At 39.6% G+C, this 72,089-nt stretch overlaps 1 protein-coding gene, 1 long non-coding RNA gene and 1 pseudogene across 4 annotated transcripts in view; 1 reads left to right on the top strand and 2 right to left on the bottom strand.

The window, feature by feature from the left end:
• The window catches only part of LOC307065331 (dipeptidase 2-like), a 24,219-nt pseudogene extending 20,508 nt beyond the window's left edge, over window positions 1–3,711 (bottom strand). The window contains exons 1-4 of the transcript in view: window positions 3,680–3,711; window positions 2,352–2,522; window positions 2,093–2,147; window positions 3–497 (exon numbers count right to left, since the gene is read on the bottom strand). The product of the transcript in view is annotated as a dipeptidase 2-like (transcript). The remainder of the gene's footprint in view (window positions 1–2; window positions 498–2,092; window positions 2,148–2,351; window positions 2,523–3,679) is intronic.
• Window positions 3,712–25,408: 21,697 nt separating this feature from the next.
• On the bottom strand, window positions 25,409–29,612 carry LOC307065457. Its single transcript, XR_013811337.1, has 3 exons — window positions 29,563–29,612; window positions 28,447–28,634; window positions 25,409–26,115 (listed from the first exon to the last, which is right to left on the bottom strand). It is a non-coding gene; the product is annotated as an uncharacterized lncRNA (long non-coding RNA).
• Window positions 29,613–30,592: 980 nt separating this feature from the next.
• Window positions 30,593–60,080, top strand: RIPK2 (receptor interacting serine/threonine kinase 2; the record flags this gene model as incomplete). Of its 2 annotated transcripts, none has more annotated exons than XM_079722304.1 (11): window positions 30,593–30,765; window positions 34,762–34,915; window positions 37,308–37,463; window positions 45,541–45,698; window positions 46,760–46,809; window positions 47,860–48,021; window positions 52,375–52,460; window positions 55,413–55,496; window positions 56,820–56,913; window positions 58,728–58,883; window positions 59,684–60,080. In XM_079722304.1, the coding sequence occupies 11 exons, from the start codon at window positions 30,593–30,595 to the stop codon at window positions 60,019–60,021; spliced, it is 1,611 nt and encodes a 536-aa protein (XP_079578430.1). In that variant the 3' UTR covers window positions 60,022–60,080. The 2 variants fall into 2 exon arrangements, with proteins under 2 accessions (XP_079578430.1, XP_079578431.1); XM_079722305.1 differs by having other exon boundaries at window positions 55,422–55,496.
• Window positions 60,081–72,089: the final 12,009 nt, after the last annotated feature.

Raw genomic sequence — 72,089 nt, forward strand, 5'->3', positions numbered from 1 at the left:
ACCCGTCCACAAGTGGGAAGTCCTGCATTAGGGCCCTCGTGTGCTCCCATGAACTTGGGGTGCTGGAGGTGCCCGGCGTGGTCTGCACGGGTTACGGTTCACAGCAACAGACCCAGCAGGAGCAGCAGACACAGCAGAGGCCGCTGGCTGAGTGCGCGGGGACCTTCGAGGCCCCCTGGCCGCAAGCTGCGCAGGGCCAGGCAGGCGGGCAGAGGCGGGTCTGAGAGGGGAGGGCGATGGGGTTCTGTCCGTCGACACAGGCCACACAGCGGCGCGGCCTCGTGAGGGGTACGGGTTGACGGAGGGGATACAGAGTCACAGGACCCTGCGACCCGTGTGCGGAGAGCCGCGATCCACGAAGCCAGGCAGCCACAGGGCGGCACTGCCTCCCGCCCCCTGCTCGGAGGCAGCTCCCGCGGGCTAAGCTGGCCTCTGCGGAGAGCCCACTCGCCTCCCGTCGCGGGTTCCCTCCGCCCCTGCCCCTCTTCCCGCTCCCACTGCTCCGAGGGGGCGCCCTAGCTTGCTCTCCCCCGCCCCTAACCTTCCTGTCCAAGCTGGGGTGCTTCTCTCAGAGGGCCACCTTCAGCCCGAGGCCTCCCGGGAGCGCAACTCCTCCCCATCTGCCTGCAGCCGGCCCCGCCCACCCCGAGGGCTGCGTGCCAGTGTCTCTGTGGCCACAAGTGCTCTGGGCTCCCGGTTTCCCGGGACTGGGCCATGGGAGGTGGCGTGGGGGAAGAGATAGTTTCTGGAAATGGGGGGTTAACCTTGTGAGCTCTGGATTCAGGAAGGGGCCCTGTGCCCCCGACCTGCTCTCTCCACCTACTTGACTCCCCAGCCTGCATGACCATTCTCTGGGGACTTCAACCAGCGCCTGGGAACTAGCAGGAACCTCCCCCACTTCTGGCAGCCAGACTCAGGAAAGAGCGCCCTCAGGAGTCGCTACACCTCCCCAGGGCCTGAATAGAGGGACCCTTGGGATGTGAACTGAACAACCTTCTGGGGAGAGTCAGCGACACTTTTACTCAACAGAGCAGGAACCCAGTCAGCAGGCTACTTGAGTGGAAGGAAATGAAGTCATTTCCATGGCAGCAGAGCCCCCACCGCAGCAACCTTCCTCCCAGAGCTGCTGGCTGACCTTCTGGCCAGGATCCCTCCTACCTCAGCATGGAAGGCCTAGCCTCGTGGAGAAGAATAAGTTCTGAGGAAAGACCTGGCACCTGGGTTCTGCTGCTACACTTGCCTTATCTCGTGGCACTTGTGGCTCTAGCTTTCCCAGAAACCTCAAGGGCTAAGTGCCTGTGCTTGCTCAGAGGCCGCACGCCATTCCCCATTTCCAGCCTCAGGCCCTCCCGCTAGCTCCCTCCTCTAGGGACCACCTCCCCGCAACACACACACACACATGCACACACACACACACTTGGGATGGGCCTTCTCACAGAAGCTCAACCACTGAGATGCTTTAGGGACTGTGCCCAAACTCCTTCATCCCCAGCCTCTCAAGTTTTTGCTCTAATCCCTGGCACCCCCTGGAGCTGTTCCATCTTTGGAAACTTTCCCGGGTGGCAGGAGTGCCTAGCACAGGGTACTGACCTAAGTCTGAACACTGGCGACCCTAGAAGTCTGTTACACAAAAACATTTTATTGAGCAGTAAGGGACCCCACTGGGGACAGAAAGGGCTGGCAATAAAGGAGCATGTGAACCTCGGGGCAGGGTGCGAGCTGCTTGACTCTCTATCCTGTTCTTGCTTCAGGGAGCAGGTCTACCTGGGTCTCTCTATCCTGCCTCCTGAGACCGCAGGCAGGAGGCTCTTTGGGAAAACACAGATTGCTGCTTTCCATTTCAAAAAGCCCAGCTTCCCCCTGGTTTGTGGTGGTGGCCGCTGACAATGGCTCAGGACAGGAGCCCATGTGTAGATTGCTAAGGCTTCTCTGCACGCTGTCTCTGCTGCTGCATCCTCCTTGGCTCATAGAGTGTAGACATTTCTTTCTTCAGCTCACAAAGGGGCCCCTGAGGATTGAGCAGAGGAACGTCAGGTTTTCTTCCAGACCAGCTTCAGCCCTGGGATGTTCAGGGCAGACTCTCATTACAAACCTCAGTTTCTGAGGCTCCTGGCTTACGGCCATTTAGTGTAGAAGGAGGCTCCTGCCTGGGAAACGCCCACAGAGAACAACTCAAGTTCTAATCTGTGGCAGTTGGCAGTTGGGGGGCGGGGTCACGGCAGGAAGAGGCATTCACTGCCTTAGGCAGTTAAACCATTGCCCTCTCTTCAGGATGGATCATCTGCAAGACTCTGTGGGGTTCGCCTCCTGGCACAATGCTACAATCGCCGTATTTTGGATCTGGGGCAAACCAGGTCTTTGCTGGACATTTCGAAGAGTGCTTTCTCTTGGGAGCACGTCTGGCGACTGGCTTCTCTGTTTCCACCTTTGCTGGCGTGGCCAAAGAAACATCCCCGTAGGCCCAGTAGCCACCAACGGAGCAGTATGTCTCCCCATTCCGGCCCAACTGTGTTTCTCCACACCTTTGGTAGAGGACATGGTAGTGACCACTTGTAGGAGGACAAACGGGAGCCACTGCTGCTGCAAAGAAAATCAGAACTGATCAGTCACTTCTGCTGTGCACAGTCTCCTGCCAGAATTTCCCTCTCTCATGTCTCTCCCAGTTTCTGGCTGAAGAACTTTAATCTACTTGACATACAAAACACAGCCTTGGCCCATCACCTCTATGAGTCCCTAGAGAAGGGACACTGGCTGCAAAAGCAATCCCTAGAGCCTATGGCTGCAGCAGACGAGGAAGTCTCTTCACCGTTTCCAGGGAAAACAGTAGAACCCGAAAGTAATTGCATTCATGATCCTCTCCATCTCTCCCTTCTACAACAGAGAAAACATTTCTTGCAGTCTGTCACTTCTGACGCTTTAATAGAAATGTCTTTCAAGTTTTGGAAAAACATAATCCAATATAAATTGGATAAGAACGCCGCCCAACTTGGCATCCCCTCTTTGGCCCCATTTATACTGCCTGATGCTACCACAATGAAGTTTAGCCTTCTGATACTCTTATGTTGATTAGAACAAGGCGTAATAGTGAGGCAGAGTGATCAGGAGACTCAGAACCGGGTTCTGGGTACCAAGTCTAGGCTCACATCAACCCAGCCTCCTGGGACACCATCTCCTCAGCCCTCCAGTCTCATTAGCACTTCATCACTGCCCCTTCATTCTTCCCATCTTTCCATCAATATGGCACCACCCTCTCCCCTAGTACTCAAGCCACTCAGTATGGGATGTGTCTGAAGGGACCAATATAGACGTCTACATAACAACACACAGGTGCCTGGGTTTGAAGGAGCGGTTCAAGAGTGGCCCTCTTCCTCAAACTGCTCCATTTACCATTTGCCAATAAAAATGGACTTTTCTTTAGCTAAGAGGCCAATCAGGAAAGGGTCTGAATGGAAGCATCCTGTAGCCCAAAGGGGAAGGCTCCATTTATAAAGCTTAGAACTGTCCTGCACATTTGTCCAGGGATGACCTTTGACTTGTCCTCAGCAGTGAGCACTGGGGGTCACTGAAGCTGTCCCAGGTCACTAGTATTACTTAGAGCTGGGAAAGCGCTCAGGTGTATGTGGTGGGCAAGCCCCACAGGAACATGTGCCAGCCAGGTGAGGTTGTGTGTACACCATACCTCCTGTCGAGATGCCCGGTCTGGGTGCACATGCTGCACTGTCCACCCAGGGAACAGAGCACAGATTAGAGTACATATCCACTATCTGCTGAGAAATTCTCTCTCAGAAAACCAAACATTGGTATCTGGTGGAGAACTGGTAGGCAAGTTTCTCTGAGGGCAGCACGTTTCAACAGTCACCCTGCCATGGAACTGTGAGAAGGCCTGTGAGGGCATCACTACCCAGTGAGGTCATGTAAAGAACCTGTGACTCGAGGGGTAGGCTTCAGGAGGAGGGGCAGTTTTGTGGAGGAGAACAGGGTAGAGGCAGAGGTACTCCGCCTGGCCCCTCACAAACGGGATTTCCAGCCCATGCCCTATTCTAACTGACACCGCACGTGTGGCATGCCGGTGTGCTGGCCCAGCCCCAGGGGCACCAGGTGGGCAAGAGAGACCAACATTCTGAGATGTTTTTGAGAGGCAAGTTCAACATAAGAGACAGCTAGGTTGTAGGGCACTGACCCTAAGAGGCAGAGATTTGTGTGGACTGGGGAATCAGAGAAGGCTTCTTGGTGGTGGGCCTGAAGGACAAGTGAGATTTGGACCCACGGGGAAGACAGGGAAGACATTCCAGTTGGAAGAATAGGGGGAAAGACACCCTCGTCTCGACCTTGTCCTGCCCCAAATATAAATTCATAGCACACTCACATTTTTACAACTGAGGACTTAAAAAAACCAAGAGGTTATGGGGCCTACCCACTGTTACACAGGTAGTGGAGAGGTGTTCTGCTCAATGGTTAGGTTCATGTTGGGGCTCCGGATTTACAGCTGATAGGAATGTGAGGACAAGCTCATGCCATTTCAAACATTTCCAAGTGATACTGAGAGAGATGTTAAAGGTGCAACATGAGGGTGCTGAATGACCTCACAAAGTGGGAATGGTGGGTCCATTTGAACATGAAATTGAAAACAAATTCATGACAAAAGGACAAAATACAAAATGACAACCTAGTCACTACACTCCCCCCTCCCCTAGAAGTAAAATTCATTAGAATCCTCTTGCTCTCCACCATGAAAGGATGACATAAAGCCTCAGCAGCAGCCCCCGTGAAAAACATGGTCAACAGTGTGAAGAGGTGTTCCTAAGACGAGTTGGTCCGACTCAGAGAAGGAAAGAGACAACTCTGCCCTTAGCCTGATCAGGCCCACAGGAAGGAACCACATTTGGGGCAGCCTTTGATAGTGTGCCAATGAGAGAGAAACTTCTTTAGGAGGGGACTCCCTGTTGCCGACGTTAAAAAACACAAGATGGGACATTCATTTACTGGGGCTGTTGCAGAGGGGATGTGCCCAGAGGTTGGGCCACCCTGCTTGAGAATCAAAGCACCTTGTATTCCTGGGCTGCTTGTATGCTGCAATCGCCGGATTTGGAGTCTGGAGAAACCCAGGTCTTGTCCGCCCTTTCTGGAGCATGCTTTGTCTTGGGAGTACGTCTGCGGACTGGCTTCTCTGCTTCCACCTCTGCTGGTGTGGCCAAAGGAACAGCCCCGTAGGCCCAGTAGCCACCAACGGAGCAGTATGTCTCCCCATGCCGGCCCAACTGCGTTTCTCCACACACTCGGTAGAGGACGTGGTAGTGACCAGGTCTAGGAGGGGAAACGGTAGCCACTGCTGCTGCAAAGAAAATCAGAAATGGTCCGTCACTTCTGCTGTGCACAGTCTCCTGCCAGAATTTCCCTCTCTCATGTCTCTCCCAGTTTCTGGCTGAAGAAGACCTTTAATCTACCTGACATGCAAAACACAGCCTTGGCCCATCACCTCTATGAGTCCCTAGAGAAGGGACACTGGCTGCAAAAGCAATCCCTAGAGCCTATGGCTACAGCAGACGAGGAAGTCTCTTCACCGTTTCCAGGGAAAACAGTAGAACCCGAAAGTAATTGCATTCATGATCCTCTCCATCTCTCCCTTCCACAACAGAGAAAACATTTCTTGCAGTCGGTCACTTCTGACGCTTTAATGGAAATGTCTTTCAAGTTTTGGAAAAAAATAATCTAATATAAATTGGTTAAGAACCCCACTCACCTTGGCAACCCCTCTTGGGCCCCATTTATACTGCCTGTTGCAACCACACTGAACTCTAGACCTCGGATACATTTATGTAGATGAGAACATGGTCAAAGACTGAGGCAGAGTGATCAGGAGACTCAGAACCGGGTTCTGGGTACCCAGTCTAGGCTCACATCAACCCAGCCTCCTGGGACACCATCTCCTCAGCCCTCCAGTCTCATTAGCACTGCATCACTCCCCCTTCGTTCTTCCCATCTTTCCATCAATATGGCACCACCCTCTCCCCTACTACTCAGCAACTCAGTATGGGATGTGTCTGAAGGGACCGATATAGACGTTTACATGACAGCACAGAGGTGCCTCGGTTTGAAGGTGCAGTTCAAGAGTGGCCCTCTTCCTCAAACTGTTCCATTTACCATTTGCCAACAAAAATGCACTTGTCTTTCGCTAAGAGGCCAATCAGGAAAGGGTCTGAAGGGAAGCATCCTGTAGCTCAAAGGGGAAGGCTCCATTTATAAAGCTCAGAACCGTCCTGCACACTTGTCCAGGGATGACCTTTCACTTGTCCTCAGCAGTGAGCACTGTGGGTCACTGAAGGTGTCCCAGGTCACTCGTATTACTTAGAGCTGGGAAAGTGCTCAGGTGTATGTGGTGGGCAAGAACCACAGGAGCATGTGGCAGCCAGGCGAGGTTGTGTGTACACCATGACTCTTGTAAAATGCCTGGTATTGGTATACGTGTTGCACTGCCCTCCCACGGAACAGAGGACAGGTTACAGTAAATATAGGAGATCGGTCAGACATTCTCTCTCAGACAACCATAGAAATTGGTAGCTGGTGGAGAATTTGCTCCAAGGAAAGAACTACCCGGCAGGGGCGGGAAGTTTCTCTGAGAGCAGCACATCTCCATAGTCACCCTGCCATGGAAACTGTGAGAAGGCCTGTGAGGGCATCTCTACCCCGTGAGATCATATAAGGAACCTGTGACTTGAGGGGCAGGTTTCAGGAGAAGGGGATGTTTTGTGGAGGAGAACAGGGTACAGGCAGAGGTACTCTGCATGGCCCCTCACACTTGGGCCTTCCAGCCCATGCCTTCATCTACTAGACACCCCACGTGTGGCGTGCCACTGTGCTGGCCCAGCCGCAGGGGCAGGAGATGGGCAAGAGAGACCCACATTCTGAGATTAGTTTGAGAGGCAAGATTAATGTAAAACACAGCTATGTTGTAGGGCACTGACCCTAAGAGGCAGAGATTTGTGTGGACTGGGGAATCAGAGAAGGCTCTGTGGCAGTGGGACTGAAGGACAAGTGAGATTTGGACCCACGGGGAAGACAGGGAAGACATTCCAGTTGGAAGAATAGGGGGAAAGACACCCTCGTCTCGACCTTGTCCTGCCCCAAATATAAATTCATAGCACACTCACATTTTTACAACTGAGGACTTAAAAAAACCAAGAGGTTATGGGGCCTACCCACTGTTACACAGGTAGTGGAGAGGTGTTCTGCTCAATGGTTAGGTTCATGTTGGGGCTCCGGATTTACAGCTGATAGGAATGTGAGGACAAGCTCATGCCATTTCAAACATTTCCAAGTGATACTGAGAGAGATGTTAAAGGTGCAACATGAGGGTGCTGATTCACCTCACAAAGTGGGAATGGTGGGTCCATTTGAACATGAAATTGAAAACAAATTCATGACAAAAGGACATAATACAAAATGACAACCTAGTCACTACACTCCCCCCTCCCCTAGAAGTAAAATTCATTAGAATCCTCTTGCTCTCCACCATGAAAGGATGACATAAAGGCTCAGCAGCAGCCCCCATGAAAAACATGGTCAACAGTGTGAAGAGGTGTTCCTAACACGAGTTGGTCCGACTCAGAGAAGGAAAGAGACAACTCTGCCCTTAGCCTGATCAGGCCCACAGGAAGGAACCACATTTGGGGCAGCCTTTGATAGTGTGCCAATGAGAGAGAAACTTCTTTAGGAGGGGACTCCCTGTCGTCGACCTTGAAAAACCCAAGAGGGGACATTCGTTTACGGGGGCTATTGCAGTGGGGATGTGCCCAGAGGTTGGGCCACCCTGCTTGAGAATCAAAGCACCTTGTATTCCTGAGCTGCTTGAATGCGGCAATCGCCGGATTTGGAGTCTGGAGAAACCCAGGTCTTGTCCGCCCTTTCTGGAGCATGCTTTGTCTTGGGAGTACGTCTGCGGACTGGCTTCTCTGCTTCCACCTTTCCTGGCGTGGCCAAAGGAACAGCCCCGTAGGCCCAGTAGCCACCAATGGAGCAATATATCTCCCCATGCCGGCCCAACTGCGTTTCTCCACACACTCGGTAGAGGACATGGTAGTGACCAGGTCTAGGAGGGGAAACGGTAGCCACTGCTGCTGCAAAGAAAATCAGAAATGGTCCGTCACTTCTGCTGTGCACAGTCTCCTGCCAGAATTTCCCTCTCTCATGTCTCTCCCAGTTTCTTGCTGAAGAAAACCTTTAATCTACATGACATGCAGAACACAGCCTTGGCCCATCACCTCTATGAGTCCCTAGAGAAGGGACACTGGCTGCAAAAGCAATCCCTAGAGCCTATGGCTACAGCAGATGAGGAAGTCTCTTCACCATTTGCAGGGAAAACAGTAGACTCCGAAAGTAATTGCATTCATGATCCTCTCCATCTCTCCCTTCCACAACAGAGAAAACATTTCTTGCAGTCTGTCACTTCTGACGCTTTAATAGAAATGTCTTTCAAGTTTTGGAAAAACATAATCCAATATAAATTGGATAAGAACCCCGCCCAACTTGGCATCCCCTCTTGGGCCCCATTTATACTGCCTGACGCTACCACAATGAACTCTAGCACACTGATACTTTTATGTAGATTAGAACAAGGCGTAATAGTGAGGCAGAGTGATCAGGAGACTCAGAACCGGGTTCTGGGTACCCAGTCTAGGCTCACATCAACCCAGCCTCCTGGGACACCATCTCCTCAGCCCTCCAGTCTCATTAGCACTTCATCTCACCCCCTTCATTCTTCCGGTCTTCCCATCAATATGGCACCACCCTCTCCCATAGTACTCAGCAACTCAGTATGTGATGTGTCTGAAGGGACCAATATAGACGTCTACATAACAACACACAGGTGCCTCGGTTTGAAGGTGCAGTTCAAGTGTGGCCCTCTTCCTCAAACTGCTCCATTTACCATTTGCCAATAAAAATGGACTTGTCTTTAGCTAAGAGGCCAATCAGGAAGGGGTCTGAATGGAAGCATCCTGTAGCCCAAAGGGGAAGGCTCCATTTATAAAGCTCAGAACTGTCCTGCACATTTGTCCAGGGATGACCTTTGACTTGTCCTCAGCAGTGAGCACTGGGGGTCACTGAAGCTGTCCCAGGTCACTAGTATTACTTAGAGCTGGGAAAGTGCTCAGGTGTATGTGGTGGGCAAGCCCCACGGGAACATGTGCCAGCCAGGTGAGGTTGTGTGTACACCATACCTCCTGTCGAGATGCCCGGTCTGGGTGCACGTGCTGCACTGTCCACCCAGGGAACAGAGCACAGATTAGAGTACATATCCACTATCTGCTGAGAAATTCTCTCTCAGAAAACCAAACAGATTGGTATCTGGTGGAGAGCTGGTAGGGAAGTTTCTCTGAGAGCAGCGCATTTCAACAGTCACCCTGCCATGGAACTGTGAGAAGGCCTGTAAGGGCATCACTACCCAGTGAGGTCATATAAGGAACCTGTTCCTTGAGCGGCAGGCTTCAGGAGAAGGGGAAGTTTTGTGGAGGAGAACAGGGTAGAGTTAGAGGTACTCTGCCTGGCCCCTCACACCTGGGCCTTCCAGCCCATGCCGTAGTCTAGTAGACACCCCACGAGTGGTGTGGTGGTGTGCTGGCCCATCCCCAGGGGCACCAGGTGGGCAGGAGAGACCCACATTTTGAGGTTGGCTTGAGAGGCAAGATTAACGTAAGAGACAGCTAGGTTGCAGGGCACTGACCCTAAGAGGCAGAGATTTGTGTGGACTGGGGAAATAGGGAAGGCTCCTTGGCAGTGGGCCTGAAGGACAAGTGAGATTTGGACCCACGGGGAAGACAGGGAAGACATTCAAGTTTGGAAGAATAAGAGAAAAGACAACCTCGGTTCGACCTTGTCCTGCCGAAATATAAATTCATAGCACCCTCATATTTTTACAACTGAGGAGCTAAAAAAACCAAAAGGTTAGGGGGCTTACCGTGTGTTACACAGGTAGTGGAGAGGTGTTCTGCTCAATGGTTAGGTTCATGTCAGTGCTCCAGATTTACAGCTGATAAGAATGTGAGGACAAGCTAATGCCATTTCAAACATTTCCAAGTGATACTGAGAGAGATGTTAAAGGTACAACATGAGGGTGCTGAATGACCTCACAAAGTGGGAATGGAGGGCCCATTTGAACATGAAATTGAAAACAAATTCATGACAAAAGGACATAATACAAAATGACAACCTAGTCACTACAATTCCCTCTCCCCTAGAAGTAAAATTCATTAGAATCCTCTCGCTCTCCACCATGAAACAATGAGATAAATGCTGAACAGGAGCCCTCGTGAAATACATGGTCAACAGTGTGAATAGGTGTTTCTAAGACCATATGGTCCGACTCAAAGAAAGAAAGTGACAAGTCTGCCCTCAGCCTGATAAGGCCCACAGGAAGGAACATTTGGGACAGCCTTTGATAATGTGCCAATGTGAGAGAAGCTTCTTTAGGAGGGGACTCCCTGTTTCCGACCTTGAAAAAGCAAAGTGGGAGATTCGTTTAATGGGGCTGTTGCAGAGGCGATGTGCCCAGGAGATAGAGACTGCTTCGACTACCATTTTAGAGGTTGGACCACCGTGGTTGAGAACCACAGCACCTTCTATTCCTAAACTGCTTGAATCAGCGGGTGCTCCTTAGGACAGACGAAGTCAGGCCTCATTGGAGCAGACTGCCTTTGGGAGTGGTACAATGTAAACTGTGAAGCGGAATGCTCTGGAGGAGGTTTGTCATGGCAGGTGGGCCAGCATGAGACCATTCAGATTCTCCAAGGCTCCAGAGATTCCTTGGCTGGGAGCATCCCTCTGATGTGGTGGGGAGACTCCTACCTTAACAGGACCTGGCTGGGCATCTGGGGAAGGCAGAATAAATGGTTTATTAACTTACGAGAGCAAGACAAAAGCATTAAAAAGACTTGTACCTGGATTCTTGAGCCAACCCCAAAAAACTTATCTAGATCTGGAGTAGGGCTCGGGAGGCTGCACTTTTAAGCTTGCTGGGCAGTCCCACCACAGTGGTCCATGGATAGAGTGACCAAATTATTGTGTATTCTCGGTTGCTTTTGGGAGTCAAAGTGGGAAATATTAAAAAACTGCAGCAGGCATACGTATACACAGGGAATATTCAAGGCAAACAGAGGTGTATAGTTATTCTATGCATGAATCAGATTTGAGAAAAGCTAGCCTGGTCGTTAAAGAACACAACCCTTACGACAGACAGACCAGATTCTGTCCTACTTACTTGTGTGATTTTGACCAAGTTTTTTATCCTTCTAACTGTTTCTTCATATGGAAAAGAGCTATGGCTGTACGTTGAGCACAATATTCTCTTTTGGCAAAAGTTGCTCTGGGTCCACTTGTGTTCTCTACAACTGAATCCTTTCCAGTGTGCAAGCATTTTTAAGTTGTTTGGTGAAGTATTACATTTGACTTTCAACTGTTCATTACTTTGGGCAAAGCTTATGTAGTGCTGCAGAGACTAGAACCTATGCAGAGATAGTGAGAGGATATTATAAGCTTATTCTGCCAGTTTATATAAAAAAGTTTAACCTTTTCTCCTCTTCCTCCACCTGCCCCCAAGAGATGAGAAAGAAGGCAGAGCCTGGATATGCACACCAAGCAATACTTCTGTGTCAGTTTGCCTTTTATTCCTCTGCCAGTACTTCCCAGAGAGATTTCACCAAAAGTGCCTAAGCTTGCCATGGCCATTGTTGTGAAGAAAGTTTCTCTCTATTGCTAGTCACATCCCCTTTTCCTTCTCCTGGGGGCTTAATGGATGTTTGGGGGCAGGAAATAAAATTTAAACTAAAACATAAAAAAAAAACCCACAATTGTTCAAGTGTTTTTTTTTACATCTTTATGGGAGTATAATTGCTTCACAATGGGGTGTTAGTTTCTGCTTTATACCAAAGTGAATCAGTTATACATATACATATGTTCCCATTCTCTTCACTCTTGCGTCTCCCTCCCTCCCACCCTCCCTATCCCACCCCTCTAGGTGGTCACAAAGCACCGAGCTTATCTCCCTGTGCTATGCGGCTGCTTCCCACTAGCTATCTACCTTACGTTTGGTAGCGTATATATGTCCATGCCTCTCTCTCACTTTGTCATGGCTTACCCTTCCCCCTCCCCATACCCTCAAGTCCATTCTCTAGTAGGTCTGTGTCTTTATTCCTGTCTTACCCCTATGTTCTTCATGACATTTTTTGTTCTTAAATTCCATATATATGTGTCAGCATACAGTATCTGTCTTTCTCTTTCTGACTTACTTCACTCTATATGACAGACTGTAGGTCCATCCACCTCATTATAAATAGCTCACTTTCGTTTCTTTTTATGGCTGAGTAATATTCCACTGTATATATGTGCCACATCTTCTTTATCCATTCATCCAATGATGGACACTTAGGTTGTTTCCATCTCCTGGTTATTGTAAATAGAGCTGCAATGAACATTTTGGTACATGACTCCTTTTGAATTATTGTTTTCTCAGGGTATATGCCCAGGAGTGGGATTGCTGGGTCATATGGTAGTTCTATTTTTAGTTTTTTAAGGAACCTCCATACTGTTCTCCATAGTGGCTGTACCAATTCACATTCCCACCAGCAGTGCAAGAGCGTTCCCTTTTCTCCACACCCTCTCCAGCATTTACTGTTTTTAGATTTTTTGATGATGGCCATTCTGACTGGTGTGAGATGTGCAATACCAAGAAAGAACTGTAATGTAAACTATGTAATGTAAACTAATGTAAACGATGGACTCTGAGTGATTATGACGTGTCAATGTAGGTTAAACAGTTGTAACAAATGAACCACTCTGGTTGGGGGATGCTGATAATAGGGGAGGCTATGCATGTGCAGGGGCAGTGAGTATAAGGGAAATTCCTGTACCTTCCCCACAATTTTGCTGTGATCCTGAAACTGCTCTTTTAAAAATTATAAATAAATAATAAAAGAGAAATCATATCCTTCAAGAACAAAGAAGTGGGGGAAGAAGGGGTATGTCTCTGTCAGGGAATTATTAGCACTACTCTCCCTTCTACTTAGAGCTCTAAGGCATTAGGGCCATATGCTACAAACAACGTTCAAACCAAAATAAAAAATGAAAGATTACCACTACTAAGATGAGAAAATGAATGTGTTGAGATGGGGCAGGGTGCTGAATGTATCTACTTCCTTTCCCTGATGGTTCAAAACACTGCTAACTCCCTGCCAGATCCTGGTAGAGAGGTTGGATTCACACACTTCCCAAATCGTAAAGTCTAGAAAGACATATTCCAACAAAACCTTAACTAGATATAAAATTACTCTACAATCAAGCAAATTGGAAGTAGTATGGAATTCATTTTTAAATTGGCTGTTGGCTGAATATAAAAACCAGCAGTTTAAAGGCCCAGAATAATTTTCAGCAACTAAGGCTTACACATAACTTAAGATACTCATTAGCTTCTTAAATTTTTAAATTTTCAGAGCCTATGAAAGCAGTATAGCCTGGCTCTATATTTCAACCAACACTCAAAACACATAACACCAGGTAGCATCAGAAAATTTTTTAAGGAATTGATAAAATGTCTCAGCTGCCTGCTGGAGCAGAGGGAGGAAACAGAGCAGAAAAAACCAAAAGACAAATACAACCAATAACAAAACCAGTCATCTCACAAACTTTTAGACTGAAGGCCTCCCTCCAGATTCTTGCAGGATTTCCTCCTTTACCTGATTCCTTTTAGATGTAATAATTTATATGGTGATCCTATGGTAAAGTTTTATGTGAATCACCAGTTTGTTCTATATGTCAAACAACCTAGTGCCTTCCACATATTCTTCTCCTGTAACTCAGCAGAAGACAGGAAACCTGTACTCTCTCAGAGACAAGACTCTGCCAACATAGGCCAACTTCCTGAGAAGATGAGGGTTCCCATATTTTTAATTTGCTGGTAACTTATTGTAAAGGGAGACTTATTTTGTTCTTTGTTTGTTTTGAGGGGACACCTAGGTTAGCCTGAAATTACCTTTGATTTCAAACTCAAGACTAAACTTTATCAGACAGAACAGGAATCTGCCCAGTTCTGCCACTTGCTAACCAGGTAACATTGGGAAAGTAACAGTAACTGAGTGTTTGCTACTAAAGCACCGTTCAAACTGCTTTACTTACATTCATCCATTTAATCCTCAAAAAGACCCTTTGAGGTGAGACCCAAGGAGACAAGGTAACTAAGTGAGAGAACAAGTAATCCACTCAAGATCACAGAGCTGGTAAGACAAAGAACTAGGATTAAACCAAGGTAACCTTTTTGCCAGAGCCTGTACTCTTAACCACTTTACTGGTGGATTTAAAACTTTTTACATGTAACCCACTATATATATAAAATATATATATTATATATTTTTTTAATAAAATATATTATATTTTTTATACAAATATAAAATATTTTTACTATCACCCATAGTAAGAAATGTGTTCTACAGGGCTTCCCTGGTTGCACAGTGGTTGAGAGTCCGCCTGCCGATGCAGGGGACACGGGTTTGTGCCCCGGTCCGGGAAGATCCCACATGCCGCGGAGCTGCTAGGCCCGTGAGCCATGGCCGCTGAGCCTGAGCGTCCGGAGCCTGTGCTCCGCAACGGGAGAGGCCACAACAATGAGACGCCCGCGTACCGCAGGAAAAAAAAAAAAAAAAGAAATATGCTCTACAACACAACCCAATACATATATATTTTATCAATTAAGACTCACCTATAACTTGAGAGTCTTTATTATATGTATAATTGAAACCAAATTTTATGAAAATATACTTATTCATTTCATGCAGTACACTGGTATTTTTCTACTGTATTTTATTGTTTAAAATTGCTTGTCAATCCTCACCAAACTGATTTCAATTTCCACTGAGACTCATGACCTGAACTTTGAAAAACAAGGCACTACGTTTCTTTTAACCACCATGGGAATTTTGTGAGGAATAAATATGATAATGTGTACAAACATTTAGCACAATGCCTGACACAGACTGTGCACTCAGTGCATGATAGTGATTATTACTGATCATGTAAATTGGCAGGAAGTAAGGGAGGCAAGGACACTTAGGGGGAAAACCTGACTGGAGTATAGGTGAATTTATGGCCTGTTGGGATCTTTCCCGGGCAGTGAGATAGGGAATTTCCCCAGTATTTTAAATTTATATTGTAATGGAAATCCACATTTACAAAGAGACCTGACTCTGCGCGGATCCATCTTGAGTGTCCACACACCAGGGCGCTACCTCTACACCACGCCAGCCACCAGCCCTGCCCCAAGCGTCCATCTCTTTGTGGAGGTCTGTGTCTGCACCGCGGGCCGGGTGGCATCTACCAGGTCCTGAACAGGTAGCGGGGCCATGTCTTAGAGGAGGCTCCAGTGGCCGGCACCCCCATATTTGTCGTGAAGTCCCATCCGCGAAGCCTCTGGCACCTTCAATCTGAGGTCCACACCGGCCGCCAGGCCCTGTGCGTGCCTGACCCCCGCCGACCCTGCCCGCGGACCCCTTCCACCACGCCGGCAGCCCCAGCCAGGTCACGCAGAGATACATAAGCACAAAGGCCTGAAGGAAGGCGTCCCAGCCCCAGACAACTTACAGGACAGATAAGAGGCGGCCTCGCAGCCCTCCTGCCCAGGCGGGACTCGGCGCAGCAACTGCGTCCAGCTGGCGATCGACCGCAGCCACGAGCCCTCGCGTCGTCCTGGCGACGTCTCGCGAGACTCTCCGGAGCCCTGATGCCCCGCCTGACAGGGTTCTGGGGCCCACTGCGTGTCATCGCTCCATGTGAACACTTGATACAATTTCTTTCCTTATCTATTTCAAGATTTCAGAGCAACAGAAATGCCCTCGCAGCAGGTACTTATTGGCTGGCGGAAGTGGCTTTGGGGGTGAGACCCAACACTTTTTCATTTCTTCAGGGGGAAACCCAAATGTCCCCCCAAAACATTTAAAATGAACGCATTAAGAGGTTTATGTGGGTACAAATATTTTTTTTTGCTCAGTCATTCACAGCTGGCTAGAATCAGGCTCTATCTATTGTTTCTGTCTCTTCACGCTATTTGCAGTATCTCCTACTCGAACTTCTTCCGAGTTGGTCAATAACACTGTTTTATTCTATAATAGAAAAGCAGCCCTCCTATAAAATACCTCATCTGGCTATCACTCCATTAGACAAAATACTTTCCAAAAAAAAAAGAGAGAAAGAAAAGAAAGGAAAAGGACTTCCTCACTTCCTCTGTCCACCATAGAGTTCTGTCCAATCACAGGAATGAAGCTGCTTTCATTAATGTATGCCATGAGTCATCTCCTAACTGACAAAACCAGTAGATTCTTTTCACCCAGGCTACCAGGAGTCTTTGGGAATGTGGCTTTTTTTGACCACACCCCTCCAATTAACACTATCTGCCCCCTCCCAGTGTGATGATAATGCTCTCTCTTGCCTTGTAAATACTATCCTCTGCTGCCATTCCAACATATACCAAATTGTGATGATTGAAGCTGAGGTTCAGAATGTTTTGAAAAGTTTAAATAAGAAATCTGTCATAGATAATAAACTGTCCTTCCAGGGAAAAAAAGAAAGAAAGAAAGAAAGAGACCTGGCTTGTAGCTAACTCTGATTTCCTCTTCTTCACTATAAAGGGCAATTTACAAGTTGCTATGCCTCTCTGCTGGAACCCTCAGTAAACACAATTTATTCATTTATGTTCCCATCCCACACTACTCTGGACACTATGAGCTTTACGAAATTGGTCTTCAGCTGGGGAAGTACACTCATTTCCTACTGATGCTTTATTAATTACCACTAACTTAGTGGCTTAAAACAACACAAACTTATTATCTTACAATTCTAGAGGTCACAAATCTGAACCAGATCTTACTGGGCTAAAAGCCTTTCTGGTGGCTCTGGGAGACAATCCCTTTCTTTATGTTTTCCAGCTTCTTTTTAGATGCCAGTATTCCTTGGCTCTTCTTCCATCTTCAAAGCCTGCAACAGCAGGTTGACTCCTCACATCAAATCACTCTGACTCTGACACTGATTCTTCTTCCCTGAATCTTCTGCCTTCGTCTTCCATCTATAAAGGATCCTTGTGATTATACTGGATCTACCTGATAATCCAGAATAAGTTCCCTATTTTAATATCTTTGATTTAATCACATCTGCAAAGTCCCTTTTGCCATGTAAGGTAACATTCAGAGGCTCTGGTGATTAGGATGTGGACATTTGGAGGGGGAAGAGGGTCAACTATTCTGCCCAACACAGGAGACAAACCTTAAAGAATAGCAAATAAGATTTAACAACAACAGCAATAACACATAACATTTATTGAACATTTACTGTACAGTAGGCATTGTGCTGAGTGCTTTACTTGCTAACTCATTTCCTTGTTGAGAAACCAAGGCTCCAAAAGATCAGATAGTGTCAAACCTAGGTGTGCCTGACTTCAAAGATCATGCTCTCAACCACTTGCCTACATAGTTAAGTAATAGATGTGTGTACATTTAGTGGTTTGCAACTTCTCCCCAGCAAGTACTCCTTTTTCTCTTTCCCCCCAAGAATCATATTTTGAAAACTTCTGTATGTTAATTTTTTTCATTAATCAAAGATAATTGTAACAGCTGATAGCTTTGAGCTAACTTCTTTGCCTCTTTAGATTTATATAGTTCCAGCCAAATAATGCAACTTAATATTTTATTTAACATATTTTGGCATCATTTCGGGATACTGAAGCATAACCCACTTTGTAGATGCCTAGGAGTTCAGAGAAGAAGGAAATCAATGGGGGTGGGTGGAGCAGTCAGAAGAAATAGGGTCTGACTTCAGTCTCAAAGAAGCAGAAATTTCAGATAGGCTAGAGAAGAGAGAAGATCATGAATGAGAAGTGAGAACAAGTACATGTCGGAATGAGACATAGGGAGCTCGTTAGGAGATCTGGAAAAAAGAAATTAAAGGAGAATAAATAAAGCATTGAGGCTTTGAAAGATAGGTAAATAAAGTTAAGTTTAACCAGACAGGAAAATGCAGAAGCTGGAAATTTTCTGAGCAGGAGCCCTTGGGCTTGGGGAGATAAATCGGCTAGAACGAAGAGCATGAAAGGAGGAAGTGAGAGACTGGCAATTGTAATTCACCTTCCAGGAGGGAAATTGGTGGCTGGGAGGCATAGAAAGGGGTAGAGACTAACTTTTCACTATACCCCTTTTGATTCTTCTAAATTTTATACAATGTACATGTATGAACTAATGTAATATATAGATACATATATGTAATATATATATATAATGTATAAGTAACATATAGAAGCAGACATGTATGTAAGACTATCATTACTGACCCAAATACCATATAATAAAACTACACATCTACTTTTAGCACACTTAAGAATTAAGGATAAACCACTCCTCAGTTATACTCTGCACCCCGCAACGCTTGCCCCGAGTAGAGCAACTTCAGCAATTTTCTCATTGGTTTAAAAAATTGATCCTTTAGTCTCTGTCTACCTACCTCATCCTAAGCATCAACTCCAGGTTGGGCTGGTGCCCAAGCAATTATATATTGCTCTTACATGTTTGCCCAACTTGAATGAGAACCTACTTCAGAACTGACTCAGAAATCTCACAGGATGCTGTCATTCACCCCCAGGATCAATGATCAATAATAGAGTTATAAGGTCTATACCTCCTGACCCAGCTCAAGGTCCTGACTCAGACAATGCCTGCTAGCTGGCTTCATCCCCACACCCTAGGCTCCACTTCATCACCACTGTATTGGCATCAAAATTTACCTTTTCAAAGGAAATTTTTTATCTCATAAATCAATAGGTATCCTGTTGTTATCAGTTGTTTTGTTTTTAAGAGCTAATTAATGAAATAACTTCATCAACGTTTTTCTGCGAAGATTTTGAACCTTTGTACTTTCTGAATAATCTATGTTTTATTGGTAGTGTCAGAAAGCTCAACAGTGAAAGCAAGTACCCCATAATGCCTAGGCACACAACCTGCTGCATGAGTGCTCTGAGCAGTAACTAAGACAAATGGAGGACTATAGAATTATTCAAATGTTTTGAGGTTTAGGGAGAGTTGCATTAGAAAACAATTCCTTAATCATACTGTGACTTCATTCCATTCAAAGCCATAGTGTCTAGCTCTTACAGTTTAGAAGTTATACATGAAGATTACATAAATAAATACAAGTTACAGCAGGCAGAGGAGAGAGATAATAAACCAAAACTGACTGACACAGCTAGATCCTAAAAGCCAGTTTGGTTACTCTTTGAACATTTTGCCAATTTTCATGTGTAAGATAACATGCTATATTGTATGAATGAAAGTGTTACATCTAATTATTTGATCTGCCTGTCTTATGTTAGTCAGTGGAGAAATATTTATTGAGCTCCACACAGATGAGTAACTTTAGAAACCATGTTAGTAGGGAAACATCCAAGGGTGGAATAAGTGCTAAGCCTCTAAAAACTGTTCTCTTTTCCTAAAACCCCTGGAAAGCAGGAAATACCCTGTGTTTTTCTATATGTGCCTTGTCCAGTGTTCACCCTCAAATGACACTAAACTAGAACAAAGAAAACCTTAAAGAAGAGCCATGATTCACAACTAAAATTAATTAATATGTCACAGTTCATAAAGTACTTCCCTTACAGATGAGGAAAGCAAGTTTCAGTAAGGATAAGCAATGCAGGCACTAAAATAGAGACTGGGGTTAAAACCAAACATGATCTTGTTAATGTGTTTTTATATGTGTGATTAAGGCCAAGCCTTTGCCCATCTACCCACAAATTATAGATAAGATGTTACAAACTCATATTATGGAACCTGACTCTTAAAACATTTTATTGCCCCAGAGTGTAGTGAGGTACAGACTTCATTCACCATGCTATTGCTTCTTTGCAACATGCAGACCCACCAGTTGTCCTGGTGGGACATGGTTCTCATTCTTGGATTTTGTAGCCCTCTCTAAAATGTACCAAAAACTCTCTGGAAACAGCTAAAAATGATTCTCTCCTTTGAACTTACCTTCAGATCACCTCTTTCTGTAAGTTTGTCTCAATCATTTACACTCTACAAAATAATAGTGATTCAATTCCTCATTCACTAACTCTCTGGTAACCTCCATACTTCAGCATGAATATAATTGAACCTCTTTACAGTGTTTCTGTTAAATATTTGTGTGCATAAACATATGTACACTCTGTTACGTCTCCAATGATAGCTTCTTAATACCTGAGATATTTCAGGCATTTAATTCAGATGTATGCACCATTTGAGTACTCACTAAATAAAAATATATACAATGCTTTTATTCTAATAAGTTCATTACCTCATCACAAAGCAAATATAAAGAAAGCTGCAAATTTATGATATTCGGCTCTGACTTTTACATGTATCGGTCCTGGTTTTACTGTGATTCTAGGATACTATATTGTGTACCTCATTAATAAGGGCCCTCTGATAAACCTGAAATAAACCATCTGGTTTACTCCCAGTTCTATCACCTTTTACTTGTAAAACTTGAAGCTAGTCAATCTACCCTTAGACTTAGTTTTCCCATCTTTAAAATGGGGATTGTTGGGGAGAACACTTACCACCATCCCCTCATTCCAGGTATTTTCTTCCAGGAGGAGTTCTTTCACTGGAATAACATACCCAGGCTCTCGCTGTACCATCCATTCCCCTTCCCTCATCAGGCCAGTACTCCTTCCTAGAGGAAGAGGAGTATCTTACCTGACTTGTAGGTTTGGTAACATAGTAGCTCATCTATTTTTCTTCCCTTTCTCTTTGGAATCGTCCTGCCTTTATAATATCATTTATTAGCCCCATGATATCTCAATAGGGATAATAGTTACAACACAAGCTTGTCTTAATGATATTGTATTTGGTAGAATGTAAAACATTTTTATGTGTGAGAAGTTAGTATTTCAATTTTAATACTTCTTTCATCTACTTGTTTCATAATAAGTTTTTAAAGAAGATTGATATATTCATTCAATCAGATGACTAAGTTTTCACTAAATCTACTAAAAGGAATAAACTTAAGTTAATACCTAATTATGCTTGAAATAAAATATCTTCCATCCAACATATTCAGTTATACATGGTTTCTTTAATAACATTTTAATTTTCTAAATAGGTGAAAGAAAATACTACTGCTACTTAGACTACAGTCTAAGAGTTTAGAGATACAGTTTAGATTCAGACAGTTATCAGAATATTGGCTGCAAAGATTTTTTAAAATCTGGTACTTTTGTCATACTTTTACCTTTGTGAACTATAATGAACTTGTAACTTTGAAAAAACAAAAACTTGAAGTGAGCACACTAGAGAATTCTGCATGCTTTTCACCCAAGAATTGCAGTCTTCTACTGGCCATAACATCCTTCCACAGCCTAAGGTGATAGTAGGTGGATTATTATCACTTTCATTGTCCTAGGCACTGTTGAACAAAACAGATATGGCCCATGTCTGCATAGAGAGCACATTTGAAACAACAGCATGGCTACACAGTTTTAAAGTCATTTTTCACTAATTCATAAGCCAGTCTTGACAATCATAAAGTTGATAATTCTCACTTAGACTAAAATTGGCAAGGTCCAAATATTTTACTTTGAGAAAGAAAACTAATACTTATTAGGTATAATCTTATGCACATTATCCTATTTAATTCTCCTAACACCCTTAAGAACAGTATTATTTTCACTATTTAATAGATGAAGGAAATGAGACTCACTGAGATTACAAGATACCGAAGAGGTCATGCACATAGATTAATGAAGAAGGAGACTTTTAACTCCATTGGGTGCCAAAACCCGGTATTTTTCTGCTAGAATCAGATCAGTTAATGCCAATTATATTCCAATTCCAAGTTGTTATAACAATAAGGAAGATTTCTAAACGATAAAATTGATGTATATAAAGACTTAAATCATCATGATGTATATAAAGACTTTAGTCATCACTTTTGTAGATAGCAGTGTAGAGCTTATTTACTCTGTAGGTAGCAATGTAGAGCTTGTGTCCCATACTACCCAAAGAGCCATTCACATCATAGACAGTCAATAAATGCCAAATTTAAATGTTCATATGTAAAAGAAAATTATAGCCAATGGAATTAGTTCCATAAAGTTTAAATTATTCGTAACAGACACTATTATTAAAGAGACACATCAACACTTTAAGATTGCTAGACTGAACTTCTTTAAAAGATATCCTTGCTCACATATAAAATAACTCTTCATATAAAAGTGTGTTGAGTGGTGCCAAATCATTCACACCCCATCTCTCAGTACTCTATTACTTCATGAGAACAGTTGAACTGATTCAGAATACAGCAATATAATTTCCTGTGTTCAATTGCTGCCTATGCTTCTTAATCGCTGTGGGACCTTACACAAGTAATTAACATCTCTGTGCCTCAGTTTCTACATCTGCAAAGTTAGAGTGATAATAGCATCTATTGCATGGTGTTGGTGTACTAAGTGAGTTACTCTACGGAAATTGCTTAGAAGAGTCCCTGACACGTAGCAAGCATTATATACGTGTTAGGTTTTTTTTTAATTAATTATTTTATTTATTTATTGGCTGCATTGTGTCTTCGTTGCTGTCAGCGGTCTTTCTCTACTTGCAGCGAGCGGGGGCTACTCTTTGTTGAGGTGTGTGGGCTTCTCATTGCTGTGGCTTCTCTTTGCTGTGGAGCACAGGGTCTAGGCACGTGGGCTGCAGTAGTTGTGGGATGCAGGCTCAGTAGTTGTGGCTTGCAGGCTCTAGAGAGCTGGCTCAGTAGTTGTAGTGCACGATCTTAGTTGCTCCGCAGCATACGGGATCTTCCGCACCAGGGCTTGAACCCGTGACCCCTGCATTCGCAGGCGGATTCTTAACCTATAAGCCTTAGTTATTATTGCTGTTGTCGATATTATTGTTGTTGTTGCTGTTTTAGAAATTCAGTACCTCATGTCCATATCCCCATAATCCACAAAGGACTTGAAGGGTGATATTATGGCCAACCAGAATCTCTTCCTCAGGAGTTCTGGGATATAAAAAACAAGCTACACCATAGATAAGTCCCTAGAGAAGTTAGAGGAGCCAGTTCTTTAACTGAAATGCAGACAGTGAGGGCTCCAAGCTGGGTAATAACTGATCTATGAATCTGCCAATGTCCTCTATCCAAAGACCACCAGGAACACATCTGCAGCTCTATAAATCTGGGTTTACTGACTCATTGCAAGCAGGAGTTATGTGTACCATGAGGAATCAGGACATCTCAGTAAGAGGATGTTAGAAATAATTTATTATAGGATTTGGACTTCTTGTAGGTGATTCTGAGGAGCATTCAAGGAAACGGGTATCTTCCCTGCACTGGATGCTGTCTGGAAGCAGGAGTGATTCTCTGATCATGTATCTTAATAATTTATATCTAGACAGTGAGCATAATGAAATTCAGATAAAGCTATAATTGTTAAAGAAGAAGCAGGCACTCATTATTAGCCAGGAGAGGGCAATGTTTGCTCATTTTTGTGGTTTGAGCAATGTTTTTACCTCTCTCTGTTCAAACATGATAATGAAGTGGTCTTATTTTTTCTTGCTCCACTACAGTGACAAAATAGTCCTGTCTGAGGTTGGTGTTCTATGAAAGTGTTTATACTGTACAGGAGAATGCCACAGAGTCATTGGGAGTGCAGGCCAGCTCCCAGATAATAAGGGCTGCTTTTCTCTTTCTTAAACGAGCTAAGAATGTTTTGCTTGAAGGGCAGAGCTGGCCAGGAAACTAACTATTATTATAATTATTTACATAGACTGACAGGTTTATAACTTATAAAGTTCTCTTATATTCATCGTATAACTTGAGTCTCTCAGAACAATCCTGGGAGAAAGGCAGGCTATAGAGCCTCCACATTGCACAACTCTAGGGGGCCCATTCACAACGTATTCCACGTGAACGGCACCTCCCCAGTGTGAATAGCGTCCTTGGCAGGAGTTGTGCAACAAGGTTTCCCTGGCAGGGCAGACATTTCTATTCCTTTTTACAATTATAAAAATTAAGTCAAAGAAGCTTCCTGAGTGTTCCTTAGTTCCCAATAAACCTTAGAGTTCTCTCTGGCAACCTGTTCAGCTGCTGACTTTGGATCCCTGCTTCAGTCATGTTTCCGATTCCAAATTGCACCAGCCGGCGCTGTTATGACCTAGACCAGTGGTCCCCAACCTTTTTGGCACCAGGGACCGGTTTTGTGAAAGACAGTTTTTCCACGGACTCGGTGGGGGGGATGGCGAGCGATGGGGAGCGATGGGGAGAAGCAGATGAAGCTCCGCTCGCTTGCCCGCCGTTCACCTCCTGCTGTGCGGCCCAGTTCCTAACAGGACGCGGACCGGTACCAATCTGCGGCCCGGGGGTTGGGGACTCCTGACCTAGACTATATTGGCTACTACAATAAGAAAAGCTCTGCCTTCTTCCACAACTTTGTCTATGCTTGCCCAAAAAAGGATACTAAAAAGGGTACTGAACTTATAATCTCTTTCATATAGCCACTGCCTAAAGCAGAAAAAAAATAAAAGTGTGTCTTTGTGTGTGTGTTTGTGTGTGTGTATTGCCAAAAAAATATATCTTAGTATATTTTGCTTACAAGCCAGGAGTGACAGCTGGAGAAAATGATTCTGAGTTCTGAAGACATTTGAAAAAGCAAAATATCCTGCTTAATTCAGGAGCTAAAATTTTTAAATGCAGACTGAGCTACTGGTAACATATCTTTCCACACTCTTGGAAACCTGCCAAGTAAAATGTCAAAAGAAAATGGAATTTCCCATGAAATTTCCATTAATAAATTTTTGTCCATCGCTGTCTTTTTGTAGCTGGGAATTCCCCCTGGCTACTAAATTCCTCTCCTGAGACATCATATAAAGTGAAACTGAAAATGTAATACCCCAGTGATACAGCAAGCAGTTCCCGGAAAGAATATGACCTTTAATTCAAATAGATGTGTGCAGGAATCATGTCTCTGTAATTTAAAAACTCTATGACTTTGGGCAGTTTGCCTTACCTCTCTTCATTAAATTACCATGCATGCTTCTTTCCCCTAATTTCTGAGTGTGCCCTGGACTTCCCTATCAGAACACTTACCACACTCTACTGTAATTGTATGCTTAGGTTCTATCTCCCTTAGAACACTAAAAGCATTTTAAGGACAGAGACCATGTGTCTTTTGTTATCCCTGTATTTTCAGCACCTAGTATTATGGCACATAACATTTGTTAAATTTATTTGTTGTCTTAGGGGAGGTGAACTGGAGATCTGAAGAATCAGGAAGCCTTACTTCTCATTTACATACCTTTTTATAATTCTTGTGGTTCTTTGTTATGGCAGTCCCTGGAAACTAATATACCCAGGTACAACTTTTTAAAACTTTTTATTTGCAGATAATAATAGACTCACAGGAAGTTGTAAAAATAATACAGAGCGGTCCCACATATCCTTTACCCATTTACCCCCAATGGTACCAGATGCTTTTAGACCAATAAATAGAAAAAATTAGAATATGAGATGTTTTTAATTCTTGTATTTGTACTTTTTAAGTGGTTTATTTTTCAACTTTTCTGTCTTGTTTCTAATTTAAAAGACTATGAGATATATCCCCTTTTTTTGGATTTCCTTCCCATTTAGGTCACCACAGAGCATTGAGTAGAGTTCCTTGAGCTACATACAGTAGGTCCTCATTAGTTAACTATTTTATACATAATATCAATAGTGTATATATGTCAATCCCAATCTCCCAATTCATCCCACCCCCCCATTTCCTCCCTTGGTGTCCATACGTTTGTTCTCTACATCTGTGTCTCTATTTCTGCTTTGCAAATAAGATCATCTATACCATTTTTCTAGATTCCACATATAAACGTTAATATATGATATTTGTTTTTCTCTTTCTGACTTACTTCACTCTTTATGACAGTCTCTGGCTCCATCCACGTCTCTACAAATGACCCAATTTCATTCCTTTTTATGGCTGAATAATATTCCATTGTATATATATATGACATCTTCTTTATCCATTCCTCTGTCGGTGGACATTATATGTATACATATAGCTGATTCACTTTGCTGTACAGTAGAAAATAACACACATTGTAAAGCAACTATACTCCAATAAAAATTAATTTAAAAAATAAAATTAGAAAAATAAATAAATAAAAAGAACTTACAGGAATAAAAGGCATTGAAGCTTAAAAAAACAAAACAAAAAACAGACTATGAGAGATTTCAAGCATGCCATTTCAAGCTACCATGTCCCTAAAATAGCACATGAGATATAAATAACCTTTATTCTCAGTAAATAGAAAATATGACTTAATATGATTCTACAGAGTTTTGAATAGATGAATTCAACATATATGTGTGAGGCTTGTTTTTTAGCCTAATTTGCATAATTATTCTCATTTCTTTTGTTTCTCATTTAGTTGATGTAGTTTAGCATCAGTATTCTTTAGGTTTTCTGTCATTAGCCATTCATTATGGGCATTAATTAAACAATGTACATATCACTAAGAATACATATTTTTAAGCTGTATAATGGTGAAACTATCATGAAAGCTAAAGCTTTGAGGTTGTGATAAACAAATTGAAGCCAGATATTTAGAAGGTCTGCAATCAAAAGAATCTTAGCATTTAAATGAGTTTAGAAGCACTGAAATACAGGAATCAGCAGATCAACATTATACTATCTATCTCGAAAAGAAATGAAAGAAGGTGTGTGGAGAAACAGCACTCTCATTTGTCTGCAGAAAAAGAAAACTGGAACAACCTCAGTGAAGGTCAATTCAACAATACAAACCAAAATTACAAATGAACATAACTCTTTTGTCCAGCAGTTCAGCTTCTAGGACATATATATGGATACACTTGCACATGTATGAAATGACATATGTAATGATTACTTATTGCAGCATAATTTGTAATAGTAAATATGTGGAAACCAGCTAAGTGTCCACCAATGAGGGGTAAATTATAGCATATCCATCATTTAAAAAAAAAAAAGATGAGAAAGCTTTTTATGCATTCGTATGGAAAGATATCTGAAATAGACTACTAAGTGAAAGACAAGCAAGGTGAACAGGTATATACTGTAATACTAATTAAATAAAAGTAAGAGACATAATATACACCCACATATATTATTTATTTTGTATTTAAACCTATTAACCTTTTATTGAAGTATAACATATATATATACAGAAAAGTGCACACTGTGTAACCTCAAAGAATTTTCATAACTGAACATACTAATGTAACTGGCACCAAGAGTCTAGGTCCTAGATCAAGAAACAGAACATTTCTATCACCCCAAAGGCCTCATCATGTCCCTTCTAGTCACTATGACCACACTACAAGAGTAGACATTATCCTGATTTCTAAAAGCATAGGCTAGTTTTGCTTATTTTTGTACTTAATAGGAATTGACTCATAAAATGCATACTCTTCTGTGTCCAGCTTTTTCATCCAGTATTGTATTTGTGCAATTCATCAATATTGTACACTGCTCAGTATCATTGCTGTTTAGTATTCCACTGTGTAAATGGGCCACAAATCATTTACCCATTCTACTGTTTATGGATATTTGGGTAATTTCCAGTTTGAAGCTATTATAAATAGCACCACTATGAACTTTCTAGTATATGCATATGCATGTCCATATACCTAGGCAAGGAATTGCTGAGGATCTGCAAATCTGCAATTTTAATAGTACTGCCATACAGTTTGCAAAATTGATTGTACCAATTGACACTCCCACCAGCAATGTACAAGATGTTACAAAATGTTACAATGTACGTTACAATGTACAATGTTACAAAACCTCACGCACACTTGCTATATTCTGTCTTTTTAATTTTAGTTATTCTTATATTTGTGTAGTGATATTGCACTGTGGTTTTAACTTGTAGTTCTCTAATGACTGATGATGTCGAGAACCTTTTCACATTCATTTGCTATTTAGATATACCGTTGTGTGAAGTATCTAGGTCTTTTGCCTAATTTTGTATTGAATTATTTGTCTGTTACACTTTTAAATTTTGAACCATGTGAATACTAATTTTTAAAAATTTTAAAGTAATGTAATTAAAAATATAAATAAATTTTATAGTGCTCTATGCTGCATGTTCTCTCCTTCGAGATTTATAATATACTAGTATTTCAGAAGCTCTAAAAAGTCTTAAAATTTTCACCACCACAGAGCAGTTGTAGAAACACTGTTTCCATTCTTGTCTAATTTTTAGTTTTCATGGAATTAATAATTGCTTCCTTTTTTAACTGCTTATATTTTTTAAGTTCTCTCTCGAATTTTATCACATATTTCATTAGATCTATCAAACCTCTATCAATATAACTACCCAAATACTCAAAATTAGTAATCTAAATAAATTCAGTTACACTAACCAGTCTTTCTTCTTGGAGTCTGCCATCTTCCTTCTCCAGTGAAAACGATTGCTCTCTAATTCTGCCACATATCTTTCACCCTGGCATTTCCCTTCACATTCTCCTGGTCCTTTTTTCTGGATCCCATGTCTTTCTTTTTCTTGTCTTGCTCTCATGTTTTGTTGGAGCACATCCTCTAGTAAGTTTCCCTAAAAAAAAAAAAAAAAGTGGATGGATGGAAAAGAAATGTTTTCATCCTTGTATATGTGAAAATGATTTTATTCTACTCTTACACTTGATGGATAGTTTGACTATAGGATTCTAGGTTGGAAGTTATTGTCTTACAAAACTTGAAATTTCACTGTAGTGTTTTAGCATAAAAGCGTTATTGTTGAGAAACCCAAAGCCATTCTAATTCCCATCCGTTTATTCCTGCTTCTTCCCTCTGAAAACTTTTAGAATCTTCTCTTTATTCTTAGTGTTCTGATCTTTTAAATGGTGTACTGTAACATAGGTCCTTTTTCATTCACTGTGGGTAGCTGGTGGGCCCTTTAAATATGAAGATCTTTGTCTTTTGGTCCTGGCAAAAATTCTTGAATTATTATTTTGATCATTTCCTCCCTTCTTAATTTTTGTTCTCTTTCTCTAGAATTCTTAGTTTGTAAACTGACTGGATGCATGAATGAATGGGAAAAGTTTTCTGAGCACTTTTTGTAGCAAAAAGCTTATTAAGGAATGAACCACAGATTATCAGACCATATCTTTAAAGCTAAGTATTTTATTTTAAATTATCAAATTTTAAAACACACTCTTTCATTACAGCTTCCATTTATTGTAAAATGTAACACTGCTACTCTCATTTCAGGCAATACAAAAATACAGGAAGCACTTATTTTCTGTAGGTAGAAATCCCTCACTGAAGTCAGGCATTCCCTATTACTTTTGCTTTAGAATTCATTAAATGCCTAGCATAGACTTGGTATTGTGTATAATATTTGCACCACACTTTGCAAAAGAGTCATTTCAGGTGTAGAAAAGTGTTTGTTTAAGGTAAAAAGAACTTTGCAGTCTTTTTTGGTTGGCATTAAACACCGCATTCTTCCCAGATCTATAAGAAAGAAATGTTTGCAGTCTTACCTGGAATGAAGGGAGGGATTCTCTCAAGGTTACTTTTCAATCTCTGTCTGTAATTATGGACGTCAGGAGAGGAAAAAAAAAAAAAAGTCAGAAAAATACGTCCCTAGTAGAGAAGCACTCAACAGGAACTAAACATCTGAACTTTTAGACAGGATTAAACTCTGACAGGGCTTATCAGCCACCCCCACACGACTGAAGTAGTTGGAAGTGAGGCTAGATTGGAGTCCAGATAAGCAAGTGAATCTACACCCCTACCTGACTCACCGGGCTGAGAAGTGCGGAGCTCTAGTAAGTCACCACCGCACTCCCTCAAAGGGCTTTCCGCGCGGAGTCAGGAAAAGGCAGCTGCCGCACCCACCGCGCTACCTCTGGTGTTTGGCGACTCCCGGAAGACGCGCCTATGGGACCAGAGGAGATTCCTCCTGGGTGGGAGGGTCCGCTGACTGGGTGTGAGGCTGCGGAGAGGAAATTTCCCCCAAAGAAAACCTTTCCAACCTAGTGGGTTGGGGGGAGAGAAGACAAATTGAGCACCCCTGGCTCACTTCCCCACTCCCAAGCCCCCGCCCGAGCCCCGCCAGTGTGGCACACGTCGTCTGGGCGCCACAAGGCGGAGATCTCGGGCCTCAGGCCGAGGCCGGAGCCTTGCTGGGAGGATCGCGGGCCAGCGGCCCTCATCCCCGCCTCGGCATCCGCCGCTGACGTCGCCTGAGAAGCCTGGGGAGGGAGGAGCTCCGACAGGCGGGCTTGGGTGGCTGGCAGCGCCTGGTAGGGCCAGGTCGGAGAGAGGAAGCTCCTCCCCTGTGCGCCCCGCCGCCGCAGAGTTGACCAGTCTGTAGAAGAGAAGAGTCCGCTCCGGCTCTGGATAAGCAGCGGCTTGTCGTGGGCTGCGCGGAGAATGGACGGCCTCGTGACCTAATGTCCTGCAGGCTGTAGGGCCTGCCGACCGGGCTCGCGCAGGGGGTGGAGCCGCGGGAGCGGCGGGCACTTCCGGAATCGACCGGCTGCCTGAGTGCCCGCGCCACCCGCTACCATGAACGAGGAGGCCATCTGCAGCGCCCTGCCCACCATCCCGTACCACAAGCTCGCCGACTTGCGCTGCCTGAGCCGCGGCGCGTCCGGCACCGTGTCTTCTGCCCGCCACGCAGACTGGCGCGTTCAGGTGGCCGTGAAACACCTGCACATTCACACCCCGCTGCTCGACAGGTAGGGCGCCCCGGCGGCTCCACCGCGGAGCCCCGAAATCTGCGTTCCCCACCCCACTGGCTCTAACCCCGGGCAAGCGGGCTCTGAAGCCCAAGCGACTGTGACCACTTGGGATCGGCCGCACACCTCGTCACCTCTAGGCAGCAGTTCAACGCTTGGGTTAACATGGTGGGGAGAGCAGGCTTCTCTGGAGATGCAGCAATCACGCTTCTTTTCACTGCCCTCTCCTTTTTTTCTTACTCCTGGGCCTCCTTTCTCCAGACACCACAAATCAGCAATCACAGCCCAACTCTAAACGTCCTCTTTATTGAAATTGGGTTTTGTTTGCTTTGTTCCCACCCCCCTTTTTTTTTGAAGTCGAATTCTAGGGCTGCACTTCCCAATAGGTAGCTCTTAGCCACAGGTGGCTATTACTTTTTTTTAAAGTGGCTATTAGAAAATTTCAAATTGTATATGTGGTTCACATTATATTTTTATTGAACAGCACTGCTCTAGAGTCTGGGACGTTTTGGTTTGGGCTTTTTGTTGTTTTTGGTTTACACATGTAGGCATGAAAGTTTAGATATCAAACTCAATTTAGTTTCTCCTCTTACCGTCACAGGGAAGGAAGCCTGTCTCTAGAGGAAACTTGTATTATTTTTGCTAAGAATAAACTGAAATCAGAAAGCTGTTAAATGACCAAAAATTTTGAATGTCTCTCCCATCCTGGAACAATTTTAGTGCAATGTCTAGATTTCAAGGGAAGGCTAGATTAGTTCCTGTTTCCAGAAAAACCTTTCAACCATATATATTAATCAGTGAGTCTAGTCACTAATCTTGTGTATTTTCCTTCCAATAGGAATTAAACTAGGCCCTGCATTCAATTCTTAGTGAGTTGACATCCATGATTGCAACATTCTCCTCTCCTCCCCCTATATCTGAAGTGAAAATACATCATGCTAGATGCCTGATTAGCCAGAGGCTGTCAGTATCCAACAGCAGATAAATTCCTCAGCTTCAGCCCTGCTAATGTTATTGACTTTCATCTGCCTGTGGCTTTTATTTGCTCTCTTGCTATCAGGCTTGGATGGGCTAGATCTCACAGTAAGTTTGAGACACCTCTAGAAATTGTTCCCGCTTTTTGTGTACCATAATCCTGATTTAGTGATATACAGGGTATATTTACCATGGGTCTTGAATTCTGTGGAGCAATTACTGAGAAATTATGTGTATGTGTATGTAGTCCACTTTGAAGGGTGGTGGTTTATTAGAGAGGGTAGATGTATTTTAGAATCAACTATTAAAATATATGGAAATCTAGCACTGATGGACTCATTAGGTATTTTAAAGGAGATGGATCCTCCCATTTTGGATGCTGCTTCTCAAGATTTTAATTTATCTAAGTTTTGTGCCATTTGGGGCCAAGAAATGAAGACAGTTCCCTTTCGTGCTCATTAACAATTTCATAATCTAAAATTCTTCACTAAATTGGGTAGGAAATTAATTCTGCCATCAAAGAAGCCATAAGGACCAGTGCAACACTCTGGCATTACTGCATCACATTTTTTCTTCCACTTGTTACCTAGAATGTTAACATTAGCAGTGTTTATGTAGTCTGAGCATAGGACTGGGCTATGCAGTTGACTCACAGGGTGTCTTATGTCCTCACTTATAACGTGGGAATAACAGATACATGGACTTCTTGGGCTCTGGTGTGGATAATGTTTGCATTGTTCTTTAAGATCACAAAAGAAAAATAAGTTTATGTGCTGTAACATGTTCTTATTTTAGTGATTGGTGAATTATTCTCTGTAACCTGACTTCTGCCCAATGAGTGGACCTTCCCCAACCATCTCCCAACTCCTTATGAGTAGATGAGTCTGCTAGGTTGTTCAAATACCTTGTGTAAAGGGTGTAACTGTTTTGTAACTGAAATTTGCTGTGGGTAATTTTGGTAATATGTCTATAAAAGCTGTTTTACATTTTTATTTTTTAAAATATAAAAACCTATTTTTAAACTGTTTTGGCTTTTTCTGTTTCCCCACTCATTCTTCCTGAAATCTGACTTCAAGAATTTTCCTTCTCTGATTAAGCAGTGAGTGGAAAAAACAAAGGCTTTAGAGTCCCACAAGTGCAATTCAAATCTGACTCCAAATCTGCCACTTATTGTTGGCATGACCATTAGAAATTATTAATTTATGTGAGCCTTAGTGCTCTCATATATAAAGTAGGGATGATGAAACCAACTGTAGTAAAGTGGCCAACACATAATAGGATCACAAGAGAAGGAAGAATACATCATACTCTTAATGGGAGGAGGAATTAGTATATTAAGTATCACTAAGATATCCCCTAGCATGCCCTCTCAATAATTCTTTCTCAGAGTATCCAGGAACCTTCCTGGCAAAGGTGCTACTCAATAACGGTCTTGTTGACCTACATTTCATGAGGCGAATACAGACCTGTTTCAGCTTAGGAAATATAAATTTAATTAAAGCAGGTCTCAGAAACTGGTATAATTGGTTGCCTCACAGTTGGGATATTAAGTGGCTGAAGAGCAGTGAGAAGGAGAGAAACTCTTTATGCATTCTTGTAATTCTTGAATTTTGAAACATGTAAGTATATTGCCTATTCAAAACATAGATGACTAAGATTTTTTTGCTTTATTTTGCTTATTGTTTGTTTTTAAAGGAGGCTTCATAGTCTGGTCTGGAATGTCTGTTGCTTTTCTTATTTCAGCAGCCATTCATCAAGAGTTTGGGTGGTTTAAGCACTAACTAATCATCATCGCTTACCTAATAAGCTTCTCCTAGAGACAATTCTCTTTCTATTACTGCTGCTACCAATACCAAATCATCCATGGTAAAAATTGATGACAAATCCAGTTCCCTTCATATGTATGTACACACACACATACATACACACACATATATACATATATATATATATATGTATATACCTCCCTTAGTGAATCAGGTCAGTCAGCCACCAGAGCCTGGTTATTCTATTCAGTTAGTGTTTTTCTTTCTATTTCCACTGCAACCTTTATAGTTTCAGACTCTCATTGCTTCACATCTTAACTAGTATTATAATCTTCTAACACCTGGCTTTCAAACTCTACCTCCTTCTGCTGATCCTACACCTTGCTGCCAAGTTAATCATCCTAAAAGTTTGTTCCACTCATGTCACTCCTGTGCTCAATGACCTGTAGTCACAACTCAGTGACTACCAAATAAAGTGTAAACGCTCTCACCTGGCTTTAAGGCTCTGAGATGAGGCCCTACCCTACTGTATTCACCTTCACTCCCTTTACACACGCTGTTACACATCCTGATTCATATTAAACATTTTCCAGATATATCCTGTACTTTAACTTCCTTGAGTTCATTTGATATACATCTATTAGACAAATTCTGTGTGCCAGGTACTGTTCCAGATCCTGGGGATACACAGATGAAAAAGAAAGGCAAAATCTCTCCCATCTTGGAGAGGGACCACATATCTTGGATGCCCTTTTTCCAATGGTTGAAATTCTATCCATCCTTAAAGTACTGTTGACAACAGTTAAGTGTTTTAATATTCAGGATATTTAGAAAATTTTTACATGGTATGCAACCATAAAATTTAATATAACAGTCTAATCAAATTTGATCGTTTAAATACAACATAAACTTAATGTAATTAGTTCAAGCACCTATCATTCTAATATAGATAGACTTTATAAACTTAAACATTGTATTCTTTCCCTTTTCTGGGAAGAGTACAATAATAATCTGTATGTAGCACTTTTTTTCTGTCAGTGGCTTATACAGGTATTTTGGTCTCTAAACAGACCTATGGAATATATAGGGTAGATGTTATCCCTACTTTAAACATGAAGAAACTAAGAGATGCTGCATAATTTACATGAGGTCAAAAGCTAATGAATGAGAAAATCCAGGATTAATTAATATTTATGGGCATGATAATTGTGTATTTTTCATTACTTTGAAATAATTATACATTTTCTTTCTTTAGTGAAAGAAATGATGTCTTAAGAGAAGCTGAAATTTTACACAAAGCTAGATTTAGTTACATTCTTCCAATTTTGGGAATTTGCAATGAGCCTGAATTTTTGGGAATAGTTACTGAATACATGCCAAATGGATCATTAAATGAACTCCTACATAGGGTAAGTATTATACATTTTCAGTGGTTATAATTCTGTTATTCAACCTATATAGTGCTTTGGTTTTACAAATGATCAGATTATTTGGGGATATATAGATGAATCAAAATAAGAATAATGAAAAACTTCACCATTTATGGCTTCTTTTGTGTTGTTAAAAATACTGTGGAGTCAGACCCTGCATTCTAAGTGACCTAGATTATTTTGCTTAGGTTACTGTTCCTAGGTTTACACTGAATTCTAATATCCACACGTATATATATGTAGGAGAGGAACAGGAGAGAGAAAAGATAAACTCTGCACACCATACAATTTATTGTTAGTTTAAGCCAGATTTCATTTTATGTTAAAGACAATTTAGGGTTCAAATTAAATGTTAATAATACCAGTTCATAAAGTTCTGAATTAATAGGCCAAATAAATCTGAGTATCAAATACATGAGCTTTTCCAATAATAGACAATGGCATGAGCCATGTACCCTTTTCTCAAGGTATCAGTTATCTGGCTTTAATTGTGAATCCCATCGGTAAACAAACATGGCCCGGTTGCGGGGGTGTCCTCATTCTCAAAATATGTGTATTCATCTATTGTTGTTTGCTTGATCTCATATTACTAAGATTATCTCTAGCCTGAAGTTTCTGTCAAGAAATATTTTTAAAGAACTCGGTCTATTTTGTGAGGGGTGCTTTAGTTAAAACTGAGTAGTAACATAATCTGTAAAATCTAGTTACTGAACACTCCTAAATTCTGACACATCACAGTGTTCTATAAGCAAACAAGAGAGAATAGGTGCCACTGTCACCACTCATGGAGTGGCTTCCTCTTTATTTCAGGATACAACACATTCTGTTTGTGACAGGACCATCTGAAACAAGGGCAGAGTAAAGTAACTAGTGTCAGTGTATAAGATTTGTGTAACCAACACAGCAAGTAAGATACAAATACTAATTAAACACAGTTTCCTTCTGTTAAATGAGTATAAACATAAGTTCTAATGTTGTCTTCCCATACCCCAGCACCCCAGTAGATGCTCTGGTACCCAAATTTGGAGCCCATTAGAAATTCTAGAGCCTCCTACAGGGGGATTGCTAACTCCTGGAAGGAATCATAAAATACATAGTGAGCATTCATCTACCTTCCTCTCCATGATCAAAAGCTTCCATATAGCACTATACTGCAGAGAGGCCTCGTTACTTCTTTAAACTATATAATTTTCAGAAAGTTACCTTTTTAAATATTAAAAGATTCAGTTACTCACGGGGATGGGAATCTGTGTATACAAGAGGAAGTAATGTTGAACATTTGTGTTTTGTGTTTCTTTTGGTGTCCTGTATTATTAGGTCAGGATTTATCTTGAAGCACTTTCCCCCAACCTCACAAAAGATTGTTGAAAAAAATCAATATACTATGTAAAGACAAGTATTTTGAGCCATTCCCCTGACAAGTTAGTTAATCAGTGAACTATAAGCTGACCCATTTGCAGAAAAAAAAAATCTTAAGAACAGTTTTGAGCTCAGTGGAAGCATACTTTTTCATATTATTTAGTAAAATGTACCCAGTGGCATGGTCCCTGATGATTCATTGTTGGATTTTCCCAAATTATCTAATTTTTCTGAGTATGTTCATTCTCCTGGGAAGCTGTATTAAGTTTTATGTTCAGAAAACATTTAAGAAAGTTCAGATGACTGTCACTTGTAAGTACCAGGAAATAGAAAACATTACATTTTTAATGTTTCTATGTTATATATACTTAGAAATGAAGATGATTTTTGTCTCCTTCACAAAAGCAAAACTCCCAAATGCTAATTTTTCAAGCTGAAATGCAAGTAAATATATGATTTAAAAATATGAAGTATTAATGCTTAGTAAGTAAATATATTATGGTCATAATTTTAATTGATGCAGTGGTTATCACCATAATCAAGTATGGTTTTATATTAATAGGAAATTTAAAATATAAATTTTGAATAGAAACAAATTGTGTGTGTGTGTGTACACATTCATGGGCACAAGTTATTTGATAGAAGCCATAGAATGGGAAGATGGGTATAAGTATAAATATATGTCTGGGTATTATACAGATAAAAAATAATTTAAAACTGTCTCAACTGAAGAAAGACCCCATACCATGTAGTTGCATTACCAGTATAAACTAAAAGGAAATATCAGTACTGTAAAGTCATTATTTTCTCTAAAAATTGAGGAAAGTAAGATACAAGGATGTTAAATAACGTCAAATTGATACTATATAACAAAATGAGTATCTTTTGCCCTGAATTTAGTTATACCAGATATTTAGTTTAATACTATATTTCCTCATGGAATATTTCATTTTCTAAGTGGAAATAAATTTGGCCACTAATTTTAGTTTTGTTTCTTTCCATATATATGAAGAAAAATGAATATCCTGATGTTCCTTGGCCATTAAGATTTCGTATTCTGCATGAAATTGCACTAGGTGTAAATTACCTGCACAATATGAATCCTCCTCTACTTCATCATGACCTGAAGACTCAGAATATCTTATTGGATAATGAATTTCATGTTAAGGTAGTTACTTTTTTTAAAAAAAATGCTTATCTGCCTCCTTGTGTTTAATAGTTTTAAAGACTTTTTAGTTATTTCTTCTATCTTGCCAATTTAATCTCTGCCTTTTCCATAGCCCCTAATTCAGTGCCACTTCTTCCTGCTGCAGTGAGTTAGTTATTCCTAGACTACAGACATTGGTAAAATTATGGTTCAAAATACAGTCATTATGTTCTTAATTTAAATTGTCAAGTATACCTTTGTTAACTTTTTATTTTGAAATTATTATAGATTCATAGATGGTTGCAAAGATAATACAAAGAAGTCCTATGTACCCTTCACCCAGTTTCTGCCAGTGGTTACATCACATATAATTATAGTACTATTTCAAGACCAGGAATTTGGCATTGGTACAATGCATGTATATAGTTCTGTATCACTTTGTCATGTATAAATTTGTGTAACCACCACAGCAATCAAGATATAGCACTACTCTATCACAAGAAAGATATCACTTATGCTACCCCTTTATAGTCATACCTTCTCCCCTCCGTCATACCTAACTACTGTCAACCACTAACCTGTCTTCCATCTCTACAATTTTGTCATTTTGAGAATACTATATGAATGGAATCATACAGTGTGTGATATTGTGAGATTGCTTTGTTCAATTAGCATAATGCCTTTGAGATCCATTTAAGTTGTTGCTTGTGTCAATAGTTGGTTTCTTTTTCATTGGTGAATAGTATTCCATGGTATGGGTGTACAAAAGTTGTTTAACCATTCACCTATTGAGAGATATTTTGGTTAATTTTAGTCTTTGGCAATTAAAATAAAGATCCTATGAACAGTCCTGTGCAACTTTTTGAACAAACATAAGTTTTCATCCCTCCTAGATGAATGCCCAAGAGTGTAACTGCTTGGTCATAAGGTAAGCATATGTTTAGGTTTTTAAGAAACTACCTAGCTACTTTCCACAGTGGCTGTACCGTTGTTTATTCCACCAGCAATGTATGAAAGACCCAGCTTTTCTGCACCCTCACCAGCATTTGGTATTATCATAGTTTTTTATTCTAGCATTCTAATAGATGTATAGTGATATATACCATGGTCTTGATTTTCATTTTCCTATAATGTGGAATATTGTTATTTATTTATTTGCCATCTCTATATCCTTTTCAGTGAAACATCTCTTCATATCTTAAGACCATTTTCTACTTGGATTCTTTGCTTTTATACTATTGGGTTTTAAGAGTTTTGTATATTTTTTAGATATAAGTCCTTCATCAGATATGTAGTTTGCAAAAATTTTCTGCCAATCCAAAGTTTGTTCTTTTCATCCTTTTAACAGGGTCTTTCACAGAGCAAAAGTTGTAATTTTTTTCTTTTATGATCATGCTTTTGCTGTCATGTCTAAGCACTCTTCACGAAGCCACAGGTGTTGCAGATTTACTTTTATGTTATCTTCTAAAAGTTCCATAGCTTTATGTTTTACATTTAAATCTGTGATCTGTGATCTATTTTGAATTAATTTTTTGCATAAAGCATAAGATTTAGATACCTAAAGGCACCAGAGGAGTAGTGATTTCAGTTACCCTATATGTAACTGATGACAGCAAATAAAAAGTAGTTGCTGAGAAATTAATACTAAATGTAACTCATTTTATTTTTGCATAGTATTTTGCTACACTTCTTCAAATAGTATACATAATTGAAGAATATTATAAGTATCCAAAAATGTTCAAATAAGTAATAAGGAAGTTAGAACAATAGAAAAATAAATATAAAAAGTGTGAGAAAAGTTAAGTGAAAAAATAAACCTTTATTGAAGGCACTTCCTCTCCCTAGAATAAAATGGAAGGAAAAGGAAGAGAGAAGCAAGCTGCTGCCTCAATACTGCTTAAAAAAAAGAGACAAATCTATTACATCAGTTATAGAACCATACAGGTAGAAGTGACTTATTCTAGTCCCCTAATCAGCTGGTCCCCTGAATCCTCACTACAACAATCCCTCATCTCCCAAGGCAGTTACCCTGTGACAGGAGAGTCTTTAAGATCCATAAGTGAATGACTGTGACTTTTTTTTATATGATCAGTCAAAACTCCTTCTCTGTTGCTTCCACTCATCGGTCCTAGTGAAAAAGTGAGTTCAAAGTCCAATTTTATTTCCACCTGACAGCCCTTCTGAGATTTGAAGTTAGCTACAATCCCCCTACTTCTCACATATACTTCTCCCTTATACACATCTTTAGTTTATTCAACCAATTTCCTTATTACATAGGTTTTAATCCCAGGTGCTATCTAGATGCATCTGTGTTTAAATCTCTCTTAAATTTTGATCCTCAGAACTAAACAAAATACCCATATTACCTAACACAAGTTTGTGTGGCCAACACATAGTGAGGTCAAACAAACCAAAATGTCAGAGTTTGGAGCAGAGAAAGGTTTATTGCAGGGCCAAGCAAGGAGAAGAGGTAGCTCGTGCTGAAAAAACCCTAACTACCCAAATGGTTTCAGCAAAGCATTTTTAAAGGCAAGGTGAGGAAGGGGCACACCTTGGGTATGTGGTCAGCTCTTGCACAAATTCTCTGATTGGTTGATGGTGGTCAATCCTTAGGTGCTAGAAGGTCTGGGGGTTACATGCCCATGATCATCAAGTAGATAATTTCTTCCACTTGGTGGTGGTTTTAGCATCTGAAAAACTCAGGAAATATGCATCAGATACTATTATCTAGGTACTTTAGAGAGGAACTAAAGCAGAAGATATGGGTGGGGGCAGGTCTATCCCAGGAAGGCCTCATAGGGTCCTGCTCAGTTACACCCTTGATGTGGTGTGATAAATGTAGAATCGTCTTAAATACTTTACTTCGTATTCATAGTTCCTTACTAATTTGTCTTTTGGGGGGCAGTCCTATAACAACATTCAAATTGGGCTCAGTGTCAACAAAAAGCACTGAGAGGTTTGCTTTCTTTTTTTTTTAATGTATTGGTACTTAAGTCATGTCACCTTGTCATGTACTTTACAGAATATTTTCTGGACATCATCAAAGTTTATCTTGTTAGATTTGGGTGATAACTTCAGCTCTTAAGACCTTTTTGAATGTTTTTTCTGTAGTCCAAGGATTTTTAACTTTGTCCTCCAGCTTTGTGTCACCTTCAAATTTAATTAGCTGATTTTTTGTATCTTCAAGTCATGATTAACTATTAAGCAGTACAGAGCTCAAATCAGAGCTACACAACATGGTCTGAAAACCTCCCTTCAGGTCAATATCAATCCTTTTAATAATTAAGACTTTTGGAGAATAAGCATTCATTTTGTTTGGGATACTCCTAAAAGAGCTGTTATACAGCCCATATTTCTCCATTTTTTTCCATTAGAATATTACAAAAGTCCTTGCTTGACTTATTTCCCAGGTGTCCTTGTTACCGAGTCCAAGTTCATACTGCTCACTGCAGGACAGGGCCAGTAAATCAACAGACGAGGTGTTGGGGCAAGGAATAGCAACTTTATTCAGAAAGCCAGTAGACCAAGAAGATGGTGACTAGTGTCCCAAAGAACCACCTTACCCAAGCTAGAATTCAGACTAAAAGGGGAGAGAGTGTGGTTGGTTGTTGCAAATTTCTTGGAATCCTTTGTTCTTGCAGCAGTCCATGTAGGTCAGGTATTGATGTTCCTGTAAACCTCCAACAAGACAAATGTAATTGTTTGTTCTGTAACTTTTTATCTCTGTATGAATAGAAAAGTGTTATACCCTTAAAGGTCAGAGCCTTGAGAATGGGCTGTCTTGTAGATTTCAGGCTATAGGCAACATTCTTAACTTGTAGCAAAAGCAATAGAATACAAAGGTTAAAGTAAAAGAAACAGATCCAGTATGGAGTCAGATTTATTCTTCCTTGTTACATGCTCATGACTTACTCCCTTTCCTTCCTCATTATCAGAGTGTCTTTCCCTGACAACCCACCTAGTTCCTCTGTATCCTCATACCTTGATTAATGCTAATGCTTCTCCACAGTATTTTTCACCACCTTACAAAACATTTTTTATTAATGTGTTTATTGACCGTCTCCCCCAATTATAATATAATAAGCTTCACAAAGACTAAAATTTAGTCTGTTTTATTCACTGCCACCTGCTTAGCATATGCCATATAGAAGCATTCAATAAGTAGTTGTTGAATGAACAAATGAATGAATTCCAGATCTTCTATATATACCCAATAGGCCTGATAATTTAATAGTCAAGGATATTATTAAAGTACCTCAGAATGTTTTATAATATACAAACTGTTTTAACGTTTACTCTTTGACAGTAGTACTACTGACAAAAAAGGAAGTGAAGTCTGTCATTCCTTTATTAAGTATTTGTGGAGCAACAGTGTTGTGCTAGACATCCCAAGTACTTGGGATATGTCACATGAGGTCTGAAATTGATCACTGGGCTGATATAATTTTTCATTAGTTCTTTCTGGCTCTTTTATCAATTACTCATAAAGTAACCCTTTCATTAAATTTTTAAACCTGGGATTAAGGATAGTCTCTGCCAATATATAGATTTGCAAAATCAATATTATTTTCCCCTTTTAAAAGTCAGAATGACATTTGCTTTTCTCGTATCCTGTAATACCTCTCCATCACCATGGAGGTATTTGCAAGTATTCTAACTAAACCTGAAATATATGTAAAATGACCTGAGATTTGTACTTTTCAACCTCCTTGGACTTTATTTTCTTCATCTCAGTCCAGAAACTATTCTTGATAGAGAAAACAGAAGCAAAGTAATAGGTGATGATGATCCCTACTTTCTCTTTTTTTTTTTTTTTTTTTTTTTGTGGTACGCGGGCCTCTCACTGTTGTGGCCTCTCCCGTTACGGAGCACAGGCTCCGGATGCGCAGGCTCAGCAGCCATGGCTCACGGGCCCAGCCGCTCCGCGGCATATGGGATCCTCCCAGACTGGGGCACGAACCCGTATCCCCTGCATCGGCAGGCGGACTCTCAACCACTGCGCCACCAGGGAGGCCCCCTACTTTCTCTTTTTCATTGATCAGTAGGGTACCCATGGTCTTTCTTTGACATAAATAGAATTTAAAATAGTTTGGCTTTGTGTGTGTGTGTTTTTTTTTTAACTTTTATTAGCTTTAGCACATACAAAACTGTGACCTTTCTAATACTATTCTTATAAATTATGACACTCTTTTATATGCATCCTGTGTGTCTCTACTTTTTATTTTATAAATGTCCCTTAAAAGTCAAAGTTTATCAGTGACTCATGAAAAAGTAACAGTTACCTGATCTACCTATCTTCTTGCAAGGGCCTTTAAATGAAGTGCAAAAAATCTTTTAAAATACTTAATGAAATTAAATGGAAACACACCTTGCTACACCTTTTTGAAGTAAATTTTTATACTGGAATGCTAACCAGAAACATAGTATCTAAAAGAAAAACACTTACTACCAATTAAGATCAACCAGGACTTTTCTACTTTAAAAAGAATACATTCAATTTGTTTATCTGCTGGTCAGTATCAATTAGTGCACCTTAAATACAAATGAACCTGTGGTAGGCTTGTTTGAAATAAATATTTATATGTACCATGTTTGATTTCTCAACTATTCTGTCCATTATGTGTGGAAACCACAATACTTAGAAGTTATTCCTCATAGCTTCTTACTGATAACTTTATAATTTTACAGACATGGATAGTATTATATAAATGAAAATAGCTATTCCGGTAGGGTAATAAGATTATGGATGATTTTTATGAATAGTGTGTTTTAATTTCTTCTAGTTTTTTAATCTTTTTTTAAATTGAAGTATAGTTGATTTACAATATTATGTTAGTTTCAGGTGTGCAACAAAGTGATTCCATTTTATATATTTTTCAGATTATTTTCCTTTATAGGTTATTTTGAGGTACTAAATATAGTTTCCTGTGCTAATACAGTAAATTCTTGTTGCTTTTTTAGCTAAAAAGGACCTTTACCTTTGAAATGCATGTTAAGATCTTGTATAGAATAGAAAAGTTCCTATTCTCTGTCTTCATTGCTGAATGATATCAGGACCCTCAAGAAATCATGGAACTTGTATTCCTCTCATCATATTCTTCACTTTTTTTTCTTCTCTGGAAGATCCAGATTTAATGAATCGTGTCTTTGGTATATGGTGTTTGTAATAGAGAAGGGGGAGAAATATGGTTCCATGTGAAAGCCAAACTAAATTAGCTGATAAAGGGAATTCTGATTAGGTTTTCTAGGTGAGATTTGAAAACATAGATGAAGACCTTAGGTGAAGTAAAAGGAGCACATAAGGAAGCAAGCTCAAAATACATTTTCTCCAGCACTGTATTCAAACCAGTATTTAGCCCAGTAGTTTGCAATTTGTGGGTCAGGTATAAGATGGACCACATCCCAGTTTTTTTTTTTTAACATTTCTCACTGTGGCACAGAAATAAACTTTGCTTCTCATAGTAATGCTTATTATCCTAGCAGATGTGCAGCTGGAGTACTGTTTTTGCTTTTAGAGAATGAGTGGGAGGAATAAGAGTTTGTAGTGGCAAGTAGAAGTAAGTAGGATATACGGTTCCCCAGAGTCTTAATACCACCTCAAAGTGTATTAAAGGCCCTAAAACTATGTACTGTGCTTGTTAGTATTGTATGAATAAAAGCAATCTTTAGAGGTTTATTCCCATGTACAAAACATTAATAATACTAACACACAGGGGTCATCTACTGTGTGTCAGATACTGTTCTGAGTGCTTCACTTAGAATAACTAGTTTAATTTTCTCAGTACAACCCTGTGTTATGTTATTATCCCCAGTTTAAAGATGGGTAACCTGAGGCACAGAGAAATTAGAAAACTTGTACAAGGTTGCACAGCTAATTAAGGGGTAGAAATGGAATGTAAATCTAAGTAATCAAGGCTCTAGAACCCATGTTCCAGAACACATATTATATTGCTTTTAGAAATCAATCCAACTTATCTTCATGTAGTGGCACCATGTTTCCTCTTGGTCTTTTCTAATTTTTTTTCTTAGACTTACCCTTTTATTATGATAATGTATGAAAGAGTCATATAGGCTACCCCCTCCCTTTTTGGAGTGGGGCCATAATTTTGTTTTAATCTCAAATTCATCTAAAACTAAATAAATTATTTCTTCTCTTAAAACTAGTAAACATTTTAAGAGTTAAATGATTGAACCACAAGTGGTGTGCTGGATGGAGCTCATTCCACTCTGTTGACTCCTAAATTGTGCCATGTGAAGGTCTAAGTGATTTAAATTAAATGTCTTCAAAGTTTTCCTATACTCTTTTGTTCACTAAATATTGTTTCTGTTCTTACATTTTTGTCTCCCTTTAAAAAAAAAACATTGGAACGTTTTAGATACTTAGTTATAAGATATTGTGTATTGATAGTATCTGCACAAAATTTACAAGTGAAGTAAAACTGTAAAGGACATATCAAAAATACAGAATGTTTGTCACTGATAATGCTTTAGGCACTCCTTGTCATGGACATAAATATGTTTTATATGCTAACTATACTATTGTCAACAGATATTCTTTTAGTGGTAGGCATAAATCATATAATAATGAGTTATACTATATTGGAATTTTACTTATTTCAAAATTTAAGGATACTATTTTTAGCACATTATAAATAAGAGCATATAAACCTGAGTTGTAAACAATACCCAGTGACAATTGTATTAGATATGAGTAGTTTAGCAGTTCTGTGAGGTATAGGTAAATTTTGAAAGCACGTGATATAAAGCTACTAGTCACAAAAAGTGAAGTGTATATACTCATTCAGAATAAAAGGCAAAAATACTCCTGTTTAATTTTTCAAAACTTAGTCTCTTTTAAAATTTGTAATATTATGCTGAACTTCAAGTCAGTTTATATTGCTTTTAGAGTTGTTGGGTTCAGCACTATGGAATCCAATTAGTTAAGAAACTAATAGACTATTATAGAAATAAAACATTAATATATATAGCATTTACTCTGGTCTCATGTCTAAATATAATAAATATAAACAAAAACAATCAATTCTTGAATTTTTTTAAAGGGAAAATTAAAAAATTCAATTACTCTTTTCCCTTCCAGATTGCAGATTTTGGTTTATCAAAATGGCGCATGATGTCCCTCTCACAATCACGAAGTAGTAAATCTGCACCGGAAGGAGGGACAATTATCTATATGCCACCTGAAAACTATGAACCTGGACAAAAATCAAGGGCTACTATCAAGCATGATATATATAGGTACAGCATGTTACTTTTGCTCAGAGTTAACCTTGTCTAAAAAACAAGATTAATCAATCAGAATTTTGAAGCTACATTTTAAAAGTATGATTTTTATGCTTCTCTCATAAGTGTGGTGAAAATAAATTAGAGACAGTGGTTAATGTTTTTCATATAAAAGATGCCTTGCTTTGGGAGTTCCCTGGTAGCCTAGTGGGTAGGATTCTGGTTTTCACTGCCGTGGCCCAGGTTCAATCCCTGGTCAGGGAACTGAGATCCCACAAGCTGTGTGGTGCAGCCAAAAAAGAAACTAAAAGTTAAAAATATGAAAATAAAGATGCCTTGCTTTTTTTTTTTAATATTTATTTACTTATTTATTTGGTTGTGGTGGTGGGCTCCTTAGTTGCGGCATGCAGGCTCCTTAGTTGCAGAATGCATGTGGGATCTGGTTCTCTGACCAGGGATCAAACTCGGACCCCCCTGCATTGGGAGCATGGAGTCTTAACCACTGCGCCACCAGGGAAGTCCTGATGCCTTGCCTTAAGCTACTTTTACATCCTTAAAAATTATTAAAGCATACCTTATTGTCCTATCAATTTATAATATTCAAGCGTTTTTATCATATGTGACCTTGATAGGGGGAGGGAAACAGTGCAATTAACATTTAACACTACCAAAAGAGACAGTACTTACACCAGAAAAAGAGTCAATATAATAGGGCTACATGAGACAGCCTTTTTTATTGCTTTTTATTTTGTGTGAATAATAGAATCATGTAATTAAAGGGCATAGCTTATCTAGGTGTTAAAGAATCATCCACAAGTTATCCTTGCCTATAACTTCAAGTTTTTATTACAGTAATTTCCTAATTTTTCAAATTGAATTAATTCCCTTTCAAAACAAAACTGTATATGAATATTCATCATCTTGGTTCTATATAGTGATTCTTTAAGCAGCATTTCACTACATTATTACTTTAAAAAATGGTATCTCCACAGTCAGCATTTAAAATCAGTACCATTTTAGTTTATTATGAATAGTTAGTTTATAAAGTACTATGTGTATATTTTTATCTTAAACAGCTATGCAGTTATCACATGGGAAGTCTTATCTAGAAAACAGCCTTTTGAAGGTAAGTGTACTTTGACTTCCTTATTCTAGGTGACATCATATTGGTAAGTCATACTCAGAACTATCTGAATAAAGATCACTTATTTTAAATCTGCCTAACAGTCATTTTGTGGAAAACACGCTAGAAAAACAACAATTTATAAATGTGAATCCACTGTATGTTGGAAACTACTGGATTAAGGATCAGAAAAACGTAGATTCTTCTTGTTCTGATAGTAATTAACTCTATTATGAGCCACTAAATCTCTTCAGTCCTCATTTTTTTATCTGCAAAATAAGAATTTTGAATTCTTATTTCTAAGATTCATTCCAGCTATAATATCGTTTGTATAAAAATTTAACTAGTGCTTCTTCTAAAGACCAGCAAACACTGAAGAATACTTTTCAAATTTTCTGATAATATTGTCTCTTTATTTTGAGGTTCATTTAGGTCAGTTTGCTATGTAACAACCTCAAAATCTCAGTAGTTTACAAACTAAACATTTATTTTTCATTCACGTTGGGTTATTAGTTGCTGTGGCCCTTCTTGACTCTGCTAGGTTCTGCTCGGCTCTGCTGAGCTCTGTTTTACTCTGCTCTCTTCATACTCCATTGGCCAAATAAAATCGCATGGCCAAGCCCAGAATTAAAGAGGTGAAGATAGGGCTTCCCTGGTGGCGCAGTGGTTGAGAGTCCGCCTGCCGATGCAGGGTACACGGGTTCGTGCTCCGGTCCGGGAAGATCCCACATGCCACGGAACGGCTGGGCCCGTGAGCCATGGCCGCAGGGCCTGTGCGTCCAGACCCTGTGCTCCGCAACGGGAGAGGCCACAACAGTGAGAGGCCCGCGTAAAAAAAAAAAAAAAAAAGAGGTGAAGATATAAACTCCTCCCACGAGAGGCAGCAAGTCTGGCAATAGCTGGGATATAAATATTCCTTTGACAGAAAGGGAAGTCATGAATTATTCCTAAGATTTTAAGGTTCCCTCATGTTCATTTGGTTGGCTTTAGAATGTATTTAATATATTAAATCATAATATATTTCTAATGAATGAAATATATTTGTTTTGACAGAAGTCACCAATCCTTTGCAGATTATGTATAGTGTGTCACAAGGACATCGACCTGACACTAATGAAGAAAGTTTGCCATTTGATATACCTCATCGAGCACTTATGATCTCTCTAATAGAAAGTGGATGGGCGCAAAATCCAGATGAAAGACCGTCTTTCTTAAGTTAGTGTACAGTTTTACTCTCTGGACCTTTTGAATTACAAAAATAACAAATACTCTGTAAATAAAATATTCCTTGAACAACTACACAAGTTAGATGACAAGCTCAGAGTTTTTTTTTTCTAATTCAAAGTTGTTTTTATTTTATGAGGTGAGATTGAAGTGGTAAGGAGAGGCTGTTGACTATCATAAAAAGGTTAGAAATGTATTCCAAGTACAATGGAAAGCCATTAAAGTGAGTTTTTCAGGGAAATAACATGATTAAATTTAAGTTTAGGAGATATCACTCGCTGCTATGTATAAAATTGATTGGAGAAGGGCAAGAGTAGAATTTCCAGAGCAATCCTGGAGATCGAAAAATCAGATAGAATTAAGATTTATTTCAGAAGTAGAATGAATCATCACCTAAATGTAAACATAGAAGAAAATCTTCATGATCTTGGGTTAAGCAAAGAGCTCTTATATATGACATCAGAAACAAGACCTATTAAAAAATTCTTTGATAATTGAACTTCAAAAAAATTGAAAAATTTTACACTTCAAAAGATGCTATAGAAAATGAAAAGACAAGCTGTAGACTGGGAATCTTCTTTCCAACTAAAAAAAAAACAAATATATTTTCCATTCAAAACTTATATCTAATGCTCATCAACATTGTATTTAAAAAAAATCAAAGGTTGCTATAATAATAGATTAACATTTTATCTCTTATCTCCCAGAGCCATGTAATAGGGTGTGTGTGTGTGTGTGTGTGTGTGTGTGTGTGTGTGTGTGTGTGTGTGTGTAAATATGTATATATATGTATGTATGTATTGGCTTGGCCAAAAAGTTTGTTTGGCTTCTTCTATAAGATCTTACAAAAACCTGTACGACCTTTTTGGCCAACCCAATATATATCTCCTTTGTCCCCAGTGCCACTTCCAAACTGTAATTTCTTCTCCATTCCCTAAAGACTCTAGCTCTTCTGAAGATCATGCCATTAGGCAGTATTTCTCTACAAACTTCCTGGTTTTTCCCTATTGTTCATTGCAGAGCAATGCCTTTTGGCTTACTGACTTCTACATCCTGCATTGATCAGTGCTGCTGAATATTTGAGAGGAGCGCTCTGCGGATCTCTGGAGTTCTCTGTCTGTGTACCTCTCCTCTTTGGTGCTCTGTCCTATAAACTCTATGTGCCTCTGTCTATCCTAACTCCCAGCCCTGTCTCTTCAACTCTGAGCTTCCCCTGGGCCCCGCCTTACTTCCCTACCCTGTAGTATAGCTGGAAACTCTCCCAAGGCAGTAAGCTTGGGTAGTCAGGCTGACCTCAGTTGTTTCCTATCACTTAGAGATCACTGTCCTTTGTTGCCTGATATCTAGTGTCTTGAAAACCACTGTTTCATGCATTTTATCTGGCTAATGGTTGTTTAAGGCAGGAGGGTGAATTGGTCCTTGTTGCTTCATCTTGGCCAGAAATGGAATTCATTGGTTTCTCTTTAAATTAATGGCTAAAACTAGGCACTAAACACTACTTAGCAATTTTGTTATGTTTCTCAAATACATCTACTATTCCATTCTCATAGATCACCTGTTCTTAAGTTGTGGTGCAGGGACCTCTGGAGGTGGGGTTGGTTCCTGAGACTTTTATAAGGGGTTCACAAAATCAAAACTTTTCAAAATAATAAATATTAAGGTATTATTTTCCCTTTTTACTCTCATCCTCTGGAAAAATCTTTCCAGAGACTAAATTAAGTATGATGATATCATTGCTCCAACGGATAATGGAATGTGTTTTCATATACTCTGATGTGTTAAAATTTTCTGTTTTAATCTAATGTAGTAAATATCAATAGATATGACCAACACATACAAAAGCTCTTAATAATTTTGAAGAGTTCTGAGACCCAAAAGTTTGGGAATTACAGACTTAGATGATCATCTTGTACTACTGTAGGAGATGCGTAAGTCCCATACTGCATGTTTCCAAAGTGAAGATGAAATTCCATTTCAATCCCCAAGAAGGAAAGCATGGGAGGAACATTTCTAGGTCCTATCTGCCCCTAAGCACTCCTCCTCCTCATTTGTTAGTTTTAGAGAAAAAGCAAGCATACTTATCTAGTCCCTTCTCAGTTTTCTCCTCCTTTTAGAAGTAAGCTTGTCTAAAGGATGCACACATTTTGTGCTTCCCCATATGGAAGCAGGTGAGGCCTGTAGCTGAGTGAGTAAAACTGTCAACTGAAGGGACAAAGTATTACTAAGCCCATATGCTACAGATCTAAAAAGGGACATATTCCAATTAGCTTTATCAGTAATAAAGGTGATGTTTTGATCATCATCTATCATTATTGTGTGGCTTTTCTTAATAGATTCTGAACTTTGGAAGAGAAGACAGGGGTAATGCATATTGTACCTTATGTTCCCTTCTTAAACCTCCTACACCCTATGTTCTGTATTTCTTTTGAGCATTGAGAAAGTAGAAACCATGAGAGAGAACTCCCTCATTGTTCCACTACCAGATCTATAAGTTTAGTTGTACTTGACCTGTCTTTCCTGCTTTATCTCTTTTACAGAGGGAAAAAAGTGTTCTTATACAATTGTAAACAGTATTACTTGTGCTCTGGATGCCATTCCCTTACTCTCTCCAGCATTCTGTTCCTTATATTCTCTCTCTGCTCTTGCATTGCCAATCTCTGCCTGTCTACTGGATCGTTCATCTGTCATACAGATCTATGCTATTATTATATCCTATCTTTATATAGGAAAAAATTCTTGACCCCATATCATCCTTCAGCTACCACCTCATTTTTCTACTCCCATTTAGATCTAAACACCTTGTAGGAATTGTCCATACTTACTGTCTCTACTTCATCTCTAATTCAGTTTTTAACAACTTACATCAGTCTTCTGTTTTCATATCTCCACTAAAGCTGCATTTGTTCAAGTTACCAAGGATGGCAATTTTGGAAAATACTGCTTATCTTACTTGGCCTCTCAGCAGATTAGATATGGCTGACTCTTCCCTCCTTGAAACTTTCCCTCTGATAGCTTCCAAGACACAAGAGACCATACTCCCTATTATCCTTTCTTCCTCTATCTCTTTTTTTCTTCCTCTGCTCAATTTCTAACTGTTGGAATGCCTCAGAGCTCTAATGTGGGTCCTTTACTGTTTGCCATCTGTACTTTCCCCCTAGATGATCCAGACCAGACCATGGCTTTTATACCATCTATATGTTAGTGGTGCTCGGTTTTATATCTAGAGCCCTGGCCTCTCCCTTAAGCAACAGGTCCATATATTATTGTAGTAATAGTGGTAATTATGATTGTTTGTACTCGTTGGCTATTATGAATCATGATGCTATGACTGTTCATGTGCAAGTCTGTGTGTGAACGTATATGTTTTCGTTTCTCTCAGGTAACTACCTGAGTGGAATTGCTTGGTCGTATGGTAAATTTATCTTTCATTTTTAAGAAACTGCGAAGCTGTTTTCCAGAGTGGCTGCATCATGATACTTTCCCACCAGCAATGTGTGAGGTTTTCTGTTTCTCTACATCATTGTCAATACTTGTTATTTTCTGTCTTTTTAATTATACCTATTTTAGTGGGTATGGAGTGATGCATCATTGTAGTGTTAATTTGCATTTCCTAATGGCTAAAGGCGTTTAAGCATATTTTCATGTGCTTTTTAGCTATTTGTGTGTCTCCTTTGGTGAAATTCAATCTTTTACCCATTTTTACATTGGGTTGTTTGTCTTAAGTTGTTAGAGTTCTTTTTATATTCTAGATAAAAGTTCTTTAGCAGATACATGATAGGTAAAAGTGTTCTCCTATTCTGGGGCTTGTCTTTTTGTTTTTCTTAATAGCATCTCTTTAAATGCCAAAGGTTTCAATTTTTTTGAAGTCCCATTATCAAAAATTTTTTATGGATCCTGTTTCTGATGCCATATCTAGGAATTATTTGCCCAACTCAAGGTCATGAAGATTTTCACCTATATTTACGTTTAGGTGCATAGTCCATTTCAAGTTAATTCTATGTATGTTGTGAGGTAAGAATCTAAATTTTTCTGTTTTTGTGTGGATATCCAACTGTCCTAGTACCATTTGTCAAAAAGACTATCCTTTCCTCATTGAATTGCCTTAGCAAGTTGTCAAAAAACAATTGCCAATACTTGTAAGGGCTTTAGACTCTGAATTATGTTCCATTGATCTATCTTTAGATATGTCTATCTTTATGCCTGTACTAAATGCTCTTAAGACAGTTGAATGTCATCGGTTTGGGGAAAAATTTACTTAGGGTCTTATCAGTTAAATATTAGCGTTTATGTTTTTCATTTTAATGGTTATAAGCAACCTGAACTCATTTTATTTTTCTTATTTAGAATGTTTGATAGAACTTGAACCAGTTCTGCGAACATTTGAAGAGATAACTTTTCTTGAAGCTGTTCTTCAACTAAAGAAAACAAAGGTAAATTGTTAAATGTAATACTGGAAATTAGAATGTTAAATCATGGAGAGTTTTAGTTTAGTTTAATTTAGTTTTTTTCTACATACCTTCCACAGATACTAGCTACAGTACTGGGGCAGTAGTTATCAGAGAGTATGAATGCTGTCTTGAATCTGTCACCAAAGAACTTTTCCATTTCTTTCAAACAGCTGCCTCCAGATTTCAAAGGGATTTTCAGACCTCTCATATAGCAAATGTAAATTTAAAATGTGTAATGCATGCCAGTTGTATACAGTTAATGCCCTAAATTACTACAGTTGTTGTTGTTGTTTTAAATTTATGTTTATTTCTCTAAAGTTTTGATATATAGAGAGTAAAAGATGTCTGGGTTATTGGCACTTTATTGCCAAGTTAAGCTGTAGAATTTTTATTAATAATTGAGGCCCAAATGTGTATTTTCTATGGCTTGTTTATATCTTTTTGTTTTCCCACTCAAACACTCCATGTTGCATAGACCAAAGTAGCAGTTGATATGAATTACCTAGAACAATTGTCTTATTTACTCATTCTGCTCTTGTAGCTCAGAAAAACAATTGAAGGGACCCATTTCTGCAAGGTTTTCTTGCTGCTATGAAAAATTGTTTAGAAAGCAACTACTGTCCTTTAGGGACAAAGTTAGCCTAGTTTAACACTTTCTGGGTTTCATTAAGTTGCATTTGAGATATGATAATAAAAACCATCATTTATTAGCCAATGTCTTAGGTTGTGAACAGGCATAATCTACAATTGATTTATCACTAAATGACATTGCTTGCCTCTTGCAGTTTGCTGGATCTGTTAACATAATCTTTGGTTTAAAAGGGAAGTGAATAAAGGAAACAACTGCCCTTAACCAAACTTAAAATTGATGGTGGCAGTATTAGTACCTGAGTTTTTTTAAGGAACTAAGGAGGAACTGTGCTTTAATCTTTTGATAAGTTTTCATTGACTTCTCTGCTTCTGAGTAGGTAGTCTTTTTCAGAACATTCCAATATCTCTGCTTCTTAGTAGATACAAACTTCTGTTAACATTTATTTTTGCTTTGTCTTTTCAGTTCCCTTTTCTCTCTTCACAACTTTCTCCTCTTCTGCCAAGCAGAGATGGATAGAAGGGTCTGTTTTCTTGGTTATAAGAAACTGAACTGGAAGAGAACCAATTCAGTTCCTTTTTTGTCCCCAACCAACTTAAATACTAGGATCTATATTTAAAACTGTTAATTTGGGGGAGAAATTTTTGCTTCTTAAATAAAGTAATTTAGTGTATATTTTTAAATACTTGAGTATCATTTAATAGCATTACTTTCTTTGGTCACTGTTTTAAGTTGCTATATTGTTTTCACTCAGAGTTGTCATTATTTTTTTCTTTTTTTTAAAATCCTTGTATTAATTCTGTAAAACTGTTAGGGAAAGAATATCATCTCCATTTTATAGATGAGATAACTGAGGTATAGGGAAGTAAGTCACATAACACTCTACACAGCTAACTAATGGCAGGGCCAAGGGTAGAATACAAATTTATTAAGATAATAAGATTTTTCATAAATTTCTGAAAACAAAGATCACAATTTAGGGTGACTTGTTTTGTTTGAGTTTCCTACATTTTTTTCAGTTCTTTGAACTGGCTCCTATAATTCCTGTTTTCACAGATAGTATCGCTTATGTCTTGAGCAGTAAAAACTGAATCAAAAAATGTTTTCTTTGATATGTCATTTTATTTCTTTCTAGGGACTGACTCACTAGTTCATAAATAATTTGAATTATCATTAACTGATCAGTTATGAAAAGTGATGTTAGTAATTAATGATACTGTATAACAAGAAATATTTTAATAAATTTAAAAGAACAAAAGCAATTTACATAACAGAAATGGATCCAAAGATGAATTTTAAAGGTTCATATAAAAATGTATTTAACAAATGTTCACTGGACTGCTGTGTGTAAAGTACTATGCCCCATAGATTATATACATAGATGAATAGTAGTTTTTTTCTCCTAAAACTTCTTAGACATGTTATGGAGCAGACAGTTGTTAAGTATGAATAATGAAGGGCTGGGTGTGGATCCCACCAATTTCTAAAGTTCTGTATAGCATTTGACGTTATGTTGGTTTGGGGAAGAAAAGCAGACTAATGGTTTTGCTTTTAAATCACTCAATAGTGATGGCAGCTAATCCAAGTCTGGCTTAAAGAGACAGGAGTGGATCACTAAACAATTTTAGTACAAAGGCATAGTGTTTAAATAAATCATCTGTTTAATAGCTACCATTTATTGAATGCTTACAAAGTAATCTTAGGGCCTCTGCATATATTACTTCTAATCCTTCTTACAGTAATCCTGCAAAATAGGTATTCTCATCTCCAGTTTACAGATAAGTAAACTAAGTTTAAGTCTCATGCCTAAAGTCAAACAGGTATCCTGGGATCTAAACCAGATCTCATTGGCCCCCATCATTCCATTAGGGCACTCTGCCTCCTTTACTTAGTCCAGCCCTCAATTTCTTATCTATAAAATGAAAATAATAATAGTACTTAGAATCATGGTGCCTAAATTATAGTAAATGCTTAATAATTATGGATAGATAGATACACACACAAATTGAAATATATTAAGTACCTAGTTTGAACCAGATACTTTATATTCATTATCTCAATCTCTAGAATGATCCTGCATGTAGATATTATTCCATTTTAAAGGATGAATTTGCTCAAGGTAACCAGTTAATATGAGGCAGGATTCAAAGCCTGTGTCTCTAAAGTTATTTCCCCTATTCTACACTATCTCTACCTTTAAGTTAGATATTATATTCTCAACTGATTGAGATTTTCTTTCTATTGATTTTGTATAAACATATAAAATATGTTAAGTAGACTGTATTTTACTCATATAATTTTCTACTTATCTCTAATTCAAGTACATATATTCATTCTTATTACAGAGTGCTTTAAGTGCCGTTCACTTATGTGACAAGAAGAAAATGGAGTTATCTCCGAACATACCTGTAAATTATTGTCCACAGGAGGTAAAAATAACTACATTGATTAAACTCAAAATGTGAGAAGAATATGAGAAATCATTTAGTCTATCTCACTCTTTTATAGATGGGAAGCTAAAGTCCAGGGAGGTTTTAGGATTTTAGAATGGGAATCTCAAATTTGAAATCCAGCTCTTCTGATTCTTAGTTCATTGTTCATCTCATCAAATCAACAGTCCTTTCTTTCTTGGGCATTGACTTCTGTCCCTGTCCTTGTTTTATGTAATGGATGGTGTTCCAGGGTAGTACATAGACAAATCATTGGTACAGTTCTGCCACTATATTTATACCTTCTTATTCAAATGTAAAAAAGCTATAATACCTGCCTTGTTCTTAACCTCTTACAATGATTAATTTTAAAAAATGCCATTTGTGTGACTATCCAAAAAGAAGGATTTCTTTAGTAGCATTCATTCAGAATTATTTCATATTAATGATTTCTTTTAAGAATATATAAGATATGTTCTCTTTACAGATTCAGAAAAGTAATAATACCTTCAAAATGAATCTTAAAACACAGTATGTAGTCTTTGAATCACCTTATATTCACTATCTCATCATTGGATCTTTGAGCCCATACATGCTCATTTTTAGATAAATACACAGAAAAAGAACCTGAGAGCCAAATTATTTAAATGCCTTGTTGAAGTTTAGGTAATAATTCTGTGACAGAGCTAGGATTGGATCCAACTTCTATATTACTTTTTCCATGTATTCCCACTCCTCCATGTTGAAGGAACCTGAGGCATTGAGAATAGGCATGTGCTCTAAATCAGTAGGTAATCAGAGCTGCAGATCTCAAATTTCTCATGAGCTGGACAGAGTCTCTGAGATTATGTACAAAATATTGAAAAAATAATGATTTCTGGGGCTTCCCTGGTGGCGCAGTGGTTGAGAGTCTGCCTGCCGATGCAGGGGACATGGGTTCATGCCCCGGTCCGGGAGGATCCCACATGCCGCGGTGCCATGGCCTGTGAGCCATGGCTGCTGAGGCTGTGCGTCCGGAGCCTGTGCTCCACAACGGGAGAGGCCACAACAGTGAGAGGCCCGCATACCGCAAAAAAAAAAAAAAAAAAAAGATTTCTAATATATTTAACTATTGCCCCACCCATCCAATTGACCTGATAAAGAAATCAAGTTCACTTTTTTGTTACTTCACATATGTGTTTAATTTTGTAAAGTGTAATTTGTATTAGTTTTGATTCTTTGTTTATAATAAGCCAAAAGCAGGAACTGTTTAGAAATTAAAGCTGTATAACTTTTAAAATGATTTTTCATTAACCTAAATCATTTATCTTCTATTTATTTTAGGAATCGTGTGGATCCTCTCAGCTCTGTAAAACTAGTGTTTCTCCTGGAACCTCAAGGTCCCTGTCAGCTCCTCAAGACAATGATTTTTTATCTAGTATGTAAATTTTTTAGTCAGTATTACTTGCAAGTTTTCAATTTTCTTTCAAGATCATATTCTTGCAAGCAGTCATGGTTTGTATGGAACATGTCTTTCATTTGCATTTATAACTCATTTTTTAAAAGTGACAGTCTAAAGATGTGAAAATAGTAGTGGGATGTTAAACAAATATATTTAAGTATTAAAAGCATTATGTTAGACACTACAGAAAGATATTTTTAAAAATCTCTTGTAAGGAGGAGAAATGTTTCTAAGTCACCATAATATTAGACAAAGAGCAATGCATTGTAAAAGATATAGGGATGTAGAACTATGGTAGTATAGTGGAAGAGTAACATTTTTTACAAAACACTGTCACAACAACCTTGTGAGGGAGATATTCCTCATTTTACAGATTCTTAAGATCAAGACTTCTGGATCACATAGTTAGTAGCTGGCAAATCAAGATTCGAAGCCAGGTCTTTTTGATAAATATTTTCATGTCACAACTACACCATGTTATCATCATGAAGAAATTATTTCTGGCTGAAGGTTGGACCTATAGTTATAAAGGATGGGAATTCCAGGCAAAAGGAACAGCATAGAGGCAAAGAAGCAAGAAAACAGAGAACAGTGAGTAGTTGGGTTTAGCTGGTGAAGAGGGTGAATGAAAGGTGATAAAAGATCAGGAGGGTGGAGTCATATCATGATGAATTCTAATACTAGGCTAAGCCATTCAGGCTCATATCATGATGAATTCTAATACTAGGCTAAGCCATTCAGGTTCTTTTGCTTGGGTAGGGAACAATTACTGCAAATTTTTGAACAAGAGTGTGACATGATAAAATTTTTTGCTTTAGGAATATTTATCCTGGCTGGAATATGTAGGATATTTTGGAAGGGAAAAGGAGATTCAAGGTGGGGAGACCAGTTAGGAGACTATTGGTCTATTATTGTACTACAGGTGGGAGATTATGAGACCTGCTCCAGAGTGTGAAGGAGAGAATAGTATGAGAGATGTTACAGAGGACACACTTTTCACTTGCAGGAAGGAAGAGAGAAAAAAAGCTAAAGCTGAACAAGTTTAGCTGGAAGAACATTGGTGCTATTAACAGAAATAGGAGTTGAGGGGCTTCCCTGGTGGCGCAGTGGTTGAGAGTCCGCCTGCCGATGCAGGGGACGCGGGTTCGTGCCCCGGTCTGGGAAGATCCCACATGCCGCAGAGCGGCTGGGCCCGTGAGCCATGGCCGCTGGGCCTGCGCGTCCGGAGCCTGTGCTCTGCAACGGGAGAGGCCGCGACGGTGAGAGGCCCGCGTACCGCAAAAAAAAAAAAAAAAAAAAAAAAAGAAATAGGAGTTGAAACAGGTTTTAAAGTTAAGATTAATAATTAAGTTTTTAATTTCTTTTTAATTTGAGCTGTTGAAAATGTGAGGTTCACTGAAGACAGAAAATTTAATTACATGGATTTGGGAAGGGAGGTGACAACTGAGGCCCTGAGGTTGAATAAGTTTACCAAAGGAGAGTGTAGAACATCATATGTAAATTTAGAGGACACATTTGAAGTGCAGAAGGAGGAAGATGACACAGAAGAAAAAATATGGTACCACATGAAGAAGTAAAATTCTATGATTTATAATTTACATAGGACAGACAGAAATATGGTAAAAACATTAAGCATAAACCTTTTCTTTCTAAAAAATATTTACTTGTGGAATTAGGTTTATGAACCAGCTTATGCAGTGAAAAATTAAGAGACACCGAATGTTCATATTTTAGCTAATAGGAATAGCTAAGGAATATTCTACCCCTAATGAAGATGTTGTGTTTTATAGGAAAAACTCAAGACTTTTCTGTGATGCGTCAATGTCCAGTAAATCACAGTTGTGACAGTAACATTTTTGTGTCTCAAAGAGCAATATCCTGTGATCACAGGGCTGCTCCATGCTCTTTAGCAATAATAAATCCACTCTCAGCGGAGGGAAATTCAGGTAAATATGTACTATGAGACACTTTGTAAATGATGCCATTTATCTCACAACCGTATGTTCAGTAGATTTGCTATACGATGTTTTATTTGTCTTTATTTCTTCAGTATGATATATACATACCATAAGTAGGAAAGCACTTCCAATCCCTGAAGACATGAGTGTTGATATGTAATAATAGGCCAAAATGGTATTCCATGAACATCTATCTAGGGAGGGATTGCTAAGAGGAAGTGTGACTTAATATGTTACTAAAGGTAAATATATTTTTGTTTATCAAATATGCAGGTATTCTTTATGTTTAAAAAAAAAACCTGAGAAAAAGTGACATTTGCCCCCATGATTTATAGTGTATAAAAATGCAGTGCTTTGGGCTTCCCTGGTGGCGCAGTGGTTGAGCGTCCACCTGCCGATGCAGGGGACACATTTTCGTGCCCCAGTCCGGGAAGATCCCATATGCCGCGGAGCGGCTGGGCCCGTGAGCCGTGGCCGCTGAGCCTGCGCGTCCGGAGCCTGTGCACCGCAACGGGAGAGGCCACAACAGTGAGAGGCCCGTATACTGCAAAAAAAAAAAAAAAAAAAAAAAATGCACTGCTTTTTCTTGCAGGGAAAGGGAAGAGATAACCCAAATATCTGAATGTTTCCTGAAAATAAATAGCATCCCTCAAAATACAGGTGTTCCATATGACACAATCATAGTAAAATTAGGCTTTATGCCTTATTATTTTGTTTTTCATCTAATTTTACTCATAGCTATAAATCTGTCCCCACCTTCTTACTTGTCATCCCTTGCTTTTCTACAGAGCAATTTCAGCCTGGTATAACCCAACAGTGGATCCAGAGTAAAAGGGAAGATATTGTGAACCAAATGACTGAAGCCTGCCTTAACCAATCTCTAGATGCCCTCCTATCCAGGGATTTGATCATGAAGGAGGACTATGAACTCATTAGTACCAAACCTACAAGGACCTCAAAAGTCAGACAATTATTGGATACTAGTGACATCCAAGGAGAAGAATTTGCCAAAGTTATAGTACAAAAATTGAAAGATAACAAGCAAATGGGTCTTCAACCTTACCCAGAAATACTTGTGGTTTCTCAATCTCCATCTTTAAATTTATTTCACAATAAAAACCTATAAGTAACTCTTTTTCAAGAAGAAAAGTCAGTTCATAAAAGGGTATTTTATATTTCTTTTGCCTTGATAATGTTGTTTTTATGAGATTCATATGAATATTAGAAACTTTAATGAAGTTTCTTCTTCAGATAAAAGTCTCCTTCCATGACATTACAGTATTTTTAAAATTAATACAGTAGAAAGTTTGATTTTTGCTGCATAGTTCTTTTTGTTTCTTTGGTTAATTGAAACTATTTTTTCAACGTAATAATTATATTTTTATTGTACAAAACAGTGTCTTCAGGTTTCATGTGTTTCTCATGGGAACTATTTTCACATATACTTTCTTTGTGGATTATTTATTACTTGTTTAAGATGCTTGACTTTCTGAAGACTTAAAGAAACTTTTAAATGTTATTTATTGAGTTCTTTAGAAAATTGTTTCAAAGATAAGCAATACAAAGTGTATAAAGAAAAAATTAATCCTTCAGCATGTGTTTCTACTTCTATTTCTAGCCTCAAGTAACAACCAAGGTAACAATCAAAGTTAACAGCATGATGTGTATCATTCTATCCCTTTCTTCCTGCTCATATTTAAAGTATGTGCCTGGGGGGGACCTTCAAGATGGCAGAGGAGTAAGATGTGGAGATCACCTTCCTCCCCACAAATACATCAAAAATACATCTACACGTGGAACAACTCCTGCAGAACACCTACTGAACACTGGCGGAAGACCTCGCACTTCCCAAAAGGCAAGAAACTCCCCACGTACGTGGGTAGGGAAAAAGGAAAAACAGAGACAAAAGAATAGGGACAGGACCTGCCCCCCTGGGAGGTAGCTGTGAAGGAGGAAAAGTTTCCACACACTAGGAAGCCCCTTCACTGGTGGAGATGGGGTGGGCAGTGGGGAAGCTTCAGGGCCATGGAAGAGAGCACAGCAGCAGGAGTGTAGAGGGCAAAGTGGAGATATTCCCACACAGAGGATCGTTGCCTACCAGCACTCACCAGCCAGAGAGGCTTGTCTGCTCACCTGCCGGGGCGGGTGGGGGCTGGGAACTGAGGCTCAGGCTTCAGAGGTCAGATCCCAGGGAGAGGACTGGGGTTGCTTGTGTGAACACAGCCTGAGGGGGGCTAGTGATCCACAACTATCTGGGAGGGAGTCCGGGAAAAAGTATGGACCTGCCTAAGAGGCAAGAGACCATTGTTTCAGGGTGCACAAGGAGAGGGTATTCAGAGCACCATCTAAATGAGCTCCAGAGACAGGCGCAAGCCACGGCTATCAGTGTGTACACCAAAGGTGGGCATGAGACACTAAGGTTGCTGCTGCAGCCACCAAGAAGCCTGTGTGCAAGCACAGGTCACTATCCATACCTCCCCTCCTGGAGCCTGTGCAGCCCGCCACTGACAGGGTCCCGTGATCCAGGGACAACTTCCCCGGGAGAACACACGGCGCACCTCAGGCTGTTGCAATGTCACACCAGCCTGTGCCAGTCAGGCTCGCCCCGCATTCTATACCTATCCCTCCCTCCCGGCCTGAGTGAGCCAGAGCCCCCTGATCAGCTGCTCCTTTAACCCCTCCCTGTCTGGGCGGGGAACAGATGCCCTCAGGTGACCTACACGCAGAGGCGGGGCCAAATCCAAAGCTGAACCTCAGGAGCCATGCAAACAAAGAAGACAAAGGGAACTCTGTCCCAGCAGCCTCAGGAGCAGTGGATTAAATCTCCACAATCAACTTGATGTACCCTGCATCTGTGGAATACCTCAACAGACAACAAATCATCCCAAAGTTGAGGCAGTGGACTTTGGGAGCAACTGTAGACGTGGTGTTTGCTTTCTGCCTCTAATTTGTTTCTGGTTTTATATTTATTTTAGTTTAGTAGTTAGAGCTTATTATCATTGGTAGATTTGTTTATTGATTTGGTTGTTCTCTTCCTTTATATATATATATATATTTTTTCCTTTTTCTCTTTTTGTGAATGTGTATGTGTATGCTTCTTTGTGTGATTTTGTCTGTATACCTTTACTTTTACCATTTGTCCTAGGGTTCTGTCTGTCCATTTTTTTGGTTTTTTTGTTTTGTTTTGTTTTTGAATAGTTTTTACAGCTTTTATCATTGGTGGATTTGTTTTTTGGTTTGGTTGTCCTTTTTTTTTTTTAATTACTTTTTTATTTGAATTTTTTAAATTTTTTTCTAATTTTTTTATTTTACTTTATTTTATTTTTTTCTTTCTTCCTTTATTTTTTATTCACCCTTTTCTCCTGAGTTGAGTGGCTGACAGGGTCTTGGTCCTCTGGCCGGGTGTCAGGCCTGAACCTCTGAGGTGGGAGAGCTGAGTTCAGGACATTGGCCCACCAGAGGCCTCCCAGCCCCACATCATATCAAACGGCAAAAGCTCTCACAGAGATCTCCATCGCAATGCTAAGACCCAGCTCCACTCAACAACCAGCAAGCTACAGTGCTGCACACCCTATGCCAAACAACTAGCAAGACAAGAACACAAGCCCACCCATTAGCAGAGAGGCTGCCTAAAATCATAGTTCACAGACATTCCAAAACACACCACTGGACGCGGTCCTGCCCACCAAAGACAAGATCCAGTCTCATCCACCAGAACACAGGCACTAGTCGCCTCCAGCAGGAAGCCTACACAACCCACTGAACCAACCTTAGCCACTGGGAGAAGAAACAAAAGCAACGGGAACTACAAACCTTCAGCCTGCGAAAAGGAGACCCCAAACACAGTAAGTTAAGCAAAATGAGAAGACAGAGAAATACACAGCAGATGAAGGAGCAAGGTAAAAACGCACCAGACCAAACAACTGAAGAGGAAACAGGCAGCCTACTCGAAAAACAATTCAGAGTAATTATAGTAAAGGTGATCCAAAATCTTGGAAATAGAATGGAGAAAATACAAGAAACACTTAACAAGGACTTAGAAGAACTAAAGAGCAAACAAACACTGATGAACAAAAATAAATAAAATTAACAATTCTCTAGAAGGAATTAATAGCAGAATAACTGAGGCAGAAGAACAGATAAGTGACCTGGAAGATAAAATAGTGGAAATAACTACCACAGAGCAGAATAAAGAATAAAGAATAAAAAGAATTGACAGTCTCAGAGACGTCTCAGACAACATTAGACGCACTAACATTCGAATTATAGGGATCCCAGAAGAAGAAAAAGATTTTAAAAAGGGATTTAGAAAATATTTGAAGAGATTATAGTTGAAAACTTCCCTAATGTGGGAAATGAAATAGTCAATCAAGTCCAGAATGCACAGTGAGTCCCATACAGGATAAATCCAAGGAGAAACACTCCAAGACACATAATAATCAAACTATCAAAAATTAAATACAAAGGACAAATATTAAAAGCAGCAAGGGAAAAGCAACAAATAACATACAAGAGAATCCCCATAAGGTTAACAGCTTATCTTTCAGCAGAATCTCTGCAAGCCAGAAGGGAGTGGCAGGACATAATTAAAGTGATAAAAGGGAAAAACCTACAACCAAGATTACCCAGCAAGGATCTCATTCTGATTCAACAGAGAAATTAACACCTTTACAGAGAGGTAAAAGCTAAGAGAATTCAGCACCACTGAACCAGCTTTACAACAAATGCTAAAGGAACTTCTCTAGGCAGGAAACACAAGAGAAGGAAAAGACCTACAATAACAAACCCAAAGCAATTAAGAAAATGGTTATAGGAACATACATATCAATATCTACCTTAAATGTAAATGAATTAAATGCTCCCACCAAAAGACATAGACTGGCTGAATGTATACAAAAAGAAGACCCGTATATAGACTATCTACAAGAGACCCACTTCAGATCTAGGGACACATACAGAGTGAAAGTGAGGGGATGGAAAAAGGTATTCCATGCAAGTGGAAATCAAAAGAAAGCTGGAGTAGCAATTCTCACATCAGACAAAATAGACTTTAAAATAAAGAGTATCACAAGAGACAACGAAGGACCCTACATAATGACCAAGGGATCAATCCAAGAAGAAGATATAACAATTGTGAATATTTATGTACCCAACATAGGAGCACCTCAATACATAAGGCAAATGCTAACCATAAAAGGGGAAATAGACAGTAACACAGTCATAGTAGGGGACTTTAACACCCCACTTTCACCAATGTACAGATCATCCAAAATGAAACTAAATAAGGAAACACAAGCTTTAAATGATACATTAAACGACATGGACTTAATTGACTTTTATAGGACATTCTATCCATAAACAACAGAATACACTTTCTTCTCAAGTGCTCATCGAACATTCTCCAGGATAGATCATATCTTGGGTCACAAATCAAGCCTTGGTAAATTTAAGAAAATTGAAATCATATCAAGTATCTTTTCTGACCACAACGCTATGAGGCTAGATATGAACTACAGGAAAAAATCTGTACAAAATACAAACACATGGAGGCAAAACAATACACTACTAAATAACCAAGAGGTCACTGAAGAAATCAATGAGGAAATCAAAAGATACCTAGAAACAAATAATGAAAACATGGCGACCCAAAACCTATGGGATGCAGCCAAAGCAGTTCTAAGAGGGGGGTTTATAGCAATATAATCGTACCTCAAGAAACAAGAAAAATCTAAAATTAACAACCTAACCTTACACCTAAAGCAAGTAGACAAAGAAGAATGAAAAAAAAAAGAAATGAATACGAAATGAAGGAAGCGATAGCAAAGACCATTAAAACTTAAAGCTGGTTCTTTGAGAAGAAAAACAAAATTGATAAACCATTAGCCAGACTCATCAAGAGGAAAAGGGAGAAGACTCAAATCAACAGAATTAGAAGTGAAAAAGGAAAAGTGACAACTGACACTGCAGAAGTACAAAGAATCGTGAGAGATTACTACAAGCAACTACCTGCCAATAAAATGGGCAGCCTGGAAGAAATGGACAAATTCTTAGAAAAGCACAACCTTCCGAGACTAAGCCAGGAAGAAATAGAAAATATAAAGAGAACAATCACAAGCACTGAAATTGAGGCTGTGATTAAAAATCTTCCAACAGGGCTTCCCTGGTGGTGCAGTGGTTGAGAGTCCGCCTGCCGATGCAGGGGACACGGGTTCGTGCCCCGGTCTGGGAAGATCCCACATGCCGTGGAGCGTCTGGGCCCGTGAGCCATGGCCGCTGAGCCTGTGCGTCCGGAACTTGTGCTCCACAACGGGAGAGGCCACAGCAGTTGAGAGGCCTGCGTACCGCAAAAGAAAAAAAAGAAAAAATCTTCCAACATACAAAAGCCCAGGACCAGATGGATTCACAGGCGAATTCTATCAAAGATTTACAGAAGAGCTAGCACGTATCCTCAAACTCTTCCAAAATATAGCAGAGGGAGGAACAGTCCCAAACTCATTCTACAAGGCCAGCATCAGCCTGATACCAAAACCAGACAAACATGTCAAATCAGAAGAAAACTACTGGCCAATATCACTGATGAACATAGATACAAAAATCCTCAACCTAATAATAGCAAACAGAATCCAACAGCACATTACAGGGATCATACACCATGATCAAGTGGTGTTTATCCCAGAAATGCAAGGAATCTTCAATATATGCAAATCAATCAATGTCATACAGCATGTTAACAAACTGAAGGATAAAAACCATATGATGATATCAATCGCAGAAAAAGCTTTCAACAAAATTCGACACCCATTTATGATAAAAACCCTCCAGAATGTACACATAGAGGGAATTCACCTTAATATAATAAAGGCCATATATGACAAACCCACAGCCGGCATCGTTCTCAATGGTGAAAAACTGAAACCGTTTCCTCTAAGATCAGGAGCAAGGCGGGTGGCCCACTCTCAACACTATTATTCCACATAGTTTTGGAAGTTTTAGCCACAGCAATCAGAGAAGAAAAAGAGATAAAAGGAATCCAAATGGGAAAAGAAGTAGTAAAACTGTCACTGTTTGCAGATGACATGATACTATATATAGAGAATCCTAAAGATGCTACCAGAAAACTACTAGAACTCATCAATGAATTTGATAAAGTTGCAGGATACAAAATTAATGCACAGAAATCTCTTACATTTCTATTCACTAATGATGAAAAATCTCAAAGAGGAATTAAGGAAACACTCCCTTTTACCATTGCAAGAAAAGAATTAAAATACCTATGAATAAACCTACCTAGGGAGGCAAAAGACCTGCATGCAGAAAACTATAATACACTGATGAAAGAAATTAAAGATACAAACAGATGCAGAGATATACCATGTTCTTGGATTGGAAGAACCAACATTGTGAAAATGACTATAGTACCCAAAGCAATCTACAGATTCAGTGCAATCCCTATCAAACTAACACTGGCATTTTTCACAGAAATAGAACAAAAAAATTCACAATTTGTATGGAAACACTAAAGACCCCGAACAGCCAAAGCAATCTTGAGAAAGAAAAACGGAGCTGGAGGAATCAGGCTCCCTGACTTCAGACTATATTACAAAGCTACACTAATCAAGGCAATATGGTACTGGTGGCACAAAAACAGAAAGATAGATCAATGGAACATGATAGAAAGCCCAGAAATAAACCCACACACATATGGTCACCTTATCTTTGATTAAGGAGGCAAGAATATACAATGGAGAAAAGACAGCCTCTTCAGTAAGTGGTGCTGGGAAAACTGAACAGCTACATGTAAAAGAATGAAATTAGAACACTTCCTAACACCATACATAAATATAAACTCAAAATGGATTAAAGATGTAAATGTAAGGCCAGACACTAAAAAACTCTTAGAGGAAAACATAGGCAGAACACTCTATGACATAAATCACAGCAAGATCCTTTTTGACCCACGTCCTAGAGAAATGGAAATAAAAACAAAAATAAACGGAACCTAATGAAACTTGAAAGATTTAGCACAGCAAATAAAACCATAAACAAGACAAAAAGACAACTCTCAGAATGGGAAAAAATATTTGCAAGCAAAGCAACTGACAAAGGGTTAATCTCCAAAATATACACGCAACTCATGCAGCTCAATATCAAAAAAACAAATAACCCAGTCCAAAAATGGGCAGAAGACCTAAATAGACATTTCTCCAAAGAAGATATACAGATTGCCAACAAACACATGAAAGGATGCTGAACATCACTAATCATTAGAGACATGCAAATCAAAACTATAATGAGGTATCACCTCACACCAATCAGAATGGCCATCATCAAAAAATCTACAAACAGTAAATGCTGGAGAGGGTGTGGAGAAATGGGAACCCTCTTGTACTGTTGGTGGGAATATAAATTCATACAGCCATGATGGAGAGCAGTATGGAGGTTCCTTTAAAAACTAAAAATAGAACTACCATATGACCCAGCAATCCCTCTACTGGGTATAAGCCCTGAGAAAACCATCATTCAAAAAGAATCATGTACCACAATGTTTATTGCATCACTATATACAGTAGCCAGGACATGGAAGCAACCTAAGTGTCCATCGACAGATGAATGGATAAAAAAGATGTGGCACATATATACAATGGAATATTACTCAGCCATAAAAAGAAACGAAATTGAGTTATTTGCAGTGTGGTGGGTGGACCTAGAGACTGACATACAGAGTGAAGTAAGTCAGAAAGAGAAAAACAAATACCATATGCCAACACATATATATGAAATCTAAAAAAAAAAAAAAAATCTGGGGTTCTAAAACATCTAGGGGAAGACAGGAATAAAGAGACAGATGTAGAGAATGGACTTGAGGACACAGGAGGGTGAAGGGTAAGCTAGGACAAAGTGAGAGTGGCATGGACTTATATATACTCACAAATGTAAAATAAATAGGTAGTGGGAAGCAGCCACATGGCACAGGGAGATCAGCTCGGTGCTTTGTGACCACCTAGAGGGGTGAGATAGGGAGAGTGGGAAGGAGACACAAGTGGGAGGAGAAATCCGGATAATTGTATATATAGATGATTCACTTTGTTATACAGCAGTAACACACCATTGTACAATTATACTCCAATAAAGATGTTAAAAAGAAAAAAAAAACATATCCTATGATAAACCATAATGGAAAAGAATATTTAAAAAAGAGAATGTATATATATGTATGACTGAGTCACTTTGCTGTGCAGCAGAAATGAACACAACATTGTAAATCAACTATAGTTCAATTAAAAAAATTAAGGTTAAAAATAAATAAATAAATAAATATATGCCCATTTGGGGATGGATCTTTTCTTAATATTATCATCCTTATAACACATCATACTGCAACCTGATTTTTGCGCTTAATAGTACATCATGTGCAGCCTTCTAGATCACATATAAGCTTAACTCATTCATTTTAATTGCCACATAATATTATCAGAGATGCTTTTTGCATTTTCTTAACTCTTTCACACCAATAATATACAGTGTGAGTTCTTTATTTGTTTAGTGTGTTATGTCACTAATGTGAAAACTTACAAATAATAATAGCCCTTTTCTGAAAATGTTTATTAGCAGTGTCAGCAAAAAGTGTGATACAAGATAAATTTGAAAGTACAAGTTTTCAAGTTGGGATATACAGTATGACCCACAGTTTGAAAAAAGAAAAAATTAGTAAAATGACTAGATGGCATTCAGGCAATTAAATATTTTATTAAAATAAGTATTTTAATCTCCATTTTGGAGCTGGACTTGTGGTGCCTCATTACTGTGTCTCTGAGAAATATGGAAATTTCTAGGGAAAGTTGGAAACTAAGCTTGTGAGTTATCTTTTATTATGTCTTATTTTTTAAAGTGTTTGCATAAAGATTTAATTTGGGAAATGGGAGGAAAAATCTTTTGGAGGCTTTACCCATTTCTCTATACAATTTTTTAAGTGTTTTGAATCTTGATGGTTTGAAATTGACTTTTATCATTTGATGATGTGGTATCTGGATTGATAAAGTGAACTTTGCTCTTTTTTTTTCATTTTCTGCATAGATCTAAAAACTCAAGATTACCAATCAGTCTGTATGCTTATGGCTCCATGCATACCAGCCACTTTCTTCCATAACTTAGGGAGGCACAGGTGCAGTCATCCGTCATTGCAGCTCTGCAAAATTTTTCTGCACAAATAACAACAATGTACAATGAAGAAGATGATGACAAGGATCAAGATGAATCTACAATGAGCTCTCAGCCATTAGTAGAATTGTTACAGTCTCAGCAACCAATGTTCATTATACCAGTAATTGATAACACAGTGATGTTTAGGGGAAGGTGCAACAACGTATTCTGAGTATGACCTGTCTGTATAGAACAGGGCCTGGTGTAGACAGTTTCTAAATATCTCTTTAATGAATGGTTCAGTGGAATGAAAGCTGGAGAAGGGAGGAGGAAGATGTTTCCTTGAAATCACATTTCCCAGGATGTAATGTGAATACAGCTGGTAGTAGATGGGATTGTTTTAGGTAGTATCCAGACAAACAGCACTAAATTAACATTTGAGTCACAAAGGAAGTTCTTTGTAATTCTTTATCGAGTCATCTAGTTAAGTAAACAGAATGTTACAGTTGTGCTACCATCCTTTATTGTTAAGAAAAAGAGACTTCAGGAAAAATAGTAGGAATTTTTATAATTTTTAAAATATTTCATTTGAAAATTACATATAACAAGTGGTACTGGTTTTCTACTTATATAAAATTTTCATTTTATAATATTCAAATAAAAAGACAATATGAAGTACTAAATTATAGGTGGTATACATGAATGCGAACAATAGAATTAATAAGAAAATGACTAAGATTCAATCACTCTAAGAAGGGGCCTAAAATTTTATAATAATCTACTTTTTAAGTAGATAGTAATAGGTAATGCTAATGCATTCTTTGCACTGTATGTTAAGGCAGTGCTACCCAGAGGAGTAGTCCACAGAGCAGCTGCATTAGCATCACCTGGAGCTTGTTAGAAATGCAAACTCATGGCCCCTAATAGACCTTTTGAATCAATCTCTGGTAGTGAGTCCAGGAATCTGTTTTAACAAACTCTCCAGGCCATTATGCATGCTATAGTTTGTTTTAAGAAACACATAGAGGAGGGGATCAAGATGGCAGAGTAGAGTGATATGGAACTTGCCTCCTCCCACAAATACATCAAAAATACATCTACGTGTGGAACAATTCTCGCAGAATACCTACTGAAAGCTTGCAGAAAATCTCATACAACCTAAGCTACAAGTAAGACTGCCACATAACCAGGCAGAATGAAGGGAAAAGGGAGAGGAAGAGGAATCAGGATGAGACCTGGGAGGGAACTGTGAAAGAAGAAAGATTCCCTCACCCTGGGAACCTCCTTCACTGGCTGGGAAGTCTGGTAGGACAGACAGGGAGCTTCAGAAGCTCAGGAGGAGAGTGCAGAAGTTGGCTTACAGCGCTGCAAGATAAAGAGAGACCAGCACAGACAGTCCGTGACACATTGCCACACTTCCCTGCCCCAGAGGTACACCTGCTGGCGTGCACAGCTGCTCAGTGCTGATATTCAGGCTTCAGCAGACAGACCCAGGGAGGGGACTCAGTTTGGCTGCACAGAAACAGCCTAAGGGCCTGGAGTGTGGCCCAGCTGCAACCTGGGTTGTGCACAGGACAGCATAGGTCTGCTATAGGAGCCCCATTGTCAACACAGGAAGGGAGGGGTGGGGCATGGGTTCACCATAGCAGCCTCATTAGCTTGCTCACAGTGAAGCGGGGTGCCAGTCACAGCAGGTTTTGCCAACTCTGTGGGTGTGAACACATGGAGACAGGTTGAAATCTGAGCTGATTACTGGCACTCCCACAGTGGGCACAGGGACCAACTTCTGCAGGTTTTCATGCCAGTGGCTCTGTGAGTGCACACGCCTGCCTACAGTACCTCCAAGCCAATTACTGGCCTTCCCCCAGTGGAGGTGGCCACGGACAGCAGCGCCAGCAATGGTGATCTTTGTTGGTGTGCACACCAGGTGGCAGGCAGCATCACAGAGTCACACTTACTAGCAAACAGCTCCTGGAGAGAACACACAGCAGCTCCTTTCCCAGAGGGAGCCCTCCAGTCCTGTCTACATCACACCACAGCTTAGAACTCTATCTGGAGGCTTCTACTCCAACAACTGGGGAGCAGACACTGCCCCCAACAGGTTTGTGACAGCCACAAAGCAAAGAGGAGGCCCTGCGCAACATCCATTGCAGGCACTGGTCACCATGACACCAGTGACACCCTCTATCAAGGGGACAAGGGCCAGCACACCCTGAGGAAAGATGTGGCAAGCATCCACACTAAAAACAGCCCTCACACCAAAATATTGGACTCATACAGTCTACAGAGGTTGCTCCCACATAAAAACAGCCCTTCAACATCTCTTAAATTCATAGAGTCAGAGCAATATAAGTAAAATGAAAAAGCATAGGAACTACTCCCAATTAAAAGAACAAGAGAAATCCTCTGAAAGAACAGTGAAACAGACCTCTCCAGTCTACCAGACCCCAAGTTCAAATAGGAGGTAATAAAAATGCTGAAGGAATTAAGAAAGACTATCAATAGAAATGCAGATCACTGTAACAAGGAATTAGAAACACGAAAGAGGAGCTAATCAAAATTAAACAACTCAATTGCTGAGATGAAAACTGAGCTGAAGGCGATAAATAGCAAACTAAATAATGCAGAAGAATGAGTAAGTGATCTGGAAGATAGGATAAGGGAAACCACCCAATCAGAACAGCAGACAGAAAGACATTTTAAAAATGAAAGCAACATATGAGATCTATGGGATACACATAATAGGAATCCCAGAAGGAGAACAGAGAGAAAAGGGGGTCAAAACTGTATTTGAAGAAATTATGGCTGAAGACTTCTCAAACCTAAAAAAGGAAACAGATATTCAGGTAAAGAAAACACAGAGGGTCCCAAACAAGATGAACCCAAACAGACGTACTCTAAGACATATCATAATTAAAATGGCAAAAGTTAAAAATGAAAAAGAGGATTCTGAAGGCAGCAATGGAAAAACAAAGAGTCAGTTACAAGGGAGCCCCCATAAGGCTATCAGCTGATTTCTCTACAAAAACTTGGTGGGACAGAAGGGAGTGGCAA

The sequence above is a fragment of the Hyperoodon ampullatus genome (assembly GCF_949752795.1).
Source record: "Hyperoodon ampullatus genome assembly, chromosome: 17".
NCBI classification, from domain to species: Eukaryota; Metazoa; Chordata; class Mammalia; order Artiodactyla; family Ziphiidae; genus Hyperoodon; species Hyperoodon ampullatus.